This window comes from Carica papaya, chromosome 2 (assembly GCF_054855325.1).
Source record: "Carica papaya isolate Zhongbai chromosome 2, ASM5485532v1, whole genome shotgun sequence".
NCBI classification, from domain to species: domain Eukaryota; kingdom Viridiplantae; phylum Streptophyta; class Magnoliopsida; order Brassicales; family Caricaceae; genus Carica; species Carica papaya.
This window is the reverse complement of record NC_142310.1, coordinates 21106568-21168928: the sequence shown is the minus strand read 5'-3', so window position 1 is coordinate 21168928 and position 62361 is coordinate 21106568. Positions and strand designations below refer to the sequence as shown.

The 62361-nt window shown below is 35.8% G+C and overlaps 1 protein-coding gene across 3 annotated transcripts; it reads left to right on the top strand.

Annotated features, from left to right (window-relative positions):
* Positions 1-11942: 11942 nt before the first annotated feature.
* On the top strand, positions 11943-41236 carry LOC110811411 (myosin). Of its 3 annotated transcripts, XM_088213577.1 has the most exons (17): positions 11945-12440; positions 12742-12917; positions 14755-14830; positions 14972-15013; positions 15134-15196; positions 25904-25953; positions 26061-26088; positions 26281-26355; positions 26478-26588; positions 26672-26732; positions 29715-29831; positions 30730-30851; positions 31033-31102; positions 32012-32053; positions 32271-32311; positions 40667-40793; positions 40934-41236. In XM_088213577.1, exons 1-17 carry the CDS (start codon positions 12072-12074, stop codon positions 41038-41040), a joined length of 1677 nt encoding a protein of 558 aa, XP_088069703.1. In that variant the 5' UTR covers positions 11945-12071; the 3' UTR covers positions 41041-41236. The 3 variants fall into 3 exon arrangements, 2 of the variants coding, with proteins under 2 accessions (XP_088069704.1, XP_088069703.1); XM_088213578.1 differs by lacking the exons at positions 40667-40793; positions 40934-41236 and adding an exon at positions 38281-38532 and having other exon boundaries at positions 11943-12440; XR_015817133.1 differs by lacking the exons at positions 40667-40793; positions 40934-41236 and adding an exon at positions 31741-31777 and having other exon boundaries at positions 11944-12440.
* The last annotated feature ends 21125 nt before the right edge of the window (positions 41237-62361 follow it).

The following is a 62361-nucleotide window of genomic DNA, read 5'->3' as shown; positions in this document are numbered from 1 at the left end:
GAAGAATGAAAAGAATTGTCGGACGAGTGACAGACACGTGAAGGTGTTCTAATTAGTGTATATTTTGTTCATATTTTGGGTTATTGTATCGTTTTGTTAAACTCTATCTTTTAACCTTATGTTCTGTATATATAAATATTGTATATATCACATGAGATGTTAGATTTTGTTTTAAAATTTTGAGTTGTGCATATACATATTTTGTGAGCTCAGTAGATGAGAAGTGATATGAGTATGTTTGCACCTTGTTGTTGGGGTTCGGGGCATTACAAGTGGTATCAGAGTCTATATTTTTAGAATCATCCCTTGTGCATGAGGTTTTAGAGTTAAAACATAATTTTCTATGATTTTCGAGATGTTGAATAGGTACATAAGATTGGAATGTTCTAATTATTTCTCTTATGGATGTAGGGTTGTAAAATGAGACGTGGGCGACCTCCGTTAGGGCAACATTCCAACTATATATCACTACAAGAAAATATTTATCAGTTATGCCACATGGTTGAGGAGCTTGTCAATCAACCTAAAGAAGGTAGAAATGATTTACCTAGTCCTCCCCAAGTACCAGCCCACATGATCCAAAACCACCAGCTATGGGTCCAGGTTACCATAGGAGCTTTATGAGACTTAATCCTCCCACTTTTGCTGGTACAAAGAATTTTATTAAGGTTAAGGGATAGTTGAAGGCAATTGAAAAGACATTCAGAGTTCTAGGTGTAACCAATGAGCAGAAAGTGATTCTTACGATGTATATGCTTGTAGGCAAAGCCGATCATTGGTAGGAGCTCAGACAGATCACTTTACCTACTCCTATCACTTGGGAGCGATTTCTAGAGGCGTTCAATGCCGTGTATTTTCTTATATTTTTTTGACATCAGAAAGAGTTAGAGTTTATGCAGCTAACCTAAGGGAACTTTTTAGTAGTTGAGTATACTCGAGATTTATAGAGTTCACTAGCTTTGCTCTAGCAATTATGACCGATGAAGGGCGAAGGTTAAGAAAGTTTTAGTGGGAACTGTGCCCAAAAATTTAGAATCATCTTGCAGTTTAGAGCTTAATATTTATGCTGAAGTCTTGACAAAAATAGAGATGGTAGAGAGCAGACTTAGGGGTTCATCGTCAGGAGTAGGCAATTCTATACTTTTTGTAGCTCCGAGAAGGCCAACTCTAGTGCATGGTTCATAAGATAAAACACTTAGAATGGCAATAACAACACCTCTTAGACCACCAATAGCACCAAATAGGGCACTAACATTCCCCAGTTGCGGGAAGAATCATGACAACCAACTATGTTATCGTGTCACTTGGTCCTATTTCAAATGTGGTAGCTAATAAGATATGATTCGTAATTACCTACTCATGAAGGAACATACTGGAGCTCCTAAACGAGGAGGAGTGTATACCCTTCCTACATCGGATGTTGAAGTAAATTTGGACGTCGTCCAAGATAATTAAACAAAGAGATTAGTCTTCATGATGTATTGGTAGTTCAAGAATATTCAGATGTATTTCCTTACAAACTTTCAGGACTACCCCCAGTTCATGAGATAGAATTCTCTATTGAATTATAGTTGAGTACTTAGCCCATTTATGTTGCTCTCTATAAATTGGTTATGGCTAAGATGGAAGAGCTAAAGAAATAGTTGAAAGAAGAGAAAAGATTTATCCGCCCTAGTATCTTTACTTGGGTGTTCCTGTAACATTCGCGAAGAAGAAAGATGGAACCAAGTGAGTGTTTAATTATAGAGAACTCAACTGAGTTACCATAAAAAAAATAAATTTCTTTTGCCAAGGATTGTCGATCTTTTTGATCAGTTGCAAGGTGCCCAAATATTTTCTAAGATCGATTTACGATCTGGTTACCATCAAGTAAAAATCAAAGCAAAAGATATTCCAAAGACTATTTTTAAAACCAAGTATGACAATTATGAGTTTCTGATCTTACCTTTTAGGTTGACAAATACTCCAGCAGTATTTTATGGATATGATGAATCGGATATTTGAACCATGTTTAGGTCAGTTTGTATTTGTATTTATTGATGATATATTGATCTATTCGAAGAGCCAAGAAGAACATATAGAACACCTAAGATATGTTCTTAAAGCTCTCAAGAAAGAGATTTTATATGCAAAGCAGAGTAAATGTGCATTCTGGCTCAAACAGATACCTTTTTAGGACATGTGGTCAAAATGGAGTATTCGTGGATCAAGCAACGATTAAACCATTATGAGATTGGAACATCCCATCATTGTGACAAGTGTTTATAAATTTCTAAGTGTAGTTGGGTACTACTGTCGATTTGTGGAGGAATTTTTACACCTCTTACCTAACTCACTAAGAAAGATGTCAAGTTTAAATGGATTGCATACTATGAGAATAATTTTAAAGAACTTAAGAATCAACTTGTGAATGCCCTAATGTTAACTCTCGTAATGGTTCAGGAGGTTATGTAATGTATATTGATGCTTCGAGTTAGGGCCTATGACGTGTCTTAATGCAACATAATAGAGTCATTACTTATGGGTCGAGATAATTGAAGAATCATGAACGAAATTATCCAATTCATAACTTGAAATTAATTGTAATTATATATGCCGTTAAGATCTGGCGTCATTACCTACATGGAGAGACATTTGAGATTTATACTAATAATAAGAGTCTTAAATATCTTTTCATGTAAAGATAACTGAACATGTGCCAGTATAGATGAATGGATCTACTTAAAGACTATGATTGCAGGATATCCTACTATCCAAAAAAAAGAAATGTGGTATTTGATGCATTGAGTCGCAAGATTTCTGGAATGATAGCAAAATTGATGGTTTCTGAATGGAAGCTTTTAGAAACATTACAAAAACTTCAATTAGGTACCCAGAGACAAGGATGCATGTAGCCAACTTGAAAATTGAACCAGTGCTGATTCAGAAAATTTTATATGTTTAGGAAACTGACTCTGCTATAGGGACTTTAAAGAAAGAATCAGAATAAGGTCTAAAACCTAGCTTCAGAGTTCATGATGATGGGTTACTTCAATTTAGGGGAAGACTATGCATTCATAATGACCCAAACCTAAAGAGACTCATTTTAGAAGAGGCACATAGGTCTAGATTTACATTAAATTTAGGAAGCACCAAGATGTACCATAATTTGTGACCTTAATATTGGTGGAATGGAATGAAGAAAGATATTTTTGAGTTTGTCAGCAAATGCCTCACTGGCTAGAGGATCAAGGTTGAGCATCAGAAGCCAAGGGAATTACTTCGACCTTTACCAATTCTAGAGTGAAAATAGGAACATATCACAATAGACTTTTTAATGAGTCTGCCTAGGACCAAGTTGAACTATAATGTTATTTGTGTGATTGTGAACAGATTGACAGACAACTCTTTTTCTACTTATGAAAGCTACAGATCATTTGGACAAGCTTGTCAGGCTATATGTTAAAGATGTGATTAGACTCCATGGTATTCCCATGTTAGTGATTTCATATAAGGATTCTCATTTCCCCTCTAAATTTTAGATGAGTCTTTAGCAAACTCTAGGTACCATATTGTCTTTCAGTACAACATTTTACCCATAGATAGATGGTTCCAAACTTTAAAGGACATACTTGGAGCTTGTGTACTAGAAGTAGGAGGAAATTAGGATGACCACCTGTTGCTGATAGAATTTGCCTATAATATTAGTTATCAAGCCAGTATTGATGTAGCTCTATATGAAGCACTTTATGACAGACGTTGTAGATCATTAGTACGTTGGAAAGAGATTGGGGACAGGAAATTGATTGGATCTGAATTAGTTGAAAATACTACTTCAAAGATTGTCCTAATTAAGAAAAATCTCCAAACAATCCAAAGCAGCTAAACAAAGTGCAGACAACCATATAAAAGGCTTAGAGTTCAAGACAGGTGATCATGTATTTCTAAAAGTGTTGCCAATTAACGGTAATATGAGATTTGGAAATAAAGACAAATTAAATCCTCGTTTCATTAGACTATTCGCTAAAAAGAGTATGGACTACTACTTATAGGCTAGCATTGCTACAAGGATTAGCTAATATCTATGATGTCTTCTATGTGTCAATGCTACATAAATATCACCCTGATCCATCTCATATGCTTCAACATGAAGATATTCATATCGAGAAGGACATGTCCTATGAAGATGTACCAGTGGGCATATTGAATAAACAATAACGAGTGTTAAGGAACACGATGATTCTAATGTTTAAGGTATTCTAACGACATCATTCTCTAGCAGAAGTTACTTGGACAACTGAAGACTCGATGCAAGCTTGACATCCTCACTTTGTTTAAACTTGTAATTAAATTTGGAGTACCAAATTTTTATAAGAAGGAGAGAATTGTAATATCTAGTCCTTAATGTAACTTATATGTAAAATAAATTATAATATGAAGAAACTAAAATCTACACATAAAATTATTTAGATTAGGGGCCTTTTCATAAAATTAAAAGACTTAAATGAAGATGTTTACAAAAAATGGGCCAAAATTGTAATTATTGAGAAATAAAATATGTGGTAGGATTGGACGGTCAAGATCGTACTGTTTGAGGTAGATCCGATGACTCTTGATCGCAGATGATCGAACGGCTCAGATTGGGCAAGATCCAACACCTAGGAAATTAGGTATTTAAGGAAACCCATTTAGGATTTTCCTCAATTTCGAAGAGAAGAATCGAAAAATGAGAGAGAGAGGGAGAGAGGTGAGCGGCAAGCTAGAGAAAGAAAGAGAGAATGAGAGGAAGAGTGCGCCTGGCGAGGAGGAAAGGAGAAGGGAAAGAGGGAGGAAAAGAAAAAAAAAAGGGATCAAGCGGAAGTGAGAGCCAAGTCGAGTGGGATAAGGAAGCAGCGAGAGAGGGAGGCGAGTGAGATAACCAGAAGAAAAAGAAGGAAACATTGTTGAGGTGAAGGCCAAAAAAGAAAAAGAAGGGAGCACTGTGGAAGTCGAAGGCTAGAGGAAGAAGAGAGAAGAGGAATCGCGTACGACCACTACATTAGTGGTTCCCGAAGCCAAATTACACCACGCCGGTGCATGTGAGTTTCTTTTTGTTGTTGGGCGACGGGGACAAATGGTCGACGTTGGGCTGGCTATCCGAGCTCGACCTAAACTGTCTCCCATTCAAAAATCGAGGAGTTTTTCATCGAGTATGGGAACCCAACACTTTTGGGTTTTGAACCGGGGATTATAAGGGAGCAGATTGCTCACACTCGAACAGTGAACTGAGTATCCCCGTTAGGTGTTGCTGGAACCCATGGCTTTGGTCACGTTATTTTTGGGTTTGGCTTTATTTTTAGTTATATTTGAAATTAACTCATTCATTTTGTGTATGGTGAATTTAGGATATTTCAGGAAGATTGGAGGATGGTCTATGCTAAAGAGTTTATAAGTAGTCCTCATTCTAAACATGGATTGAGATTTTTGAAGTCTATGTATGTATATTATTGATTTTATGTGTGTTTAAGTCTAGAACATATGCTTCATTGGTATACTAAGAATAACATAGACCCGAACACTGTCCAAGTAGCGTGAACCTGTATGAAGGTTGCTTGCTTATTTTGTTGTTTTGATAATTGTGAACTTACATGACTGTGATGTGACCTAGCATGAAAAGGACTAAAAGTTTGAGAATTATGATTAAATAAAATAAGACTACCAATTGAAAATAATTACGTTGAGAGAATTGATGAGGAAAATTAGTGAGATAAATGAGATGTTCAATTGAGAAAATAATAAACTAAAACAAACAAGTAAATATCATTTAAGAAATAACTGAATTGATCAAAATAAGAATTAATGAATTAAATAAAAAATGGGAATCGAGAAAAAATAGTGGATATGAGTGAGCGGTGTATGGACTCTAGATACTTACTCGTTTAATATGAATCGAAGAGGGGAGAGTATGTGTTGGTTAAAATTTAGTGAGTATGATGAACTTGCACATGGATAACTTTGCAAAACCTATTCTAGACATGGATAGGTATTTGTGAGCGAGTGGGTTACATAGCAAATGTATTTGTTGTGATCAATGTGAGATTGTGTATGTTTTATCCATGCGATAAAGGGATCTTTTTCGCCTCTCATCGATGACAATATAAACGACATTGCACGAAGAAACTTTAGATTTGACCTTTCAAGTGTATACGTGTCATTCTGAACATAGTTATAAAAGTTTGAGTGTAATTAAGATATCATATTGAAAATGTGTAGTTTCGAATTAGAAACATTTGTGAATAATAAGTGAATTTCGAAATATAAGATTGCAAAGTTAAAATTTGTGAAATATTATAAATAAGTTAGATTTGAAAAATATTACTATTACATCTATTACATATTTGTGTGTATTTACATGATGTCTGATATGGGTTTTGGAATACCGAAAATGCCTACTGAGTTGGTGAAGATCATTAAATTTTTTCCTGATATTTTTCAGAGTAAGAATAACCAGAATAATTGCTGGACAAGTGACAGACACGTGAAGGTGTCATAATCAGTGTATATTTTGTTCATATTTTGGATTATCATATCGTTTGGTTAAATTTTATATTTTGACATCATATTCTGTATATATAAATGTTATATATATATCACATGAGATGTTAGGTTTTATTTTAAACTTTTGAGCTGCGTATATGCATATTTTGTTGGCTCATTAGAGGAGAAGTGATATGAGTATGTCTACGCCTCGATATTGGGGTTCAGGACGTTGCAATAAATATCTCTTGTAGTTAATTACAAAATAGGGAATTGAGCTCCATCAACTTTCATCAACTTAAAATATTTTTAGATTTTTTTACAATACTTTTTTGTTATAAGTAATAATATCATTTTAGTTTTATACTCGCACTTGACGATTTATTTTAACATATTCATCATTTCTTAAAAGATCTAACTCCAACAGACCAACAGAATCAACCATATTGACAAAAGACGCACAATCAACTCTTTTAAAACACAAGCCTGGGATAAGATTTACGACTAAAGTTTGACTTGTACTCATGTATTAAGTCAAAAGTAAATTTAAAAGAACTTTTTAAAAAAATAAAAAGTGTAAATTTAAGATGCCTCATAACCAAAAAACCTAGGATTTAAAGCTATATGTATCTAATTCTACCAAAATCCTCTTCCACTCCCTTAAACACTTTTTTGTTTCTCTTTTTTTAAATCACTCATAAAATAGTAAGAGGAATGAGATTCATGTGTTTCCTCTTATTATTAATGTCTTTCTAGGCCTAGATCTCATCTCTAATCGAGCTAGCTATTGCCCAGCTAATATCCAATGACCCATAAACCATTGTCCATATACGATTAGGAACTAATGATTACGAAATTCATCCTCCCTCATTGCATATCAAATAGTTGTTTATCATCATATTTCACCTTCTCATTCACTTTATCAATAGTCAAGATACATTATTGCTCTACCTCCTATACAAAAAAGTAACTATAGGAGGAACATTCACCTTCTATATTTGTTGAAAGAAAACCTAGGTTCTACACCTTGATTCTTAACTAAATGATTATAGTATGAATTAACTATGAAGAAGCCATTATCCTTTAGTCTCCATAATAGTTGATCATTGTTTACATTTAGAGTGATAATAAAAAGTATATTTAATAAAAACATATATTTACTAAACTCTCAATCATTGAGATTCTTAACGACATTCACAATCCTCTTTCTATTCCTGCCATTATCTCAACCACACTCGTGAACTATGATGTCTTTATATCATGTTATAGCATAAACCTAAGAAAACTAGTCTATGAGTACTCCTCTTCTAAGCGAGGGGTCCTATAAAAAATTAATTTTGTCCCCCTACCTATAGTCCACATAATACGTTTCTGTAATTTATGCTCACCCATGCTAATTTTCCTTCACATTCTCTTCCAGCGCAGTTTCTCCACGACTCTAAAAACCAACCTCCGTCCATCATACCGAACTTTGCCCTAATCATCTCCATCAAAGAGTCTTGTTCTCTTTCATGAATCTCTATAGTCATTTCCCCTCTAAAGCCATATTCATCTCCACAAAAAATTTCAACCCTTAGAAATCATGGAAAATTAATTTTTTGACCTCATCCCGGTTCGATAGATGGTATTTCCTTTTTGTCCCCCAAATCACCTTAAAAAAACCTATACTGAATAAGTTCTTGTTTCTTAGTCACTATTATTAGGATTGTCAAAAGAGAATATAATAAATAGGTAGGTTAGCCAACGTACTTTTAATAAGTATCAATCTCCTCCCTTGATAAAAAGTTTCTCTTTCAACCTGCCAACCTTCTTTCAAAAATCTCCACCACCAGATCTCATAAACTCACATCTTTATAGTCTCTCAAAGGTGATCTCAAATACTAGTTGGTAATTCCAACGTTTTATATCCCAAGACTCTTGCCGACCTAGTATCATCTCTCCCGTCACCCAGACTCATTAATTCAAACTTGGTTAAGTTGATATTAATATCAACATAAAAGTCAACCATTTTAGTATTAGTTCTAAATTGACTATTTAGTTCAGTGTGCAATTTGGTATTTTTCTTCATATTGAAAAACAACTCATGACAGTATTTTGAGTTGATATCTTCGTCATGCTAACAAAATAAACTTGCAATCAAGTGTTTATAAAAGGTTGTCCATGTTCAAACACATTGTAATATTTCAAAAAAAAAAGGTCAATAAAAAATATAAATGCTACATGGGTTTCCAAATATTAATTCACCTTGTAATAAACACAGCCATAAAATCTTCTTCTTGGATTTGTCGAGCTATATAAAGTCCACTTTAATGCTTTTAGCGCATAGTGATAATAGACACTTTGATTACCATAATCAAAATCAATTGTTTGACATGTTATAATATTTGCAAAACATGAGTAACTGGACATTACTGTGTTTTTTTATGACACACAAACAAGTGCTAAAAACTAAGGAAGGGTAAAAAGTAGGTGATAAATTGGACTCATATTAATAAAAATACATAAATTATGAGATAGAGTCTGTTTGAGTTTGTGAGCTTGAATGTTAAGTTGATAAGGAAAAACTATCTAAACAATAGTCTTTACATAAGAGAGAGTAGTCATCTTCCTAAAAGCATCAACAAAGAACATATTTTGGCTAGTGAGATTACAGGTAAAATAGTTAAAAAGAAGAAATATACAATTTAAGTATGTAAATAACAATTCATGAATGATAGACTAACTTAGATTAGTTGATTGGAAAATGACAATGCATGTATGTAATTGACATGCAAGCAAAGCCACACTTAGTAATAATGGATGATCACAAAGCATGGTGATTCGTTAAAACATCCTATTTTTTTTTCTTCAAGTATGGGGGAGGAATAATAAATCTAGTGAGACGTTTTCTTATTAAAGTGCCTTCAACCAAGCAAAAATGCCTATTACAACAAATAATCAAATTTAGAAACCAACTTTCATTTCACAAGTATATTACTCACTTTAAAATATTTATTTCTATATTTTCTTTTTAGTAACCAATCTATTTATATCAATAGATTATATATATATATATATTAATGGATGAGTTCCATGTATTTACATGTGATTAAGATTTAATTGAATTATTGTTTATTTATTTTTGTAAAACAAGAGTGAGAAATATTATTAGACAGATGAAAGAAAATCTTTATCAAGAAAGTATGAGAAACAAGTGACTATGAGACTTAAACTAATAAAAACACATAAATCAAGATATAGAACATGTTTGGCTTATAATCCTAAAATAAATCATTGATGTTAAGTCATTTGAGAACAATTATCTAAATGATAACCTTTGCACTAGAAGGAGTGCTCACTTTTCTAAGAGAATTAGTAAAGACCAGATTTTGGCTAGTGGGATTACGAGTAAGATATAGTAAAAAGAAAAAGAAAATAACAATATATGCGTCAAGCAAAAATTGACAAATGATAAATTAACTTAGATTAGTTGATAAGTAAATAAAAATGTATGCTTGCAATTGACATGCAAAGTCACACTTAGTAACACTGGATGATTTGCAAAGCATGGGCGATTAGTGAGAACATCCCACTCTTCTTTGGGTTTGGGGAAAGAGGAACAAATGTAGTGGGAAGTTTCCTTATTAAAATGTCTTCAAATAAACAATGGTACCTATTACAAAACAAAATAAAATTTAGAAACTAACATTCATTTCAGAAGTATATTACTCTTAACATATCTATTTTTACATTTTCCTTTTAGTAACCAATCTTTAGTAATTTTAGTATTCAGAGTTATTTAAAGTAAATAGTTCTCAAATAGTCCTAGAAACTTCTTTGACTCCTAGCTCCTATTGTCCAATGACTCTCCTTTTTATAAGGTCTTCCACATTTATTGTATTTCTTTTTATCTAAGAAGCTAGAAGCACGATATATATTTCAATCCATAGATTTATATTACCAATATTTCTTAGTAGAAATGCCATTAGAACTATATCAATCACACAAATGTCAAACTATTAAATAACTACATATACAAAAAAGATAACCAAAATTATGTCAAAGACAAAACAAAAATGAAAATAAGGAAAAAAAAACAAAAACCCAACTCAAATGAAATTATCAGAAAATCATAAAATGAAAATACCAAAACCAATAACTCATCGAGAAAACATATTCACAAGCTCATATTTGAATGCTCGTATTAACGTGTTCAAAAGTTTTAAATCGTTCACAATTTAATCAAGGCTTACTTGTGGGTGGGATAAAAACGTAAGATGGAGGATGACTTCAAGATGTTTGTCAAAGAAAGAGTCACTGGAAGGAATACGACGAGGGATAATTAGCCACCATAAAGAAAACACGAATTAGAGAGACCAAGGTAGTTTTAATCACATAGGTGATTTTAGAAATTTTGGGTTGTAAAGTTCTAATTAGTAGCTTGGTTTGATATTTTTACATGGACCAATTTATGTTATAAGGATTGGAAAGATCAAGTCAAATACTAATAATTAGATATGTGACATTTGATATAGATGATGATCCAAATCGAATGTGTCATATATTCGATTTAAACTTATGTAATATCTTTATTAAACGTTAATAATCATGAAATAAAATATAATTTTTTGAAAAATATATGAATCAAAATAATAAAAAAGTAATACACAAATTAATTTAAACATTTTAAAGTACCATAAAAATAAATTAAAATATTTTAAAATAATATAAAGACTAAATTAGTATCTCATATCTTTAAGAATATAATACACTAATTTAGATATTAGTTCAAATTTTTGCTCATTTATGGATTTAATGATTTTTTCAAATATATATTTTTTTTTACTTTTTAAATTTGCAAAAGAAAAGTACGCTTAATAAAAATAATATTTTAAATTAACATTGAAAATTTAAATATTAAATTATACAAAAAGTATAAGGGGCTAAAATTTATGATTAAAATAATAGTTTATCTTTTTCCTATAAAAAAAAAAATCATGAGGTGACAATTTTTAAAAAAGTGATGATTAGACGAAGTATTCCAACTATCACACGGTAATTCTTATGATTTGGAATTGTGATTGAACAAAACGACATGAAATAGAATTCTACTTTAACCTTTCTAAATAATCAAATAAAATTAAGAAAATTAAGAAATAAAAATGTTAAAATATAATTACTCAATAAATAAACCGTTTAAATGTTAAAGTAAATTAATTTATTAAATGAGCATTTAATATTTTCAACCACTAATTGAAACTATCTTTTTAAAGTTTTTTTATATTAATCATTAATCTCATTAAGATCTCGAAAAGGCTCATTAATTACTCGTTAATCTTTGTCTATTTGTATTTCAGTTCTATCAGTTTAATTAATAAACTCTCCAACTAATTAATCAAACATAAACATATTTTCTAATTAGGGATCGGAAATAATTACACGTTTACATAAACAGAAAAATATATCCTACTTAGCTCCAACTTCCACTTATCTCACTCTCTGTTCCACCGAGGATCTAGCTTGTCTTACCCATCACCATTTTCATTCTGATAAACCTATATATACACACCTATGTACATATAAGCTGTACATTATTGATGGATCCGAAGCGTACGGATAGCCCGGTTTATGCCCGAAAATGGACTAGCGAGTCAGGCGGCACCGGGGGAGCTTCTTCGCCAGCAATGTCGCCGGTCCGTCATCACCACGTGCGTTCGGCCTCTGCCTCCGGGATCTCTAGTGTCAAGAGGAACCAGAACTTCGCTGCCAAAGCCGCGGCTCAACGGCTGGCTCAGGTTATGGCTTCACAGACAGCTGACGATGACGACGATGACGACAGCGATGATCCAGGGTTTCGTTACAGTGCTCCTCCTCCCATCGCTCTATCTAGGAACGCTAACAGGCCTAGTAATCGTAGTAGGCCTCCTGATACTACTTCCAGGATCACGAGATCTCCTTCTCCTGCGGTACTTCCCGACTACTACATTTTCTGCACTTCTTATTCTTCTTCTCATTCAGCTTATTTGATACAATTGAGGAGTAGCTTAAGGTTTATTGTCTTTTTTGTGTGAGTTCTTGATTGTCAAATGAGATCGATGTACAAATGTGTGTTGTATACCAGATCTCTAGAGTGTGTTTAGAACTCTGTTTAGCGTCTATTGTTTGAATGAAATTTTGAGCTACTACACAATCGAGTTTTGCTTATTGGTCAATGCTGGATCCCGGTGAATCAAACGCTAACTCGATTTCTTTGATATCTTAAATTAGTTAGCTCGGAATTCTACCGAGGAAATTCCAGCCACTCGCTCGACATCAGCTGGAAGGCCGACAATGTCTGTTCGTTCAGCAACGCCTCCGGTGCCACCACCAACTAAAACAACTATCAGGACCCCAGTTGCTGTGCCATCCATAGAGGCACCTAAAAATTGGCAGAAGGAGAAAAGGCAAGGAAACCCATATATTTGTTTGAATTTAGAAAAGTAGTATACTTATGCAGCTACCTAGAAGTATTGTGGATGATTATATATATATTCTAAATCAAGTGCAAATCTATTGCGTTTGTGCGCATACTTAAATTTGAGATTTGAGAGCCTTTTGAAATCTGTCACTAAGGGGAGCGTTTTAAAATCAAAACACGAAACTCTTTACCTAAATAACTTGTCCTGAATCAGTGAAGTAGAAGTAGAGTTAAAAATGGCTGCTATTTGGTCTATATTGGGCATTACTGATTTTTCTGGGTTTTTTCCAATTTGGGAACATGGAAAATGTTGGTTAAGTTAATGTTTGAAAATGGAAGGTATGTAAGAGCTTGGTTTTGAACTCATCCAATTACTTAGATATATTGAGTCACACTGAAGAGATGCTTTCTGCTCTGGATGCATGTGCTGCTCGGATTTCGCAGGGAAAAATTTAGATGATATTTTTCTCTCTAGTAAGTAATTTTAGATATACCTAAAATATGCATCCAAATAAGTGCATATGTGTAGGAAAACTAATGGCAGAGTCACAAGTATTCTTAAATTTAGAGAAATAGAGGAAATATGGGGAAGAGAATAGAAGAATAGACTTTTGGAGGGAAATAGGGATAAAGGTGAAACTTTATAGGGAGTAAAGAAAAACAAGGTGAAGAATTTTATGTGGACATGAAGAACAAGATAGGCAGAAAAATACTAGACCAAAATGTAAAATACTTCGCTAGAAAATTGTCAGTTCCAATCTTCACATAAGTTGTCGACTAGAAAATATTTATATACTTTCTAACTCTAACTGAAAAAGAAAACAACTAATAGAAAAAAGGAAAACAAATCCAGTTTCTGAAAGTTCTTAACATTAACCGAGCTGACATGTGCCCTGATACCATTTGTAGTGCCTCGAGTCTAAGCACCACAAGTCCACATATCACAACTTTCACCACTCAAATCATTAATTTCCTGATCAAGATCATATATCACAAACACAAATTACAAGCTAAAGGCCATAAATATGCTTTGATACCATTCTAACGTCCCAAAAGCAAACACCAGTAGCTCAACAACTTCTCGGATTCAAACTGTTGAATATAAAAAACTGAGTTTATTATTAGTGTATGACATGAGCCCGGCTATGGAGCTTAACAATTGTATATTTTTCTAATGTGGGATTGAAGTATCATAATTCCTAAGATATTTTGAACATTTTCTCATATCTACTTTACTAAATAACCAAAATCTTATTGACACATCAACCATATAACCTGCCAATAATATAATAAAAAAATTTGTTTAAAAAATTCACTAAGACTTTGAGGACATTATTAAGGACAAAAAAACTTCAGCAATATCTTTTGTTGTGATCATAAGAGACCACAATATTAGATCTATAATTTTTAAAATCTGAAATGGTAATATACTTGATAGAAAACTAGTCAAATATGATGACATTATAACGACTTATATATGATAAAAAAAATCAGTTCAAGAGAAATATAACTTCTTACTGATTTCCTTATTTAAAATATAATAATAACAATAATAATAAAAAAGACTGGTAACGAGAAAACAAAATTCAAAGTTTCCATATTTCCTGTATTGGAAATAAGAAGAATCTCTAAAAAGTATTGTAATCAGTTCCTTCTTTAGGTTAGGTGATTCTTCATCGGTATGTATTTGAAAATTTATTTGCATGTTTACTTGTATGTATGAATGTATGTTATTTGTTTGAATACTGAACATTAGATTGTTTCACCATTTTGGAAGTTTGCATCAATTACTTAGTGCCAAAACTAAATAAGTATTATTACAGATTCTCATCAGATATTGGACATTTCAACTCAAAAGATATTGGAGATCAGCGTGAGGTTTCTGCACTTCGTGATGAAGTATGCAAATTATTTTTGTCAAATTTTTATGCAGTATTATTCGAACAAGCAGTCTCTAATCCAGAGGCACAAGATGGATTTATTCATATGTTCTGCAAATGCTTAAATATCATTGCAAATTGACAACTATTTAACTTGCAGCTTGAGATGCTACAAGAGGAGAATGAGAACCTTCTTGATAAGGTGCATAACTATTCTGCCTCCCACCCTCTGTCTCTTGGCTTTTTGTTTCACCAAAAGACTTCTGTTTATCTGTGTCTTACAGCAATTTGTATTGTAACGATTCCTAAATTTATCGTACAGCTCAGACTTGAGGAAGAGAGATGTAAGGAAGTAGAGGCCAGGGTTAGAGAGCTTGAGAAACAGGTACTTCTTTGCTTCTCTGAATTGTAACACGATGGTTGCATTGTGGTTATCTGCATGGTTCAATTTGCAATACCAACTCTTTATCATACAACCACCACCACAATCCTTAGAAGAAGCATAAAGTAGAAACTTTTTAGGTGCATATTTTAAAATCTCTGGACTACATGTTTGACATTAACAATATCAATATTACTAAATTGTTTCAGATTAGAAGCTTTGTATGTGCTTGTTTCTAAATCTTTGGACTATATATGTTTAACATCAACTTTACCAAGATTGCAAATTGTTCGTCTTCCAACAAATGCACGTCTTGCTATAGGCTCATAACATTAATATATGGTATTTTTATCTCCCAACTCTTGAGCATAGATTGGGATTTGTTGGATGGGTTTATTTTCTGTAACATAACCTTGCATTCCACAGCCTTGAATGAATTGTAAGTAAGAGCTTAAGCAAGCAACTTACTCATCACTTCAAGCCTCTTTAGGCTAACAGGGTTTTCTCTTAATCGATAAACTATATCAGCATTGCTTTATAGCTTCTTTAGCATCCTTGTCTTCTTTTTTTTTTATGCATATTGGATTAACTTTAGGTTTAAATAGATTAACAGTAATAATTCTATTAAACATAAAACTAATAGCATCTATTATTATAGTTTTAGTAACTTTAAGATTTTATTATTATTAGTATTTAGTTTTCTTATTGTTATTAATATTTCTTAATTTACTCTTATTTGGGGAAGGTTACCTAGGAAATATGATAAATGTCTTTCTAAAATCACTTTTGAAATAGACTTTAATTAGTTAATAAAATATTTTTAAGTGTTTCTCAGTTTTCTAGTTGTATGATGTAATCAAGCCTTTTGATGCTTAAAATTTTTTAGATATGATATTTTTAAAATTCTAGGTCTAATGCATACGTTTTTATCCCCAAACTTCTCAATAAGTAAACTAACAATAATTTCAGTAAAGTGGAAGTCAATTACAATTATCGTTTATGAATGAGCTATTAGTCACTATGAGTCTGTTGTATATACTTATAATATAGGCTTATAGGTAGACCTTATTACCCTAATGACTCATTTAATAATCGAACCAAATAGACCCATTTAACTCAATGGTAGAGTAATACCATGGTAAGGCGTAATATGATTTATCCTATATTAGTGGCAGAGCTAAAAGAAAAACCTAAAAACGACATTTCTAAAAAGGCCCACCATGCCGTTAGGCAGCTGCAACAACTCTAACTCAAGTTAATTGAACAATTGCAAGCTAATTCAATAGTCACCATTAGGCAGTGAGTGACGCTGCCCCTATCACCTGCCTCAAAAGACCCTAATTGGCAACAACTCGAAGCCCCCGGTAGAAAATGCACCATTTGTAACCGCAAGTTCTCTCAACTGCTAACTCTCTCGATACCGTCCTCTGTGGCCATCTCAACACTGGTGGTCTGATCTGCAACCACAGTAGCAAATTGACCCTACTTGCGTAAACTCGACTCTGTCTAGTGACTAGAACTTGCCCTGTGGACCCATGCATGCAAGACCCATAAGTGGGCAGTGCAAACTCATTAAGACCCGTAAGTGGGCGGTGCAAACTCATTCTCTTTCTTGACTTTTTAAACTGAGTTGATCAAATCACTTCACCCAGATTGATTATCTCCTTTTAGACTAGTTTGAGGTTACTCAAGAACTTTATCTACCTAAAGAGATTTTTCTAGAAGGTTAATATAAGGAGAAACTTAAGCCAACGATTGGGTCTAGTGATGTTCAACTCAGGATGAATTTGAAGCACTAATTGGTCAATATGTTGATTTCATCCTACCACAAGGATTTCACAAGCCTAGACAATTATATGTTTACATTATGTTTGCTGCTAAAAAGAATGATCTAGCATAGACTTTCTTGAATTTCCTGGGGAATGCTCGAATATCACTGTTTTAAATTACTCACCACTGAAAAAATCATAGAAGAGCTTTCTCCATTTTCAAGAGATCGTTGCAAAATGGTTTGGCATTGGTACTATACATTTTAGGAGTTTATTATTATAGCTTTAGTAACTTTAGGATTTTAATATTAGTAGTATTTAGTTTTTCAATTTGTATTAGTAGTATTATTTCCTAATCCTATTTTTTTTTTTGAGATAAAAGAATATATATTAAGTATACAGCAGGAAGGGGGTGCCACCCATGCACAAAAATATTTATATCTTGACTAAAACATCAATGACCTTCCCAAAATCATCCCGCCCATATAGGTCATGTCCTAATATTAGAGACCCAAAAACATTAATCCATTTATTTCTAATTTTGGTGATATCCCCCCCACACTCATTAAATGTTCTGTTGTTTCTCTCTTTTCATACCATCCAAAAAATAGTTTGAGGAATAAACTTTATATTTTCGACTTTTTACAAATCCCACCTCACACCCAAAGTTCAACCCTAACTGTACCTGCAATCACCTAGTTGATACTCAGTAGACTGTACACCGTAGACCAAATATTATATGATAACTTTTGATTTAAAAGAATTTTGATTGAATGACTTGAAATAGGTGAATATACAAAATTTATAGTAATTTACAATGATCAAGACTGATATCTCTCTATCTACAACTATATAATCTAATTATGAAAAGGTATAAATATACAAGCTGTACAAATCAAATACTTTTTATTTATCACAACATCCCCCCTTAAATTAGTGCTGGTTGATCAAGAAGTATCAATTTGTCAACTAGAAGTTAATGACGTTGTCAAGTAAGTGACTTAGTAAATACATTAGCAATCTACAAAGTTGTGGAAACATGTGGAAGAGAAATATCATGATTAGGAACAATCTCTCGAATGTAATGACAATCCATTTTAATATGTTTAGTACGCTCATGGTAGACTGGATTAGTAGCAATTTGAATAGCACTTGTATTATCTGCATGAAGAGAAGTAGGAGCAGATTGAGGGAATTTGAGCTCAGTCAACAACCCTCTAAGCCAAGTAATCTCAGAGTATGCAACAGACACGACACGACACTTAGATTTGGTAGAAGATTTCGAGATCTGATTTTGTTTCTTACTCTTTCATGATATCAAGAAATCCCCAAGAAACATATACCAATATGTGACAGACCGAGGAGTATTTGGACAAATAGCTCAATTCGCGTCCCTAAAAGCACTAAATTGTATAGAAGATCCAGTAGGAAAGAATAAATCTCGACCTGGAGAACCACGAAAATATTTGATGATGCGATGAACTATAGTTGAGTGAAGATATCGCGGAGAGTGCATAAATTGACTAACTTGTTAGACAAGAAAGGAGATGTCAGGTATAATAATAGTCAAGTAGTTTAAGTTCTCCACTAATTGTTGATACAAAGGTGGATTAGAAAGTAGTTATCTCTCTTCCTTATGGTACTTAACATTCATTTCTAGAGGAGTATCAATTGACGAAGAATCCTGAAGACCAGCCAAAGAAATTAAGTCTTGAGCATATTTATGCTGATATAAGATTATATCGGAAGAGTTAGAGTTAACTTATAACCTTAAGAAATATGTAAGCTGGTCAAAATCCTTCATTTGAAATGAATCGCGAAGATAGTGTTGAAGTTGAGTAATCAATAAAAAATATGTTCCCGTTATAACAATATCATCAACATAGACCAGTAGAATCACAATTCTAATAAAAGTTTTTTGCAAAAATAGAAAGAGTCATATTGACTTTGTACAAACTTAAATTGAAGTAAGGTAGATTGAAACTTCTCAAACCATGCCCGCGAAACTTGTTTTAAATCATACAATGAGCAATTCAACTTACAACTTTAGAAGTAGATGAAGAGAACAAATCGGAAGGAGGTGTCATATAGCTTCTCTTTGAGATCACCATGTAGAAAAACATTTTTTACATTCATTTATTTGAGCGGCCAACACTATGAAGCAACAATAACAAGAATTGTTCGCACGGACTACATTTTAGTCATAGGAGGAGCATATGTCTTCTCATAGTTTACCCCATACTCTCGTTGATTACCAAGGACAACCAATTTAGCCTTATAACGCTCAAGATTTACATCAGAGCAAAGTTTGAGTGAGCAAACCTACTTACATCCAATAGGTTTGATTGTAGGTGGACATGCAATAATGTTCTAAGTACGATTATTCTGAGGAGCCCAAAGTTCCTCTTGTTTTACTTGCTTCGACACTTATGCTTAACAAATTGGATTAAGAAGATGGAACTATAATAGAAGATAAACAACACCAAATAATGTATTATAAGAACTATACCAATTTGGAAGACGGGAGACTCTGATGGGGCATCTCAAGGGTGGTGGTGTAGGATCAGATGGCGGATCTGGATTAGGATGGGGGAGCTACGAAGGACGTCGTTCATACACATATCCAGACTTGAACTGATTAGGAGAAGAAGACAAATCATCAAAACTAAGAAGAATAGCTACATCAGGGAATGACTGATCACGAGTGGGAAAGAAAAATTGATTTTTGAAGAAAATGATATTACGAGAAACATGAAGATTCTTAAAAAATTGATTTATGAAGAAAACGATATTATGAGAATTACGAAACTTCTTAAAAGAAGCATCATAACAAACAAAACCTTTGTGATTTGTACTGTATCCCAGAAATGCACATTTAACAAATTGAGTAGAAAGTTTATGACATTCATGAGAGGACAAGTGACCAAAACAAATACAACGAAATATATATGGATGCCCATAGTGAGGATGCTGTTGATAAAGAAGAAAATAAGGAGACTCAAAGTTTATAGATTGAGAAAGTAGTATATTAATAAGATAAGTTGGTGTAGATAGATAAAGATTCAACCCAAAACTGAGGTAGAACATAAAATTTAAGTAACAATGTGCGAGTAACTTCTAAGAGATGGCGATTCTTTTGCTCATCCACATCATTTTGTTGAGGTGTGTGTGGACAAGAACGTTGTGAGATGATACCTTTTTCATTTAGAAATTCATAAAACACATTAAACATGTATTCTTTACTAGAATCAGATTGATGAATTTTAATGGTAGCAGAACATTGAGTTTCAACAAATGCAACAAAAGTCTTAAAAGTTGTAAGAATCTCATATTTGGAACGAAAAAAATAAATTCAAATAAATTGACTGTGTTCATCAATAAATGTCACAAAATACTTATAATGTGTATAATAAATAGCATGTGTGATTCCCCATACATCACTATGAGTAATTTCAAAACATTTATATACATGACTATCAACAATAAGAAATGTAAGAATTTTACTCTGTCCCAATTTATGAATTGCACAATCAAAAGAAAGACCAAAAAATTGATTTTTACTGCTTAATAGTCCAGAATTCAACAAATAAGACATTACAGTCGAATTGAAGTGTTCTAAACATTTATGTTACACCTCACTATTATTAATGACGGTAGAATAAGGTAAGAAAATATTATTAGGAATGGAAATATGTAGATGAAACAAGCATCCACCTTTAGGCTCCTTCGTGATCACCGTCCCTAATACTTGATCCTGCACACAATAACCATCATGAGAAAAATGTACATCATAGTTATCATCAACTGATTGACCAACTGAAAGAAAATTATCAGAAAGTCTAGGTGATAGATAGACATTGTTAAAAATTAGAGTAATATCACCAACTGTAGTAATGGACAAACTGTTGCCATTTTCAACTTGAAAAAGTTTTGAACCATGATACGGGCGAACATTTTTCAACAAATTAGCTAAACCAGTCATGTGATTTGATGCAACATAATCAACAAGCCAAGTTTTAGATAAAGAATTACCATTACTTTGAATTCTCGGGGTTGATAAGCCTAAAACTATCACTTGTTACACCATTTCATGAGTAAAAACAACATTTTGATTGATTGCATTGATGTAGTCGAGGGCCTGGACTAAGTTTGATAATTGGAAGAGCTGCCAAGCCTGAAAAGCTGTGCTCTGACGATTTTCAGGGTGAATTGAACATTCTTTGATAATATGCCATTGCTTTCTGCAATTACTGCAAAATTTCCTAGTACAGTCTGCAACAATATGCCCATAATTCTTGTAACTAAAACATTGAACCGTACTCATATCTCTTCCCTTACCTTTTCCCTGAGCTGATAATGTTGTGTGTTTTGACCATCTTTCTTGTTCAAGAGTGGTTTGTATAAGAAGACATTGTTTTTCATGAATTAATTAACTGAAACACACATCCAAGGAGGGAGGAGGATGGTCATTCATTAGATTAGAATGAACATTTTCAAAATTTGATTATAGCTTCATTAAAAATGATCACGGTTACTAATCTCATGAACAAGTAAAACATAAGGAAGAGAATCTTTAGACACATATGCACAAACTATACCAAAAAATTCTGTCCATAAATTTTGAAAACCAAAAAAATATTTTTAAATAGACTCCCTTGGTTATAATTTGCAATATCACACTTCAATTGAAATCTCCTGGTTGAATTTATTTGATTGTACAACTTTTTCAAATACTTCCACATTGTCTGTGCAATTTTATAGGGATGTAAATTAAGAATTAATTGAGGTTCACATGACCCAATAATCCAAGACATCACCCTGACATTCTTGTTCTTCCATTGCTTCAATTCAGTAGCATCTGTCGGTGTTGGATCAGTACCATCAAGGTGTGCTCATAATTCTTTTCCAATAACATATAATTGAAATTGAAATGTTAAATAATTTTTTTCTATTACTTTAACACAAAATTCAAATTTATCACTAAACATTTCCACCATATAAAATAATTCAAAATTAACTCAAATATAGAGAGATAAGCAGCCCAATATAGCTGAAAGATTACCAAAATACATGAGCTTCCTCTCCACCGAAAATTGATTTGCAACCTCAACCAAAAAAAGTAAAAATTTGCTTTGTTGTTGATGAAAAATCACACAGATGAAGATTAGCAATCTGCGGTAGTCTAAAACGCCAATAACACCAAGAATAATAAAAAAAATCATTAAACTCTATGACCAGGGCTCTAATACCATGATAATGAATTTTGATTGAATGACTTGATGTCTTTTTGCCTTTCTTTCATTGAAGAAATAGATGAATGTACAAAAGTTAAAAGACTAATTTACAGTAATTTACAATGATTAATGCTATTATCTCTCTAGCTACAACTATATAATTTAATTATGCAAAGATATAAAATATACAGGCTGTACAAATTAAATGTTTTTTTATCTATGGCAACATCATATACCACGGGGTATCAAATGAGGATATGATTACAAGATTCAGCTGCTTTCATACACATGTAGCAACCATTAACCATGATTTTGCCTATTCTCATCAACTTGTCAATGGTAAAAATACATACCCCGCTTAATTCTCGGTGTTGCCTTCACTTTCCATATTTGTTGAGACAGAAACTGGCCCTATCCCTGACTCTTTTGAGCAGGTGAGTGTAGAAAGAATTGACGGTGAACATCTCGTCCTTTTTCGGTTTCCATGCCACCTTATCCTTATATCTTCACTTAGCTGAACAGTAGACATCAGCAGGAGTAATGCCTCAAATTCTTCAATCTCCTAATCATTAAGATTTCTAAACAAATTCAAGTTCTACATGCTGTTAGTGTCCTCCCCTCTGATCACCTCCTCCACCATATTCTTCCTTTGGGCAATAGCATATATTTTTGGGAAGTGATTCCTAAGACTACCCCTCCCAGTCCACTTGTCGTCCCAAAAGCAGATGTTATTGCCCCACCGAAGCTTCCATTGGAGACATTCCAAGAACTGATGTCCCTCCGATCCAATCTTCCTCCATAAATCCATCCCATGAGGCCTCACCACCTCTCTAATAGACCCTCTCCCTACCTCTGCAACCCATCGAGCCTCAATCACCGGCTCCATATCCTCCTCTCCTCCATAAGATACCTCTATAACCACTTTCCATGCAAGGCCCTGTTCATGTCAACAAACAATCTAAGTCTTAGGCTCCCCCTTCTCCAAAGACTACTTCAGTTCATCCTACTTCATCAAATGATATTTTCTGCTCGTCTCATCATCCCTCCATAAGAAGAGTCATTGAATGTTTTCCAACTTTTTATCAATCTTTTTCGGAAATTATTGCCTATTCCTATTAGTAACTATTTCTTAGCTTAGTCTTATTTGGTAAAGGTTATCTAGGAAATATTATAAATATTTCTGAAATTTTACTTTGGAAACAAACTTAGTTATTTAATAAAATACTTTGAGAATTTTGAATTCTTTGGTTGTATGATGTCACCAAACCTTTGAATGTGTTATGTAGACCTATTACACGTGATATCTAAGAAGTACTAGGTGTGATGCCTATATTTTTATTCCAAAACTTTTAAGTACGCAAATTGACCCTAAGTTGTCCTACATTCCTGTAATTTTTCTTTTTGTTTACAGATATGACTTTCTGTTTACAGGTAAAAAGAAAACAGGTTCCCTGATGTAGGAATTAGGGGTCAACCCTAACTATCCATGGCGGAAGTCCAGTTGCATGAATTCTCTAAGAAGATCTGGTTCTATTACCGTACATGTAGTCTCTGATTCTTGCACCTCCATACTGTATGCAGACCATAAATTAAGTCGATTGCAATTGCACCTTTCTGAAAAGGATTGGATGAAGCCTTTAAGAGTTAGTTTCAGATGGCTTGATACCCTTGGGAGGCTGCTAAGTTGCATCCAAGATTAGAGAGAAGTTCAGGTTTTGGGATTATCAACAATTACAGGCTGTTGGGTTTGGCTTTGATACAATGTTGTAAAAGTCAACAGAACCAGAGAGTATTTTCTGTGTATTTAAGTTCATCATATACAACATACACACACAAGGCTTCTATACGTATAGATGGCTACAAAATAACAGATTAAACAATCAAGGGATTTACACTAGACTAAAAAGATATTTATAGAACTAAAAAGCAAAGCAGATCCTGTGGAGAGAATTATGGCAATCAATATTTGTGAATAAAAAAAAGAGAGCAGTTGTCATGGACAGTTCCTGATTGAGGGAAGAAGAATTAAAAACCAGTAATTGAATCTCTTTGATGTTATGAGTTTTGAAATTGCAAGTGAGTTTGGGTCTCTTTGGGGTCAATGATTGAAGGATTGAAAGTTGAGTGGCTTAAATAAGAGAAATTTAGAGGAGAAAGGAATGGAGTGGGAAATAAGGGAGGCTAGGAAGAAGGATAAGTAGGATTGAGGCCTTAATGTCGAGCTTGTGGTTTTCAAGATTAGAAATGGGCAGACTGTATGCTTTTGGGAAGGTAGGTGGCGTGATGGAAGCCCATTGAGAGTCCTATTCCCAAACATCTTCTCTTGGCCACAGTTAAGGAAGCCATAGTTAGTGATGTTGCAGACACTGATTTGAATGGCAGTACTGTTTGCATCATCACTCTCTCTAGGAACCTCAATGATTTATTGGTGCTCTAGTACCTGAATTTGATGGCCCTTTTATCTAATTGCTGTTGGATTATTCCAAGGAAGGTTGTCCCGTCTAGTCCCTTGCCCAAGATAGGAAGTTCTCAGTAAACTCACTATTGCAATCAAAACACTACAACCTTTGATTTCCATGAAAGCAAATTTGGAAGAGCAGAGCTTCTCCCCTCACAACTCTTTTTGGTTTAGGAAGCTAGATGGGGAAGAATCCTTACTGTAAACATCAAAAGGAAAAGAGAAATATCATTGCCAACAGCTATCCTTTGTGTCTCAATGAGTATTAATCCTCAAACCAAACAGCCATCAAAGTACGAGTATAATATCACTAGCAAAATATGAACTTGACTCTAAGCATAATTGATAGCTCAGTAAACATCCTATTTAGTTTTCTAAAACCTAAATATCTTAAATTACTGGATTCAGCAAATTAACTGCATTTTAAATTTCCTAGACTTTAATATTCTAAATAATCAATTTATCTAAGAATAAACAAAATATTAACGTTACATGGCAAGCCACTTCTGATGGTGTACAACTTTTTTGCAGCATAGCGTTGCAAATCTGTTCCCATTTAGAAATACTGCCAAAAATAAGTCAAATCTACATTATTACTTTACGATATAAGTCTGATGACTTCCTTTCAAAATTACTTGTAGTTAGGGAAAGTTATGCGATACAAGTGAAATAAATGTGCTAATATCTTTGTGGATATAGTAATCATATATACTAGGGCTCATATGTTTTGATATATTTTATGTTTTTCTTTAATATTTGGCTTATTGATTAAATATTAACAGCTCTAGAATTTAAAGACTATTTATGAAATTCATTAGTTTCTATTACAGTTTAATTTTCTGTTGTGATGTTAGGTATTTTTTCTCTTCAATGTACAAGTGGTGCCAACACACAGAGCACCTGCAGAATGCACTTCTAGACCGTTCGATGATTGTTTGAATAGTCCAAAAATTTCATAGTTAATTTTCAAGATATGAGATATGTGCTTCGGTTTTTCCCTTTTTTTTCTTTTTCCTACATTGGTTTTCTTCTTTTTTTTTTTTTAGCTGAAAGGACCCACTTTCGTCTTTTTTGCACTGCAGAAAAATAGTGGTATTCATAGTTCTACTTAACATGGGAGTATATTGAGTTTGTTGCATAAAATGTCCGCATGAAAAGCTCTGAAACATTGTTAACTTACATTAATTTTTCGTTTTATTTCTCTTTCTTTTGCATATTAAATTTTCTCTTCGTCTTCCTGAACTTTTAGGTGGCTGCTCTTGGAGAAGGTGTATCCTTGGAAGCTAAACTATTGAGCAGGTAAGTTTTTATTCTAGACGCTGTAGTTTCTCCTTGCCTTCACTCCACTTCTTTTGCTGCTTGTGTCTTGATTTTTCATTATAATTTTATTGTCTTAACATTTGCAGAAAAGAAGCTGCATTGCGACAAAGAGAGGTACTTTGGGAATGTGATTTGTGCTTCCTGTGGATGTTTAATAAAACCTGTGAACAAATTAAAGTTTGCCTTTTTTTTGTTGCTATTATCCACTGTTTGGATAAAAAGGATGTTACTTTTTTCTAATATGGTGGAGTAGTCCACTTTTTTCATTGTAAGGCTAAAATGAAGTGGTAATTGCCATTTTGACAGGCTGCCCTTAAGAATGTTAAACAAAACAAGGATGTTGTGGATAAGGAAACTGCATCTCTCCGGTCTGAAGTCGAGGTGAGTCTGTACTGTGTAGTCCTCATAGTTACTTTTGTCCTTCCTAATTTATTTATAGTTTTTGCAACAGTCTTTTCCTGCTGGAAAGCATTTTAACCTATCTAATTGCTTGCATGACTAAGAATGCGAAAGATAAGTCTGCGGCTATCATACAGAAGCTTCATGGAGCTGAATCTGAAGTCAAAGCCCTTCGTACAATGACACAGAGAATGATATTGACACAAAAGGAGATGGTTTGTGATTGCTCTTACATTGTTGTAGATGTATATTTAGCAGCCATTAGCACTTTAGTTATTTAAATTTATCTGCTTTTTAGGAAGAAGTTGTTCTCAAGAGGTGTTGGCTTGCTCGCTACTGGGGACTAGCTACCAAATATGGTAACCGTTGGCTTATATAAGCTTTTATTTGTTGTAGAATCTTCTATTGTTTTGTTTTAAATTTGACTCATTATTGTTAATAAAACACCTTCCTATGTTTATAGTTAAGCTATGTAACACCTGAGCTTGGAAATTAGGATCGGGATAATCAAAATTATATTAAAAAATATATATTTATTCCAAATTGTTAATAACGGCTCAAAATTTAATTGAATGGTAATATTGAATTAATAAAGTATTAACAGAAGTAATTAAGAATTTAGAATTTATATTTATTGTATAGTTTAATCAGAATACTTAATAGGGTTACGAGAATATCCCTTGAAAGAAATTAAAATAACAGAAAGAAAAATGCAACTAAAAACCTATAGGATCGACCTCCGCAGTACAATTGGTGGAAAACGGGAGACAACCTTTAATCGCTAACTTTTTTACTGTTCAGGATCCAAATTTTGGTCGTTCTAATATAAAATTATTAAATAAGGGGAATAAGTTACATTAACTCAGTAAGAATATCAATACTTTACAACTGATATGGAAAATCAAAAGTTGGTAAAAATCGCAAAACAACCAATTGAGTTATTTTCTTTTTAGGTAAATTTATTTAATTTTTTTTAAAAAATATTAGTTTATACTCACCTTTTAGGTTCTCAAATACGACTTGTGGAGGGAAGAATCACAATAGTAATCCATTAGGTATTCTAAGAAATAATAATAATTAAATTTTACCTTTTTACTCACTTAACAGTGTCTCTGGGGTCCATAGGGGTTCCCACTACACGTGGATCTAATATCCAATCTCTTAATTAACTAACCGCCCTTATACTCTGTCTGGTAATGGGCACCAAACGTATTATTGCCTTAATACCCCATTCGGTAATGAAGGTGAACAAGTGCTTCTCAACCCTTTCCGGTATGTGACTTCTCAGCTCTGTTCGACTGAAGTAATGTTTATGGTAGAGTTTGTCTTATGTATCGGGTCCGTACATCCTCTTCCATGACACTAGCTAAGCTTTCCACGTACATATTCTCATAATCAATCAGCCATCAAGTACATACAAAAATCTTATTTCATAATTACAAGACAATAGAACGACAATTAAACAGACAATATAATGTGATACTTTAATAATTAAGGAAAGCGTAGTCAGGACATTTGTTTCAAACTAATCAACAAATAGAGATAAAACGGTTAAGTAAACTAATAAACGAGAAGACAATTAAGATTCATAAATTAAAGCATACGATGTAACAGTAAACAATTGAGGCAATATGGAAATAAATAGACAGTACAGATAAACTATATACTAACTAGTTACCGGTTCCATCATTGATCTGTACTTAATTAATAAAAGGTTGCCAATATTTACAAATTTCACCGTTTATCATTATTTAAACTTAATTAATAAAAGGATGAGGGATTCTTACTCCGGGTCGGTCGGTGTTTGAAACACTGCCTTTTTCACTACACTTCCCGGTGATTTCCTGATTGTTGAATTTTTTTTACGAAAATTGAAAACACGCGTCACATATCCCGAAATACCTAAAAAGGCCAAAAATAAGGGTTTTAAAATTTTTCGGATTGGTTTAGGGTTCCGGCATGGGGGCGCCGGCTCTGCCGCCTACTGCGGTGCTTCCTCTCGGTTAGGCCGGTTTCGGCCGGTCTTGTGCGAAAATCTGTAAAACTCGAGGTTAGTTAGTCTCTGTTGGCCGAAAAAGGAAAAAACCGAAGCATTACCGGCGGGGTGGTTTTTCGGTACAATTGCTCTGTCGTTCCTCTCTCGCGGCTGGAGGTTCTCTTTGGTCGTCCCGTACTAGAAAAGAGTCAGGAATCCAATGGTTGGAAAATGGAAGGAAACGGGAAGGGGATTCGGGCTCACCGGAGGGGTTTGGGGTCGCGGGTGCGGCGGCTCGGCCAAGCTCCGCCCTCGATTTCCGGCTTCTCTTTTGGTTTTTCGGCATTGATATGGGTTTGGAGAGGTTTAGAATTGAATTGCCAATCGAAAGGGGAGAGAAAAATCACATTCTAGCGTTGGCAAGGGTTCCGATGCGGCGTTGACGGTGGCCGGCTTTTCTTCCGGCCACCCTTCTTCTTCTTCTCCGACAGGGTGGTTGTTGCTAGGGTTAGAATTTTCTGTAGAAAAAGAGTTTAAATATTCATTTTCATTCAATCCGAGCCGTCTATTCGAGGAGACATGGCCTATTACCAATCGTTGGATCAACCCTATTTGAGGAGTGAATCTGAGCTGCACGATCAAATGTAATCAGGACCGTTCGATCGCGTCTGAATGGGAAACGAATCTAAACCATTCATGCACGCGGGAGTGAACCTAAGTCGTCGGATTGGTTAGTACACAGATTGCTTGCGTGGCTTCTCGCGTGGATGCGTATCCGTGTGTCTGCCACGCGGCGCATGGTGATTGATCGCACTGCTAATGTAGCGGTCCTATATGGCCTGTTTTCCGTTAGTTGTACTTTTGGCCAAATTTTTTAATTTTTCTTTTCAAATAAGTCTTTTACTATTTTTATTTTGACCATGATTTTTGAAAATTATTTTCAATTTGTCCAAAATATATATTTATTCTAAATTGTTAATAAAAATAAAAATTTAAAATATCTAAATTTATTTTTAATATAATTTTGATTATCCCAAGCCTAATTTCCGGCTCGAGTGCTATAAGCTAACCCATGCATCACCATTTTTCTCAATTTACTCAATCTTTTACCGGCTTTGACACTAATAATGTCTGCCAAACCTATGAAAATATGGTTTCTTTACAGATACAGGTTCTGCATTGTGTTGGCATCAGAATTTTATTTATCATCTTATTCTGAGTTGTTTGAAAAAAAAATTAATTTTTGCGCTAAGTTAAAAATGATACATCCTCCAATAAATTTTATAAAATTTATAGACTAGGATGTACTTTGATTCAACTATCACGGTTACTCACTATCTTTCCCTGTTTCTGCTTTCTATTACAGATATCTGTGCAGATATTGCCCTGTCAAAGCATGAATATTGGTCGTCCTTGGCACCTCTTCCTTTTGAGGTTGTCATATCAGCTGGGCAAAAGGCAAAGGAGGAAAGTTGGGAAATAGGCAAGTAAATTAAGTAGAGACTATTACTTCAAAAAACAAATTAATTAGAGACTAGTTGGTCTTTCTGCTTTATAGCAAACCACCTTTTGCAAGGAAACATGCTGCTTTACTTGAATTTTCATGGTTGTATCTCTGCCTGGATGTGTCAATGAGCCATGCTGCTTGCATCACACAAGATGGTTGTGCTGTGGCACAAGTTGGGTGAAAGGTAGTGTGTTTTTAACTTCACCCAGTACCTATTTTTAAATAGAAGAAAAAATCTTTTCTATTTATAATTGCAATTTTTTTTAGAAAACTCTCAATAAAGCTCCTATCCTTTTCCACCTAATATGCAATCCCCATTTCATTTTTTTTCACAATTTTGAACTCTCTCAAATTGTCTCAGCATTTTCTCCAATTTCTTGAACTATCTTGTTTGATGCTTTAAATGTTATTTGTAATTTGTTAAATTCTCGAACATTCAAGTAATCAACAACTTTGAGTGCTTGGAACTTTCAAGCATCAAACTCAAGTTTATATATATTAAATAAAAAAATTGTTATAATTTTACTGAAATTGTTTTATGAATAAACATTTTATAACACTCTTTTTTATGTAAGTTGGAAAAAGAAAAACTTATGTTTATCTGCACTGGATCATATGTATGGCATGACTCAGCACCTGTGACGGCATGACCATGTAAGAACCTGTTAGTCAAACTGCCATCGAAAATCCCTTTTAGTTTTCAGAATGATGGGTAAAAATTGGTAAAGATTTGAAAAAGCATTTAAAAAGACTCTAGGCATGATTTAACATACAATACGAGCATGCATTTTTGACACCTCTAACTTTATCATTCTCATTATCCTATGATTTTTGTCTATCACTTTTCTAGCTTTGATATTTAAAAATTGAGCAGGTGATGATGACAATGAGAAAAGGAGCAAACTTATCCAGGATCTGAATGATATAAATGGAGATGGAAATATTGAAAGTATGCTTTCAGTTGAAATGGGTTTGAAGGAGCTTGCTTCCTTGAAGGTTCATTCGTCTGTTGCATTATTCATTTAATGATAACCTTTTTATCCTTTAAGGGCTCTTTCTCTCTTTATTGGTTATATTCAAGCTCTCACGCATGTGGACATACGCACATATGCATACACACATGTTTTAGCGCTTTGAAAGAATTAATATTTAATGTCTTATAGTTGCTTCTTTTAAGGTTGAGGATGCTATTGTGCTTGCATTGGCCCAACAGCGGCGGGCTAATTCTGCTCGAATATCCATCTCAGGTGTGCCTTTATCAGCAAGTGACATCCTGGGTTATTAGATGTCTGTCTCATTTGGTAGATTAGTTTAGTTATATTAGTTTTATATCACTTCCCCTCCCTGGAAGTCACGACTGATTGTCTTGTTTGAGATTAGATAGGATGACAGTCAATTGATGTCTGATATGTTCCTTAGCTTGATCTGGTACAGGACTTCAAATAGAAAAGTCAGAGAAAAGAAACACGGATCCTAAGATATTCTCTGCATGGAAACCTTTGGACTCATTAAGGAAAAATAAACATCTCATTTAACTAACAAAAGTATTTAAAACTTTATAGAAAAATTTGCCTACTTTTTTATTCTTTTAGAGCTGATTATGAATATACACATTTTAGGACACATAAAATGGTTCTTAGGAGTAGGTGACTTCCCGTAATAGAAGTAACCAGCATTTATATATAAGGAAAAGAATCAACTGCAGAAGATAAAGATAAAGGAACAAATTATAAACTTTTACACAATAAGCTATCAAGTCACTACCATGTGAAAGTCATAACTAAAATACTCTTGACTAAATATTGTCTTCAAGCTCTCTAATATCGTGTTCAAACCTTCTTTGTCCTACATCAATTTATCTTGAGTTTAGTCATTTCTGCTACAGGTGCACCTCCACTGCAATAGATGCATGCCCATGACTGGTAGGTGCAGGTCCATCACAAATGTGTATGCCTGTTGCACACAGCATGTTGCTTTTCCTTCTGATTTCACTTGTTACATCGTTTCTCTCACTTGTTTCATTTCCTTGGACTGTCTCCTCTATCAAGATGTGACACATTGTTGTCCTTCACTTCCTTGGACTGCCTCCATATCTGTGCCTCATGTTTTGTTGTATGGTGAATACTCACTGTTTATTGGTTCTACTGCTTTTCCAGATCTCAAATCACCTACTGATCCCAAGTTTATGGAGGCATTTGGTAAGTCATCAAAATTTGAATGAACGAATATGAATGTTGAAGAAATATGAGAAGCATGGCTCTTATTATTTTCCACTGCCAGTTTTCTTTGAAATTTCAATTCTGTCCGCATTACTAACTTCAAAGTCATACTATTCTCCAATTATCATGCTCTTTGCAATTGAATTGTTTATTATGAAGATCATAAGGGTAATATCTACTGCTATGTTCTTTGCAGAATTGAGTCTTGAGGAGTCTGAAGATGTTCTTTTCAAGGAGGTTGGAATTGCTTCCTTTTTTGCTATTTTTTTTTTATTTTGTTTACAAACCTCCCTTGTTTAAGGAGGTCTGATTTTTGAGTGAAGTTTGTCGTGGATGTTTAATAATTTTTATCACCGGGGTGCTATTTTGTTGCCTCTCTCAGGAACACTCTGAGATGCCATGTTTGGTTTTCTTGATTGCTTTTAGATCATCTTTCTGAATTGTTGCATATTGAAGCTAAGGCTTTTGATATAGCCTTGGAGGAAGGAAGAAGCTCATATTGTTTGAGCATTGTAGAGAATGGTAGAGGCTCGGTGCAGAGAATTTTTGAGCAGTCTGAGAGAGACAGTTTGGCTGATTTCCATTTCAATGGAATGTCTGTGAGATAGAAAGTAAAGTAGGACTTTTTAAAGTAGACTAAAGAAGCTTACAGTAAGGGATAGCATCAATACTTACTGGAGAGTTAATTATAAAGTGAAGTTTTTAACGTTATCTTTGGTAGAGTAAGACAGGCACTCATTAAATAGACAAAAACATCCTCATATATTAAGAAGATACATTGCTAGTGTTTTGAGAGAGGGTGGTGCAAAATCCAAAGATCCTGAAGTTTGCATATTTCAATAATAAGTGATATGATGCAGAATCAATAAAGGAAAATTTAATTTCCTACAAAGTAATGGTACAAAGTAAAGGTATAACCAGAACTATTTTACGAAGTAGAGAAATAGATAAAAATATGAGGAAGAGAATAGACGACTAGATAGATAGAGGGAAACGGGGGATAAGGTGAAGATTTTAGGGAGAATAGAAGAGCAAGAGAGAAAGAGGGGGATCTCGAATATCAAGGATCAAATTAGTAATTTAATATTTGAATGATAATCATGAATAACTTAATAACTAAGATAAGGTACCTCATTATAAAATAACAAAAATAGACACTAAAATAATAATTATATTCGAGTGCCTATTTTTGTTATATTTTGGTGCCTATTTTTGTTGTTTTACAATAAGATATCCTTATTTAATCATTAATTAGACTGTTTATGATTATTATTCAAATATTTGAGTCATTGATTTGATAATTGAGATTTGGGATCTCTCTCTTTCTCTCATGTTGTCTATTCTCCTTGAAGCCTTCACGTTTTTCTCTTTTTCCTGTATCTATCTAGTCTTCTATTCCCTCTTCCCATATTTTCCTCTATTTCTCTACTTTGTAAGACTATTCTGGTTCTACCATTAATTGTCCTATGTTAAAAGGAGGTGTAAATTGATCATCTTTCTGAAAGGTCCGGAAAGAATTGGATGAGATCGAATTGCTACTACTCTACAAGTGCTATTGACGCTCCAAAGAACAATGTCGAACTTCATCATCCAAATCGTTTTGATAAAAAAAGCAGCATTGACAGCCTTCTAAGGGAAAGCAGTTATGTGAAGGAGGAAAAATTTTGAAAGTGAGAGGACATGAATAAAGAATTTATTGACAATCAAGAGATTGAAATCTCCAGGGCGGAAATAAGAATAGAAGAAGATTGCCAATTAATATTAACACTTGTGACATTGGTTGGCTCCAGTAGGATGAGGAAAAACTAATCGGCAGCTAAAATTTTGGAAGAGGCCAAGAAGTAAATTGGTTTCTGTGTTTTGTTACCTAAGCCCAAGACTTGCTAGCATCCCAGTAAGTAACATTTTCATTCCATTGGAACCATCTGAACAAAAATCAATAAAATCCCAGCTGGCCAAAGGATGATTAAATCCTAGTGTTTTTTCCAGAGCCGAGAAGGAACTAAAAGTTAGATATATGGAGGGGTCTAGAAACAAAAAAAGCAAAACTTATCCCTGGAGAGAAGAAAGGGCATCTGGCTACATTAACGCGATCCGCATGGATGGATGTGCATTCATGGAAAACAAGGAGGTTCCACCGATTACTTTCAATACAGACCAATATTGGAAGAAGAAGAAGCTAATGCTGCGTAAGGTTGAATTATGGCATTCATCAAGGCCTAAAATGTTGAGGGTACTTTCGTCAAGCCAAAGATTGTTGCTAAAAATTCATAATGAGTATGGAAGGCCGTCTTGGCAGTAACTAAAGTTTACATCCTTTTTTTGGTGACTGCCTGAATGGAAACCCAAATTTGTAAAAATATGGGCACCATATATGGTTGAGAACAAGAAGATATAAAAGAGGAAGCTTTTATTAAGGAAGAGATGAAGAAAATGAAGTTACAAAATGGAGAATAAGATCCTCCTCGAAATGTAAACGAAAGAAAGGTAAAATGAAATTGCACAAGAGAACTCTCCCCCATTCCCTATGTATCATAGCTTCCCAATTACGATGAAGCTCTAAGAGACTTATGTTCGGGAAATGTCCTTGTGCTTTTGCCCAAAGCAATGCCATAAAAGTGAGCCTCTCGCTTAGCTTATATAACAATGTTGATCGATCATGGAGAATTTAATGATTCCTTGCCAGCCAAATGCACAAAAGACATGCAACAATAGCACCTTACTATAGTGCCTTAACCTCTTTTTTCAACCCAATCCCTTGGATACATGAATTCATAAAGCTTTCAACTGTAGGAGGCACCATAGCTACTTATTTATCCAATCTATTGTTATGAATGCAAATATAGAATATGCAAAAATAATGGGAAATTGACGTTTAATAAAATATGAAATTCTGATTAATATTAGATTTTTAAATAGTTAGAATCCTAATTAGTATTAGATTCGTAAATAATATATATTTTGCATTAGTATTTGATTTCTAAACAGTGTAGGATTTTTAATATTTTAGTAAAGTATTCGTAATTATATTTAGATTCTAAATTAGATTAACATTTAAAAAAGAATTGTAATATCTATATAAAGGCGTATGTTTGATATTAATAAAAATAAATTAGAATATTATTTTAAACTATAAGATTGAAACTCTCTTTAATGAAATTTAAGATAGCAGCTCATTTTGATGAGTTGTAATTTATTTTCATAAAATAGGTCGCTCTCACAATAAGAATAAGGGTGGTAGTCCTTTACTAGAAGATGATTTTGTTGTTAACCGCTTGGTTACTTGATCCTTAATAAGGGAATATAACAATTTGGTATCAGAGTAAGGCACCATGGGTGACTAAAGTTTACGAGAAGAGTTGCAGAATCTAGAATCTCAGATGACGGCTTCTGAAGTTGCAGCAAAAGAGAGTTTGTGCTAAATTCCACACCAATTAGAACTTTTTCTCAGCCGTACTGCCCAAGTTTAAGAAGAAGAGGAAATTGATAGCATGAAAATTGACAACGGTGGTTCAAATCAGAATCATGGAGGGGAAAGGTGACACACTAAAGCAGCGCGCGAAGTATCCAACATTAGTTCCCATAGCAACAGATGAATTTTTCGTTATAAAAAACTTGATTTTCCCCCCCACAATGGATCGGACAATCTGTTGGCTTGACTCCATCGTTGCGATCAATTTTTTATTAATAAAAGAACGACTAACAATGATAAGGTTGGATTGACAACCTTCCACTTGTTAGGCGATGCTCAATTTTGGTACTACAAACTGTAACAGAAGGAGAGAGGGATGTCATAGGCCTAGTTTGTTGAACTCTGCACATTGCGGTTTGGTCCACCCCTACAAAACAATTCATTAGGAGAGTTAATCAACCTAAAATAAATAGTCACAGTGGAGGACTATATACGACAATTTCAGAGACTCTTGGCTCGTGCTTATAAAGTACGGTAACATGTTTACCACACAGGTTTAGTAGATTCAATCAGGTTGGAACTCAAGATACAATCACCCACCACTCTTATGCCCGCAATGAGCATGATCAGAGTTTTTAAAAGGAAACAATAGTTGTGGGATATGACCGAACGCAATTATAATGATCATTTTCAGTTTGTTACCAAGCCTAACAATTCAGTTTAGAAAACACCACACAACGACAACTTTACGATATAATCTGGTAACACTTTCTTTCCATTTATAAAGAAGATAGAGATGATAGAAAAGAGACTGAAGGAGTTGTGTTATGACTGTGATGAGCTGTTTGTTCCGGATCACCAATGTAAACAATTGTTTTGGTTCGAGATTGAACACGACACTGATCCTGAGCAACAAGAAAAGACTAACAAGGCAACCATATCTACAATTTAAGCTTGAGGACAAGCTTGAAAACTAGGGGAGAGTAATGTTATGGATGTAAATATAAAAGGTGCAGAAAGAATAGGAAATTGACGTTCACTTAAATATGACATTCTAATTAGTATTAGATTTCTAAATAATATATATTTTCCATTAGTACTTGATTCTTAAATAGTGTAGGATTTCTAATATTTTAGTAGAGTATTCGTAATTATATTTAGATTTCAAATTACATTAATATTGCTAGATAAGAATTGTGACCTCTATGTGAAAGGGTATGTTTGATATTAATAAACAGACGTCAGAATATTATTTTAAACTATAAGATTAAAGCTATTTTTAACGAGATCCAACGTTACAGATTCCTTTGATGAGCTGTTATTTATTTTGAATACTGTAGGAATCAGAATTTTTAAAATTTTCTTTTTAGAATTTTCTTTATTAGTTGTAACTAATGGCTATATAAATACTAATAGTCATCAACAAAAAAGGGTACACAATTATGAATTAAGAATTTTGTTATGAGTGTTTTATTCTTTGTTATCTTTCTTTTTGTTCCTTCTTCTGATTATTATTCTATCTAAGCTATCTCGTTCAATCCACTTCTTATATTTTTTCACTTTAATGTCTAATTTCCTCTGGCCTATTTTCATTTTTCTGTTTGTCACCTGAACTTTCTCTATTTCTAACAATCCATAGGACAAGGTAGTTTAACCTCTATTTGTCCTGCTTTAATGTAACTCCAGCAACTCATTAAACACTAGAATTAAAAAATTACCTTTGCTAATTTTTGGGTTCAAGATTTATAATCTACATACAACCTTTATGTATCATTGTCTTTCTTCACCAAAGCATTGGTCAGGAGAAAGAAGATTGACTCGGTTGGGATAAAAGATAAGGGCACATTATAACTGGCTGTCTAGAAAAAAAAAAAAGTGATGCAGTGATCGACTGAATGCAAATGAGGCATGCTTTTAGGGTCTTTCAAAAAAGAGAGAATTTTGATAGTAGCTGTTGAAGTTCTATTTCACAATTTGAGTCCACAAGTTCTGTTAACAAAATTATTTGAGATATATGGCAGACATGCGAGTCCTGTATCCATTTCAGAATTATTGTTTCCCCATTTTTTCATAAACTGCATAACCATGAGACTAAATCTCATGTAATGACCCTAATGCCCTCAACTAGTTAACCTCATGCACTATGCCAAACCCAGTTAACGAAATTAGTAATAAATCAGCGGAAAGGACAGAATTACCCAAGTCATGAGCTTTGCAACAAATTCTATCCCTGGATTTATTTGCCATTTGCCACCATAACATTGTGCTCTCTCTTTGATGATCAGATCTGTCTCTCGTGCCAAATTTGAGTTCAAAAAATTGTGGGTTCTACCAAAATCGACAAACACCAGCTCTAGAAATGTGTCTAAAAATCCACTTGCATTCTTTGAGACTATCGAACACTTATGATTGCATGGATTGAAATCTCAAGTTCAAATAAATTTGGTAAATCATCTTCCATTGAATCTGTCGGTTCTGGTTCTTTTAAGACCTCTGACCAAAACAATCGCTTCCAGTGATGCTGTAACAAGCTTCTCATCACAGTTAAAAAGATAGGCCTCTGCTTATCAATGTCTATTTGGGATAGCCACTTAACAAAAGGATAGCTAAATTGCCATCCATTTGCCTGACAGGAGGCAATATGGCTGGTGAGGACTGGTAATTGTGCTGCCTTCATGCAGACACTTATGATTCATAACAGTTGCCAAATCTGGTGGATTTTGCAACTTTATCTCCACTGTGATATGATCCTAAAAACTGCTTAAAAAATTTTGATTTTCTTCTCCTGATTTAGGGTTCTGGCACGGGCCAAAAGGTGCTCAAGGTCACGCTGTTACTGGTACAGAACCCACTTGGTACGGTTAATCAGTTTTGCCAGTTTGTTATCCTGGAATGAGGAGCCAAATCTTAAGTGGCAGTGTTTCTTGAATTGGTCCTAAGGGAGGCAAGGACGATTCCTCTCCAACTTTAAAACCACAATTGTGCTTCTCTTTCCAAATGAAAAAGAGGCCAAGCTAATCTCCTTACTTCTGACGTTTGAAGAAAATGCTCACAGCAACTAAGCTATTCCTTCAGATCCATGGACCCCTTGTAGCATGGAAATTGAGTTTAGAATATTTGGAGAAAAAGAAACTTGCATGATTTGCACAAAGCCTTGTCCTCTGCATTATTCTCCATTCTTGCAATTGACATTGTCTTCTTCAACCTCACAATCTTCAAGTCTAGCAGGAGATAAATGCTTTTGATGAATTGTCAGGAAGGCAGGTAAAAGGTCATTTTTTTTTCCTATTCTGTTCATGATCTTCAATATAGATTATGTTGAAAAATTGAAACAAGGATCCTAAGTCGCCCATAATGTTTATCTCTGATGCCAAATTAGTATTTCCCTACCCCAGGATCTTGTTGTGGGTCTCTTTAAACTTTATGTAAGTCAGATATAGTTGTTTCTTAAATATCTTATCTTTTCCTATTATCACATTGACACAATATTACCCACATAAGTGCTCACACAAATAGTTCTCTGCATCTCATTCCAATAGTATTTCTCTGGCAATTGGGGCAGTAACTGTTTCCTTTAAGACCAGGAACTGTCAATCTGTTACCAATTTACAAAATTCAAGTGCACAACTACCAACCATAGGTGACATTACACCTATACATAGGTTCTACATATGCCAACACAGCAAGACAACCTAATAAATGAACTACACGTGACCACAATCAGATAAGATACAGTAGATTGAAAAAGAGCAGTAAGCTAAAATTTTGAAGTTAGTTCTTCTTCCTCTTATATATTTTATTAAATGGCGCAAGACAGTGACACACAATAGAAAAGTAGGTGTGGATGTACCACTTGCTTCTTTTTCCGTACCTCCACAGATGGTCTACTATACATGATTCTTCCTTTGAATTCTTCTTGTTGCATAATGATCATATTTCTTGTAGTATCTACCTTTTTAGAAATCTGGATGACAGAAAACTATTGATGAACGATCCAATAACCTTTTGGACCTCAGCCACTAAATTTTAAAAATTCAAGCTCAAGTTAGTCAAGAATTTTAAAGGTTACAAATTTCCTACGACAATCTACATTAGCATTATGGCTGGACAACCAATCCATGCCAAGAAAGACATCATAATCTCCAATGTTCAGATCTACTAGATTTCACATAATTCCTTCCCTCTATATCCACTATACATGGTTTTTGAACACGATTAGCAACCACTAAACTCCAATTGGGTGTCCAGACACAATTCAAATTCTATAGGTTCAGACATCATGTTATTCGTCCTAGCACCGGGTACAAAAGAATGAATAGCAACAGGTCAAACTTCTTTCTCTTGTGTATGGAATACTTGTCTCCACTATTTTCAATCTTGAAAATTAATGTTGGATTACATAAAATAATTCTCCCATAAACAGTATCAGAATCTAGTCTCCAAATAGCATCTTCAGAGTTCGTAAGTCGTAAAAGCATGTAATCTTATAGAGTTTGATTTTATTTTTCTTCACATGTTGGTAGTTATCAAAATTTTTTATAGAAGTCATCTTGTGCATCATTAATTTGTAGCTAAATCATATCCCATATAGAATGTGACTGAAAACACAATTAAATCCACTCATCTTTTATTCTGCATCACTTTTTCCAATCTTCTACCCTAATATATTTCTTTTTCTACGTAAAATATAACCTTATTGATCTTTGAACTTGCTTTTAGCATGCCAACTGGCACAGGTTATACTCGCAATCTAATGCTTGCTTTACTTCCAAAAAACAAAACTTCATTGATCTATGAAGATAACACCACCCACCCCTCCCCACATCGCCACGTCCAAAGAGACAGCTGCCTGAAATGTAGCTTGTAGGTATAAGACCATCTCATCTTTTCTTAGTCTATTATCCACTTCCATGGCCATTATTGTTCCAAAATATAAGGCCAGTCCATTGATTACTGTGCCAGTTCCGTAAAATAATCTGATTATCCTATTTCAGTTAACTCTGATGGATTTGGTAAACGAGATCAATAATTTCTTCATCACTTTTTTATGATTTTGAAACCGTTTTGTCGATTTTGTGCGACCTTACTCTCTTTCTGGAGGTTGTGTTTTATAAGCTTACAGGTGACAATATATAGACAAGATATCATAATCATATGTTTGGCACATTTGAATAAAACAGGCATGGCTTACGTATTTCTGGAGAAGAGCTGAAGGCCATGGTTTGGAGGTGGACATTGCGAAAGAAAGAGTCCAGTTTTGGATTGGCCGAAGCGCTCACTCGCCAAGTTCACACGATGCTGTTGATGGTAACTTCTAATTTTATGAACTGAATGGTTAATGACAAGTAATCCTGTTTCCCCAACAATGACCTTTGTTTGGCCCTCTACTTTAATCATGTTTTCTTTTTGAGTCACTCTTGATGGTCCAATTTGGTTATTTCTTTCAGTTGAGCAAGGGTTAATGGAGCTTAGAAAGTTGGGCATTGAACGTTGCTTGTGGGAGGCATCCAGGAAGGAAGTCGACCCAGACTCTTCCATTTCTACAGTCAAATGACCAAAGTTGAGCTTATAACTAAACTCTGGGATATCATTTTACTTTTATTTATTTATTTATTTTTATGCATTTGTAATATTTCCTTTTGTTTCTTCACTCACTTGAAAGCAATAGTTTGTTTCTGCACGAGTTTGTAATAGCAGATTACAGAATGCAGGCTTGCTCTTCGTTTTAATTTTTAGTACTACTTGGGATAGCTGAAACGAGTCCAGAAGACAACTTTTGAATGATAAACACTGTTGTGAGAAAATAAACTTATCATCTTAAACATCTTCGAAATCTTAAATCTAAGATTTAATTCATGAAAAATAAGAAACCTCTACCTTTTGGTTCAAAACGGTTTATAATTTTGTAACCCTCAAAAGTATAAACCATTTAAAAACAAATGCGTTATATGGTCTTGGAATGGACAGAAGTGATATGTCAATAATCAAATTGCCATCCAGCTAAATTTGAAGGTTTTCTAGCCCATAGGCACAGTCAATCATCTTAAGCATGCGAGCCTCCAAGATCTTTCCCACATCTTAGCAGAGCAGAATTCATTAGTGAAGTTGTATTGAAGGACAAGGGATTTTTCTCCAGGACTCCCTCTTAAATTCTGTAAAATATTCCCACAAGGAGGCATATTCTCATGCTGTCTTTCCAAATCATTTGACATAGAAGCCAGTAATTTACACTTGGCTTGAGTGTTATAATCTGGATACTATTCCCAAGTTGCTTGTTCCTCTACTAAGACATCCTTAGGTAGCTTTTTAGGAAAATATTTCTCAAACACATGGTAAAGTTTACTCTGTACCATACGTTGAACTTTAACATATTTATATGTGAGTTTATTGTGCATAAATGACTATCAATTTAATTAAGTCCGATTTAAAAGTGATACGTTAAAGTTAAACGAATATTGAATTTTAATGCACTAAATAAAGTATAAGCTTTTATATGTAGAAACAAAAAAAGTTATTTCTAATTTTATGATGGGTCAAATTAAAATAATAAAAACTTAAAAATATAAATAGGTAGTTATGCTCCCCAAATCATACGTATGATTTTTTCTATTTTGTTATCCCGTTAGCAGAAATAGAGTGTGTGAGAACTCGAAAGGATTACATATTGATTTAGAAGATCTACCGTAGAACATGCAGATTTTTTCTGTTATGGATTTAGGTACGCTTCTGTTTATGTCTAATCTTAATGATTCAATATGAATATGTTGTAGATATAGATTTAGTTTAATTTAAAATCCCTACACTTTTAGGTTCTTCAGCTAATCTAAGTAGTTAGGACCTTGTAATTAATTAATATCAATTGTACCTCTCAATATATTAAGATGTATTTCTAGAAATATAAAACATATATCAATAACATAAATACTCTTCATGTAATGTATAAAACAATATGGTCTTTCATTAACATGTTCTCCCACTAATTTATATGAAATCTCTAAAACCCTCAATATGTGAAAAAGTGATATAGTCAAAATTCCATTGCTTATAAATCATGACTTTAGGGCGACATGAAACATCATAACTTATTACATAAGTAAGTCATCTTGATCATATCCAACAGGACTCATGACATTTTTTTTCTTTTTTTATTTTTATGTAGAAAGTATTTTGATCTTGATGTAGCAATTGTAACGGCCCCGGAATTTTAAAATAAAATATGTGAATTAAAAAGGTCAAATGCGGAAGCGTAATAAAAATTTTGATTAACATCCCTTACACCAAAACAAAAAACGTGCTCAAAGTATAAAAGAACAAACTAACTAAAAGAGAAACTCGAAAATAAAAGCTATAAATATAACTACGGAGTCTTCAGGCGTCCCCTTCGTTGTCTTCCTACGGAACGGGCTCGTGAACAATGTCTTCCTGATCTGAAATGATTAAATAAGAAATGAGCTACACCAGCCCAGTAAAGACATCACACTATCTCACCGTCACGGAGGTAAAGGTGGGTAGAAAACACAAAAAGACCAATGGAGCATAATTTACAACAAATTCTTTTATCAATAATAAAATCCTTTACTATCCACTTACCTCGGTGAAGTTCATAAAATAACATATGAAAGTAATAACATTATCATCATCATGAAATCATATGAACTGTATAACATAATACTTATCACGCCTTTTGCATTTCAATCATTACACAACATATTTTTCCTCATTTACCAGTCTACTAGTATCCATGGGGATCTATAGGGGTCCCGCTACCCGTGAACCCTTAACACTTGTAATCAAATTCCAGGGCCGTCCCCATACCCCGTCCAGTATGGGCACCAAAACTATAAACTTCAATACCTCGTCCGGTATGAGGGTGAAACGGGCTGTCCCCACACCCCGTCCGGTATGGGCGCCAAAACACATAAGGTCTCCATACCCCGTCCGGTATGAGAGACCACAATCCCGGTAGGGTTCCCTATGGACCCGGTCCATCCACCATCTCCCAGGATATCTAGTCAGGCTGACCACATTATACAATTATCAATTTACTTAACCTTTCATTCCCCTTTTTCCTCAGTCAGCATCATCAAATCACACACAAACAAGCAAACCAGTAATTTATGCCAAACAAGACAACAACATCGGGTTCTCAGTCATTCAACCCATAATCAATAAAACAGTGATATATGCACACGAAACTATGAAATGAAAACATCAGACCTCATACTGCATTTAAAAACTGTAAAATAGGCCAAACAACAGCTGACCGACAAATACACCAGACTCGGACTCCATTAGCAACCTTAAACAATTTCACACATCTATTGATTCATGAAATACCGTTTTATCATTTATTGAACTTTAATACCGTGATAGAAAATAGGGTGAGGGGTCCTTACCTGTTTCGGGGTCTGAATACGGCTCTACAGTGCGCCTACAGGCTGTCCCTAATTTTCCCTGAATTTTTCTCAGGAAACTGAAACGCACTATTGGTACCTGCACGTGTCCCAAAAAATCTTAAATTAGACCCAGGGCCCCTTTCGGCCAATATCGCGATTCTGGCACTGTGGCTCCGCCGTGCTCCGGCGACGGCGCCACCGCGCTCCGGCGACGGTGATTCGCCTCGGGTTGGCCGTTTTCGGCGGTTTCCGGCCGAATTCGGCCACACTTGCATCGGTCCCTGCGATAAAACAACCCTAGGGCCCTCGGGGGGCCAAAAAATTACGAAAAACCGAAGCTTACCGACGGCGGTGCTCTCGGGTGCGGCGGCTCTCCGGCATGGTTCGTGTTTTGGTGATTTGGCTCCGATCAATCTGTAGAGAAAAGAATGTGATCACGGTGATATAAAAATTGTATCAAACGGAGACCGGGAAGGGCCTCATCAGAGGCAAAAATCGAGGAGGGACGCGGCGCTGCCGCTGGGTTTCGGCCGTATTTTTTGGCCGTTTGGCCGGGAGTTTGGCTCCGATTTGGCCACCGGGGAACTCAGCATTGAAAAACAAGCCGGAGGTATGGAATTTACCTCGATTGGCGATCGAAAAACTCCCCGGTGCGGCGGCGGGTGGCGGCGGCCGGCTCCTCCGGCGTCTGGTTCGTCTTCTCCGGCGAGGGCTGGCGGCTAGAGTTTTTGTGGTCAGGTGTGGGGGTTTTATTTATACCCTTTGCCTTTTAATCACAGCCGTCCATCTTGATTTAATCTGGGCCGTCCATCGCGATTAAATCTGGACCGTCCGTCCTTGATTGAATCTGGACCGTCAGTGCGCGTGCATTTGGGCCATCCGTGCGCACGTTTGATCTGGGCCATCCGTGCGCACGGGGACGCATCTGGACCGTCCGATCACGTGCACACGGATTGCCCACGTGGCCCGTTCCCGGGTCGACGTGGCCTTGCCACACGGCAGGTCCTGGTTGGCCAGGGCTGCTGACTGGGCCGCTGACGTGGCGCTGACGGGGCACAATTTTTTTAAATTGCGTTTTGACCCCCGGTTTCTGATTTTCTTTTCAAAAATACCCCCAGAATCTAAATTTTTACCCCTTTTTCCCAAAATCAATTTCAATTAAATCCAAATAATATTTTTACCCAATTTTATCATTATTATTATTTTTATTTTTATTTTTATTAAATTAAATAAATCAATTAAAATTCAAAAATTATAAAATAAACTAAATAAAATAAATTAAAAATTAAAAATAATAATAATAAAAATTATAAGATTAGTGGGTGTTACAACTCTCCCCCCCTTAAAGAAATTTGGTCCCCCAAATTTGCCTCTTACTCTTGGTCGAACAAATGGGGATACTGGGCTTTAAATTCTGATTCCAGTTCCCAAGTAGCCTCCCTGGGTGTGCGGAGTATTCTGCTCTCTCGGTCCGTGATACCGACCGGTACTTCTTCATAAGACAAGTCCTCTTGGAGTGGAAGCGGTTCATGAGCCAAGACATGAGAAGGGTCCGGGTTGTACTTAAGTAGCATAGATACGTGGAACACGTTGTGAACTCGGGAGAGCTCGGGAGGCAGTGCTAGTCTGTAGGCAGCGGTACCAATCTTGTCTAAGATTTCAAAGGGTCCAATATATCAGGGGTTTAATTTTCCCCTCCTGCCGAACCTACTAATTCCCTTGAAAGGAGTGACCTTAAGAAACACACGGTCGCTTTTCTCAAACGCTAGGTCTCTCCTCTGGATATCTGCATAACTCTTCTGCCTACTCTGAGTTGTCTGAATGTTCTTCTTGATTTTAACTATCTTGGACGTGGTCTCCTCTACCAACTCCAGGCCGAACAATCTTCTATCGCCCACTTCCTCCCAACAAATCGGTGACCTGCACGGGCGCCCATATAGTGCCTCATATGGAGCCATGCCGATACTTGCTTGGTAGCTGTTGTTGTAGGTAAACTCTATCAGGGGTAGATGGTCGTCCCAATGGCCCCCGGAGTCAAGGACACAAGCTCGGAGCATATCCTCAAGCGTACGAATTGTCCTCTCGATTGTCCATCAGTCTGGGGGTGGAAGACAGTACTAAAAGACAGCTTTGTTCCCACAGCTTGCTGGAAGCTACTCCAAAACCGAGAGGTGAACCTGGGATCCCTGTCGGACACTACTGTTACTGGAACCCCATGCAATCTGACTATCTCCCAGATATACATCCTTGCCAACTTATCCAATGAATCGGTCATTCTGATGGCTAGGAAGTGGGAAGACTTGGTAAGTCGGTCAACGATTACCCATATGGCATCGTGTCCTGAACGCGCCTTGGGTACGATACGTAGTCCATGGTGATATGTTCCCACTTCCATTCCGGGATCGGTAAAGGCTGAAGTAACCCACCTAGGCGCTGATGCTCTGCCTTGACCTGCTGACATACCAAACATTTAGATACAAAGTCGGCTATGTCTTTCTTCATCCCATGTCACCAAAACCGGGGTCGCATGCTTTGGTACATTTTGGTGCTTCCTAGATGCATGGCAAACTTCGAGCCATGGGACTCTGTCATGATGTCCCTTTTTAACTCACTGTCATCTGGGACACACACCCTGTCTTGGAAATGAAGTAGTCCATTGGCAGATATTCAGAATTCTGAGCTCCCTCCCTGTTCTGCATCCTTCTTGCAGGCTACCAAGGCAGGGTCAACTGTTTGAGCTTCCCTTATCCTCTGAATTAACTCGGGCTGGACTGTCAGGCGGCCCAAACATGTGACTCTCTTCAGATCATGAAGTCGAACCTGTTGTGTGGCCCCAATTGGTCTGCATTCTGAAACCATCAAATGGGCTAAGATATCTACACTTTTCCTGCTGAGGGCATCTGCTACCACGTTACCCTTACCCGGATGGTATAAGATGTCACAATCATAGTCCTTAAGGAGTTCCATCCACCTTCTCTGACGTATGTTGAGATCCTTCTGAGTGAATATGTGTTTCAAACTCTTGTGATCGGTATAGATCTGAAAGGTCTCTTCGTACAAATAATGGCCCTAGGTTTTCAAGGCATGAATGATTGCGGCAAGTTCCAAGTCATGGGTGAGATAGTTCTTCTCATGATTCTTTAACTGTCTGGACCCGTATGCTATAACCTTTCCATGCTGCATCAGGACACAACCCAGGCCCAGATAGGAGGCATCACTATAAACTGTATATCCTCCCGATCCACTCGGTAAGGCTAGCACGGGTGCAGTGGTCAGCCGCTTCTTTAATTCTGAAAAACTTCTTTCACAGTCTTCATTCCATTCGAACTTGGCATTCTTCTTTGTGAGTCGGGTTAGAGGAGCTGCTATACTGGAGAATCCTTCAACGAACCTGCGGTAATAACCTGCCATTCCCAGGAAGTTACGAATTTCCTTAACTGATGTTAGTTTCTCCCAACCAAGTACCGCTTCAACCTTTTCAGAATTCACTGATACCCCTTCCTTCGATATGATGTGTCCTAGGAAGGCAGTCTGCTCAAGCCAGAATCCACACTTACTCAGCTTCGCATATAGCCTCTTGTTTCTAAGGACCTGCAAAACTTGGGCCAGATGGTGAGCATGCTCTTCTCTGCTTTTTGAGTAGACTAAGATATCATCGATGAACACGATGACAAACTGATCCAAGAATTCTCTGAAAACTCTGTTCATCAGATCCATAAAGATTGTCGGGGCATTAGTTAGCCCGAATGACATGACCAGGAACTCATAGTGTCCGTACCTGGTTCGGAAGGCCGTCTTGGGGATGTCTTCTGTTCTTATCTTTACCTGATGGTAACCTGATCATAGATCTATTTTAAAAAAGACCTGTGCACCCTGCAACTGATCGAAAAGGTCATCAATCCAGGGAAGATGATATTTGTTCTTAATTGTTACCTTGTTTATCCCTCTGTAATCAATGCACAGTCTCAATGTTCCACCTCCCTTCCTTGCAAAAGTAACTCCGGCACCCCAAGGGGAAACGCTGTGTCTAATGAAACCACTGTCTTGTAACTCAGTGATCTGTTTCCTTAGTTCTTCCATCTCAATGCAGCTCATTCGATAAGGAGCAACCGAGATGGGCTGGGTACCTGGCTGTAAGTCTATGATGAACTCGACCTCTCTGTCCACTGGTAGACCGGGCAGTTCATCCGGAAATACATCTGAAAAGTCTCGGACTACTGGAATCTCTTGGATACAAACTTCCTTCTTGGGATTAGCTAGTTAGAGAAAATACAAGATTAAGGCACTGGGAATTAAGAAAACTTGCCATAAGGGAAAATCAGTACTGAATGATTTTATTAACTTGTAAATGGCTCCTCGTTGGGAGGATTAAATATAACTTTTTTATTAAAGCAGTCTATGGTGGCGTGATACGCCGCTAGCCAATCCATTCCTAGGATTACATCAAAATCCTCCGTGTCTAACCCTATCAGGTCTACCCTCAGTTTCCTATCTGCTATCTCCACGGCACATGCCCTGTAGATAACCTCTCCTAACAATGTCTCCCCCCCCCCAGCGGTAGATACAAGCAACAATGAATCAAGTCTATCAGGTGATACACAAATTTTGGAAGCAAGAACATGTGAAATAAAAGAATGTGATGCACCAGTGTCAAACAAAACATGAGCAATGTGGCCAGATATAGTATACATACCATGTACCACGTCCGGGTCTGCGTTGGCATCCTTCTGGGTAAGGTTGTAAACTCTGCCCTGGATTGGAGGCCTTCTTTGATTCTGGTTCCTCGGGCATTCCCTTGCATAGTGCTGGGCACTGCCGCATATGCAACAGGTGTTACTGAGGTGGTAGCAGGGCCGGTCCTCGTGATCCCTGCCGCAGTGCTGGCAGATCTTCCCACGTGCTGCCCCCGTAGCCTGAGGAGGGGCCTGGATGGCGGGTATGGGCCTCTTACTGGGTTGGACAAGCGCAGTAGGTGCTGGCCTGCGGAGCGGGGCTGAGGGTCGGGAACTCCCCGCTAGCTGAGGGTGGGTGTCGAAGCTCCTTTCTATGATCTGCGCCTTTGCTAGGACTACTGAATATGTCTCGAGCTCCATTACCAGTAAGTGCTGTCTGATCTCCGGGCGGAGACCCCACTGAAATTTTCTGGCCTTTCGGCCCTCATCCATCAATGTCTCCGGGGCATATCGGCCCAGCTCTAGGAACTTACGGGCATACTCCGACACTGTCATGTTTCTCTGGACCAATTGAGCAAACTCCATTTCTTTTAGGTGTCGGATGTGTTTAGGGAGATACTCCGCGTGGAAGGCTGCTAAGAACTGCTCCCAAGTAGCTGGTGTAGGCAGGGTGGTCTGCTTGAGCTCCCACCAGCATACTGCTTCCCCTACCAGCATGTAGGAGGCAATGGCAGCCCTCTGTTCAGGAACTACTCCCAAGGTCTCGAAAGCTCTCTCAGTCTCTGCCAGCTAGTATTGGGCCTCTTCAAAAGAGGATCCCCCTGCAAAAGTAGAAGGGTTCAATCTTCTGTACCTCTCTATGAAGCCGAGGTCGATCAATGAAGGAGCGGGGTCACGGGGTAGAGGGACTGGGGCCGGCTGAGGGTGAACTGGGGGGCCCTATGGTGGCACCTGCTGATGTGGTGGGGGTACTGGAATGTGCTGTGGCGGTGCCTGGTGGTACCGTGGCTGTGGTACCGGGTCGTACCGCGGCTGTGGTGCCGGGTGGTACTGTGGAGGAGCAGGCTCCTGCTGGGGTGGCTCGGGATCAGCCTGTTGTAGCGGGGGCTCAACCTGCGATGCGGTAACTCCCTTCTCTCCTCTCGCCTTTGCTGGGAAGCTACGAGAGCTTCCACCATCTCAAATAGTCTGTCTAAATCCTCCCGAAGCGAATTATCTTGGGCCGCTCGGTTTAGTGGGGGCCTTCCTCTCCTCATTTTCGTGTACCTGCATTCACAAGGAATGGTTGAGTAACGATCTATCGGTGAGTATTTCTCTAAGGCACTATTGTGTAAGGGATGGGTCCGAGGAAACCTGGCTCTGATACCAACTGTAACGGCCCCGGAATTTTAAAATGAAATAGGTGTATTAAAAATGTCAAATGCGGAAGCGTAATAAAAACTTTGATTAACATCTCTTACACCAAAATCAAAAACGTGCTCAAAGTATAAAAGAACAAACTAACTAAAAGAGAAACTCGAAAATAAAAGCTATAAATATAACTACGGAGTCTTCAGGCGTCCCCTTCGTCGTCTTCCTACGGAATGGGCTCGGGAACAATGTCTTTCTGATCTGAAATGATTAAATAAGGAATGAGCTATACCAGCCCAGTAAAGACATCACACTATCTCACCGTCACGGAGGTAAAGGTGGGTAGAAAACACAAAAAGACCAATGAAGCATAATTTACAACAAATTCTTTTATCAATAATAAAATCCTTTACTATCCACTTACCTCGGTGAAGTTCATAAAATAACATACGAAAGCAATAACATTATCATCATCATGAAATCATATGAACTGTATAACATAATACTTATCACGCCTTTTGCATTTCAATCGTTACACAACATATTTTTCCTCATTTACTAGCCTACTAGTATCCATGGGGATCTATAGGGGTCCCGCTACCCGTGAACCCTTAACACTTGTAATCAGATTCCAGGGCCGTCCCCATACCCCGTCCGGTATGGGTGCCAAAACTATAAACCTCAACACCCCGTCCGGTATGGGCGCCAAAACACATAAGGTCTCCATACCCCGTCCGGTATGAGAGACCACAATCCCGGTAGGGTTCCCTACGGACCCGGTCCATCCACCATCTCCCAAGATATCTAGTCAGGCTGACCACATTATACAATTATCAATTTACTTAACCTTTCATTCCCTTTTTTCCTCAGTCAGCATCATCAAATCACACACAAACAAGCAAACCAGTAATTTATGCCAAACAAGACAACATACAACATCGGGTTCTCAGTCATTCAACCCATAATCAATAAAACAGTGATATATGCACACGAAACTATGAAATGAAAATATCAGACCTCATACTGCATTTAAAAACTGTAAAATAGGCCAAACAACAGCTGACCGACAAATACACCAGACTCGGACTCCATTAGCGACCTTAAACAATTTCACACATCTATTGATTCATGAAATACCGTTTTATCATTTATTGAACTTTAATACCGTGATAGGAAATAGGGTGAAGGGTCCTTACCTGTTTCGGGGTCTGAATACGGCTCTAGAGTGCGCCTACAGGCTGTCCCTAATTTTTCCTGAATTTTTCCCGGGAAACTGAAACGCACTACTGATACCTGCACGTGTCCCAAAAAATTCCAAATTAGACCCAAGGCGCCTTTCGGCCAATATCGCAATTCCGGCATGGCGGCTTCGCCGTGCTCCGGCGACGGCGATTCACCTCGGGTTGGCAGTTTTCGGCCGTTTCCGGCCGATTTCGGCCACACTTGCATCGGTCCCTGCGATAAAACAACCATAGGGCCCTCGAGGGCCCAAAAAATTACGAAAAACTGAAGCTTACCGGCGGCGGTGCTCTCGGGTGCGGTGGCTCTCCAGCGTGGTTCGTGTTTTGGTGATTTGGCTCCGATCAACCTGTAAAGAAAAAGAATGGTGATCACGGTGATATAAAAATTGTATCAAATGGAGGCCAGGAAGGACCTCATCGGAGGCAAAAATCGAGGAGGGACACGGCGCCGCCGTTGGGTTTCGGCCGTTTGGCCGGGAGTTTGGCTCCGATTTGGCCATCGGGGAACTCAGCATTGAAAAACGAGCTGGGGGTATGAAATTTACCTCGATCGGCGGTCGAAAAATTCTCCGGTGCGGCGGGGGGTGGCGACGGCCAGCTCCTCCGGCGTCTGATTTGTCTTCTCCGGCGAGGGCTGGCGGCTAGGGTTTTTGTGGTCAGGTGTGGGGGTTTTATTTATACCCTTTGCCTTTTAATCACAGCCGTCCATCTTGATTTAATCTGGGCCGTCCATCGCGATTAAATCTGGACCGTCCGTACTTGATTGATCTGGGCCATCCGTGCGCGCGGGGACGCATCTGGGCCGTCCGATCGCGCGCACGCGGATCGCCCACGTGGTCCGTTCCCGGGTTGACGTGGCCTTGCCACGCGGCAGGTCCTGGTTGGCCAGGGCTGCTGACTGGGCCGCTGACGTGGCGCTGACGGGACACAATTTTTCTAAATTACGTTTTGACCATCGGTTTCCGATTTTCTTTTCAAAAATACCCCCAGAATCCAAATTTTCACCACTTTTTTCCAAAATCAATTTTAATTAAATCTAAATAATATTTTTACCCAATTTTATCATTATTATTATTATTATTTTTATTAAATTAAATTAAATTAAATTAAATAAATCATTTAAAATTCAAAAATTATAAAATAAACTAAATAAAATAAATTAAAAATTAAAAATAATAATAAAAAAAATTATAAGATTAGTGGGTGTTAAAGCAATAAAGTATCATAGTTTCTTAATCATGTCATTCTATTACTAAGTGCAAGTAAAGTATGAAATGCCCTTAACATGATATTAACAAATATCTCTACTTCTTTTACTTAAAACTTGATGTATAAATGATGAGAATTAAATATTTTAATATGATAGAAGGTTATGGTTAAATGTCTCTACATTTGTCACGAGATTTGATATGTAAATTATGAGATTTTTTTTTAAATTAAGGTCTATTTTTTGTTATCCTAATTGCACTATTAATTTCGAGCATAACTTTTAAAAAATACACAAGATAAATTAAGAAAATTTCATAATCTAGCTTACCTATCTTGATCAACCTCGATTTTTCCATAGCAATATAACTATAATCGGTTCTTCCTTTTATATTGTTTTAACCCCTTTCTTTTAGATAAGCTAAGTTTTACATTTTTAGGTATTTTAAACATCTGACTCAAACTAAAAAGTTAGTGAATAAAACAATATTTATAATTAAAATCTTAAAATTTAATTCTTAAACCTCTATGCTTCCTATTTTTTCCCAAAACATGCTCAAACCTTTCAAAGTTACTTAGTTAAATGAAGTCGACAATTTTGATAACTATGCCATATTTGAGTTAATTCATCAAATTTTTCTTTGAAAAATCACAAAAAACTAGCTAATGTTTTTGAATCCATGAATAATTGACATAATAAAATTAACCATTATATATATGGCTAAACTTAGAGCTTTGACATCATTATAAGAAATGCCTCATTCATGTTTAGCAGAAAAAATTAAATGATATAATAATGTTTCATTTGAGGATCGTACTAGGTGATGTATATAATTATAGGAAGTAATGTATTTTAGGAAGTAGTGGATTATTAGGAAAGATATATATTGATTGTGATCTTAGGGTCCCAAATTAAGGAGATTTATTGTGATCTTAATTTGTTGCAATTTTAAGGGCTAAAATTAATGAAATTTGATTGTAATAAGTTTATTGTGGTCTTGTGACTCTTACATATATATACACACACACACACACACATATATGAATTCATTTGGATAAGAAAGACACGTTATTTTTTTTCTCATAATTGACATGATACCACAGTTAGGTTCGACTTATTGAATAAAAAAAGACACATAGAAACAACCATGGTTGATGAAAGCAAAGGGTTTCTAGAGCTGAGTGGAGATCAATGGGTGAAGTTACTTGATATATTGAATGTAAGTAAAGCAGGCAGAGTTGAAAGACTTTCTAGTAAGACAACTTCAAATGAATGGATTGTTGACCTAAGAGATGCGAACTTGTTTCCTGATGTCTGGGAACTCACACCATGCTTAGTGGGACTTCCCAATGGAAAGAAAAAAGTAGCTTTAAAGGAAGAAAAATTGTGCTAAAAAATGATATATATATATATAAATCATATTCTGTTTGTTCTAAATATGAAGTTTACACTTCAGTATCTGTTGTAAAATTATTGCAATAATTAAAGTTCATTATCATCTTTGTTGATAAATTATGTGTGATACAGATCGAACTTTGAGGACTCTGATTAGAGCAATTGGGTTTAGCATTTCAAATCAATAGCACCAGTGTAGGCAAATAAAGTTAGTTGGAATAAATGAGAAAGAACTGCGGCATCACAGATTAGGACATCCTTATAAGTAGATATTGTCTTTTGTTCCTAAAGTTGGAAGTAGAATTAATAATAGTGGAAGTGAACATGAATTTGGTGATATTTGTTATTGGGTTACACAAACTCGAGTGATTTTTCCTTGAAGTGATAATAAAGCTAATGATTGTTTTTCTCTGATTTATTGTGATTTATAGGGTCCGGTCCTTACAAAGAACCTGCATCATTAGTGCAATTATTTTTATGGCAAGTATGGATGACTTCTCATTTGTTATTTGGATTTATATGTTACTTGAAAAGAAACATATAGAATAAATAGTGAAATTTTTTTGGATTATGATTGACTGAAAATTTAAAAAAAAATTAGAGTTATATGCAGTGATAATAGAACTGAATTTACATGCTTGAGATCCTTAAAGACACAAGGGATTTTGCATCAAATTTCTTATGTTAGAAAGCCTAAACAGAATGGATGAAAAAAGAGAAAGCATAAACATATACTAAATGTAGCGAGGGCATTAAGGTTTTAGGCTCAATTAGCCATTTAGTTTTGGGGTGAGTGTATGCTACTGTAGGTTTTCTGATAAATAGTGAGAAAACTCCATATGGGATATTATTTAGAAAGGTGCCCCCGTATGAGTAGCTAAAAGCTTTTGGGTGTCTTTATTATGCACTCTGAGTAACGCATGATAAAGATAAATTTGGTGAAAGAAGTAGAAAATGTATTTTTGTGAGATATCCATATGTGAAGAAGGGATAATGACTATATGATCTTAAAAGTGGGGAATACTTTATTTGACGTTATGTAATCTTTCATGAAAACGTGTTTCCATATGCTGAGGATAAAGAACATGCTTTAGAGAATATTTCTAAACTAGCAATGGATGTGGTGATTGATGATGAGCTTGATATATTGGAGAATACATTATATTGCCATAACCTAGACTTGAAACAGAAGATTGACATTGAAGAAGTAAGGGGGACTGAGGGACGTAAGGAGGCAGTGGAGAAGATAAACCATAGTGCAAGTAGTGTTGATGAGAGTGTGGACGAAATAAGGAGTGATGAAAAAGAAAACTTAGAAAGGGGACATAGTCAGCACAAACCATCCATTTTATTGAAGGACTTTGTAGCCTATGGTATTTAATACTTGAAAGACCCTACTTATGTCGTGAGCCCAACTCCAAGCAAAGGCCCTCAGGTATGGTTCCTTATCCCATATCAAATTATGTGACATGTACTAATTTTTCTATTCCACATTGATGTTTATTAGCTGCACTCAACACTAGCATTGAGCCTAAGTGATTTTTAGAGGTAATGAAAGATAAGAAATGACAGGAGCCCATGAGGAAAGAAATTTAGGCATTAAAGACAATGGAACATGGACTTTAAAAACTTTGCCTATAGGGAAGAAGACAATTGGATTTAAATGGGTATATAAGATAAAATAAAAGTCAAATGGGATGACTGAAAGATACAATACATGATTGGTAATATTAGGCAATAATCAAGTCGAAGGGATCAACTATAACAAAAATTTTGCTCCAATGGTGAAAATAGTGACAACAGGAACAGTGTTGGCTGTAGCCATAGTGAAAAATTGGGATCTCTATTAGATGGACATGGATAATTCATTCCTACATAGTGATTTGAATGAGGATGTCTACATGAAACTGCCTCCAGGATTTTCATCAACAAATCAAACAAAGTTTACAAACTAAAAAAATCTTTATATGGATTGAGAGAGACTCCATGGTGCTGGTTCTCTAACATGGTGGCAACATTAAAAAGTATGGTTTTCTTCAATCATATTCTGACTATTCTTTGTTCACTAATTGTAAGAATTCAATTCCACTAAATGTGTCAATCACTATTAATTATTTAATTATTGGTGAGAATGACTTTGTTGCTATAGAAAAACTTAAAGAATAACTTAGTCTATGTTTTCATATGAAGGATCTTGAGATGCTTAAGGATTTTCTTGGTATTGAAGTGGCTCATGGACCTGAATGAATTTTTTATATCAACGGAAGTATGCATTTGATATTGTTACAGAAATGGGGTTATTGGGAGCCAAACTAGTGTTAGTCCCGATTGAACATAATCATCAGTTGGCTCTAACAGACATATCACTCATGGACGATCCAGAACAGTATCGATGTTGTTGAAAAAGTTAATATATTTAACTATTACTAGACATAAACTCTACCACTACGTTAATGTCTTAATTCAGTTTATACAGAGTCCATAGTGAGACCATTAGGAAGTAGCATTACATTGTGGTACGATACTTAAATAAAATACAAGATAAGACAATTTTCTACGATATGATAGTTATTTGTGATTATTTGCTTATTATGATTCGAATTAGGCAAGATACCCCTTGACCGAATGTTTATTGACGGGTTATGTGATATTATTAGGTCAGTCACCTATCTCGAAGGAGACCAAGAAGCAACATATAGTGTCTCGTTCATCTGCATAAGCTGAATATTGTTCCATGCCTACTAAAAGTTATGAATTGAAGTGGTTGAAACGACTTATACTATCCTTGGGAGTGATAAATGAAAGTCCGACATATTTAAACTGTGATAGCCAAACGACATTGCATATTGCTGCGAATCCAATTTACTATAAGAGAATAAAACATATTGAGATCAATTGTCGTTTTATTCAAGATGAGATACAACAAAGGAATATTGCTATATCTAATGTGCGTACATATGAGCAGTTGGCAAACTTGTTGGCCAGGGGACTTAGTATACACTAGTTTGAACATTTTTGCACAAATTGGGCATTGTAATCTTTATACACCAACTTGAGGGCGTGTATTAGGTGATGTGTATAATTATAAGAAGTAATTTATTTTAGGAAGTAGTGTATTATTAGGAAATATATGTGTTGGTTGCAATCTTAAGAGCCAAAAGTAAGGAAATTTGTTGTGATCTTAGGGGATAAAATTAAGGAGATTTGATTGTAATAGGTTTTTTGTGGCTCTGTAACTCTTATATATATACATATGAATTTATCTGCATAAGAAAGACAAGCAATTTTCTTCCCAAATTGACAAATCATGATTCAAGAATAACAAATAACCATGTGGTCGAGAAAAAACCTTCTTCTACTATAAAGTATAAAGTATCTTTACAAGAGAGACTCATTTGATGTGAGTTCATGATTAACTATACTTTTAATGCTACTTGATGTAAGCGAGATAATGAAGTTGATTGATTAATTAATCTAAGAAATAATATAAATATATATAAGTTGTATTGTCTTAAAAAGTACTTATTCAAGACTTAAAGACATTAAGGAATTTATTTCATCAATACCCTCTATTAAAATTACTCATAATTTAGTTTAGTTGTTATTAAGATGTGATAAATGAAATGAGAACAATCCTTGTGGCAAGTGGAAGACCCACATAGGGGAATATTTTCTTAATCTAAGTATTCGCGGATGTGGCGACAAGAGGTCGTAAACGATCATATAATAGCTTTCCTCAAGAGCGTGCTAAGAAGTGCCCTTGAATGGAGGCAAAATCATCCCAAACAACAAAGTAAAGACAACCCTATATATTTTCCTAAACGAGATTATCCATGAAGAAAGCCCAAGACAAATCAAGGATGCAGGCTAAAAGCCCAAGAAGAAAACCGTGGGCTTGAAGATGCATATAAAAGGAAGTAGACCAAGCCTTGGTTCAAACTAAGGCCACAAAAAATTCTCATGGTCAAAGAGAGGCTTGGCCCAAGGAGAGCACTAAAAAAAAGAAGTATGAGCCAAAACATGGACTTGGAGGCCCATTGAGCGTGTACATAAAGGCATACATGTGCGAGGTGAATGGCCCTCATTCAAGCCGAACCCGCATGTATGGAAGTATGTTGAGTACGCGAGAAAGACCATATAGCACGTGGGGGACGTGAGTTTGTGCAGGAGAGGGGAGTCACACATACGAAAAATTACACATATGAGGAACTGCACATGTGCAGGTTGCGCATATAGAGAAAGCTTGCCTGCTCGGGATGAGTCGTGTGGGCAAGGGGAATTAGTTTCTGAAAAGGAATCCTTTTTCTTTTCTTTTTCACCATGTATGCTGAAAATCAAGAGGAATTCTACTTAAATTTGGAATCCAAAAGAGGATAAAGGTACATGGAATTCAGCCACGAGAGGGAGAGTCCTTTTAAAGTACTTATTTTATTTAGTTTAGATTAGGATTAGAATATTTTAATGTTTTAATTTAAGTTTCCTAGTATAATTATTTTAGGTATTCAAGTAGGAATATATAATTCTACTTTAATCGTATTAGAAAATTGAAGTCTATTAAAAGGTTTAACCATTAGGTTTGTGAACACAATTCTCAAAATCAATAAAATTTTAAGTGTTTGCTTCTTAATTAGCTTTGCTAATTTGAGTTAGTGTTCTTCAAGTGTCTTTAAGTTTAGGAGCGTTATATCACTTTGTTGAGCTATGGAGTCATAATTGACTTACTAGGTAAGCCATAGCATCCTTTCTATTCCTTATTCCTAGTTACCTTGGTTTGCAATCAATTTTGTTGATTGTGGTTCAAGTAGGGAGGGTTAATTAAATGGTTAAGTTTTCTGATTATAATGTTGTGTGAGATTCCAAGAGTCAAAACGATCATTCCCTATCCCTCCCACATCATTTGGTATAAGAGTTTAGGCTCTTAGTAAACCTACTATCATAAATTGCGTTAACATCCTGTGATTGCATAATTAGTAATTATACTTTTTATTAATTCATTTCTGTTGCATCTAACACATCATAATGCAATCCAACATTCTATTTAGCATTAAATCAAAACAAAAGAAGATTAACCACCTACTAGTGTGACAGAAACCTTTGATTTTTAAAAGACGACTACCTCACCTACTAGGTGTGTGCGAAAACTTTTATTTTATTCTGTTGCATCAAACAAAGGAAGACTACCTCACCACAGTGAGTGAAAACTATTTGCTTTATTTTTAATTTCCAATATTGCATCTTTATTGTTTTAGCATCATAATTCTTCAACCATGTGCTTAAATTTTGAGTTTTAGAGTCCACAATCTTTTAAGAATCTTTACTAGTGTCTTTGAGACTAACGTGTGGGTCCTGATTAAAGAGATTTGATTTTAAAAGCTCAATTTATCAAAGGAAGTTGAGTGTGAAAGATTGTGAAGGTACTTCATTTTATCACATTGAAACAAGAATAGTAGATCCGTCACCATGGAAGAGAGAATATTGGACATATTTACGCAACTAAGTGTCCAGATGAGAAACATGACTTCTCGAATAGATCAACTAGAGCGGGGAAGAAACTGCAATAAGTCTTGACACCAATTAGTGCAGGAAGAAACAAGGTCTTGTGGTAATGATGTAGGTTATAAAAGGGAGGATCGAAGGGAAAAAGTGGATGGAGATCTTAGTGCCTTTAAAATGCAGATACCACTTTTCAAAGGGAAGAATGATGATGAGGCCAACTGTGAATGGGAGAGAAAGGTCGATCGTATCTTTGATTGTCATAACTACAGTGAAGATAAGAAAATTAAATTGGCAACCCTTGAATTTACTGATTATACATCAGTCTGGTGGGACCAACTAATTACTCTCAGGATTCAAGATGGAGATCCGTTTATTTCAACATAGAGAGAGTTAAGATCCATCATGAGCAAGAGGTTTGTGTCATCCAACTTTGATAGAGACATGAATTAGAAACTTTAGTGCCTTACTCAAGGATCTAAGTCAGTCGAGGAGTATCATAAGGAGATAGAGATAACTATAATTTGAGCTAGAGTTGAAGATAGGCCCAAGGCTATTATGGTTTGATTCCAAAATGGCTTAAATAAGGAAATTGCCAATGTTCTCAAATTGCAGCACTATATCGACTTGAAATAAATGGTATATATAGCCACCAAAATTAAAAGGCAGTTGAAGGGTAGAGGAACTTATTGGAGAGTTCCCAATTCTACCCCAATTCTATTCTAGATGTCCTAGGAGGGATGAAAGCAAGAAGGTTGAGGAAAAAAAAAGACAAGCAACCTTCCACGAATCCACTAGATTATCCTAAGACACTTGCTGCAAGAAAAAGTACTATGAAGTGTTTCAGGTGTTTTGGGATTGAGCATATAGCATCCTAGTGCCCCATTCAATAGAAAATGATCATAACGGGGAGATGAAGATGTAGTTAGTGATCATGATAGTGATAATAAGTAAAAAGATTTGCCATCATTTGGAGCTAATGAGGAGAGTACAGCACAACCAGTATAGAAAGATGTGTTTGTAATTCGACAAGCTCTAAACATGTAGGACAAGTTAAAGGATAATGATTAGAGGGAAACTATCTTCACTCTAGATGCTTCATTAATGGAAAGGTCTATAATGTGATAATTGATGGGAGAAACTACACTAGCTCCAAATGATGGCAGGAAAGTCTGATTCGCACAAAGTACCCTAATCCCTATAAATTATGTTGGGTATATGACAATAAAGAGGTCAAGGTCACCAAGCAAGTTCGAGTTTTATTTTTTTGGTAAATATAAAGATGAGGTGTTCTGTGATGTTGTTCCTATGCAAGTAGGACACCTATTGCTAAGAGAACCTTGGCCGTATGATAAAGAGGGTAATCATAATGGTGGGAAGAATTACTACTCCTGCATTTGAGAAGTCTCACCTATATTATGACACCACTATCAAGAAAAGAAATGTAAAAAGACTGGCTTAAGATTAAGAAGTTATATGATGAGTTTGCTGGCAAAGAAGAAATGAAGATAATTCTTAAGCAGAAATAAAGAATTGTTTCCTTGTGTAGGAGCACTCAGCTACGCCAAGGTACTCATTAGATTACTTAATCAATTCTCTATCTATTTTGTCCTTGCATGAAGTCATTGTAAAAGTTGCATATTCGATGATGAATTCTTCTAAAGAAGGGAAAAATGATATGATCAAAAATGAGAACAATCCCTAGGACAAGTGGGAGACCCACATAGGGGGGATATTTTTGTAATCTGAGTATTCACGGATATGTGGCAATAAGAGGTCGTAAGCGATCGCATAATAGCATATATCAATAGTGTGTTAGGAAGTGCCCCCGAATGGATATTACCTACCCAACTAAAAAGATGAGAAATTATGGGCATGTTTCATTTCCTAAACGGAATCATCCCAAACAGAAAAGTAAAGACACCCCTAGATACTTTCTTAAATGAGATTATCCACAAAGAAAGCCTAAGACAAATCAAAGAGGCAGGCTAAAAGCTTAAGAAGAAACCCATGGGCTTAAAGATGTATATAAAAGGAAGTGGACCAAGTCTTGGTCTAAACTAAGGCCACAATAAAGCCTTACGTTCAAGGAGAGGCTCAACCTAAGGAGATTGCGCCAAAGAGAAGAAGCTCAAACAAACACATGGACTTGGAGGCCCATTGGGCGCGCACATGAAGGCACACATGTGCGAGGTGAATAGCCTACATCCAAGCCGAATCTCCACGCATGAGAGTATGCTAAGTGCGTGGGAAAAATCATATAACACGTAGAGGATGTGAGTTTGTGCAGGAGAAGGGAGTCATACATGCGGGTAGTGACGCGTATGAGTACCCACACAAGCACAGGTTGCACGCATATGGGAAAGCTTCCCTGCGCGGGTGAGGCATATAGGCAAGGAGAGTTGGTTTCTGAAAAAGAATTATTTTCCTTTTATTTTTCCCCATGTGATTGCTATACTGAAAATCAAGAAAATTCTATTCAAATTTGGAATCCAAAAGAGGATAAAGGTATATGGAATTAGTCTAAGAGAATGAGAGTCCTTTTCAAGTGCTTATTTTATTTATTTTGATTATTTTATTAAGTTTGTATTAGGATTAGAATATTTTAATGTTTAAGTGTACAAGTATGTAATACAACTTTTAGTCGTATTAAAAAATTGAAGTCTATAAAAAGATTTCACCATTAAGCTTATGAACACAATTCTCAAGCTCAATAAAATTTCAAGCTTTTGATTCTTAATTAGCTTTGCTAATTTGAGTGAGTGTTCTTCAAATGTCTTCAAATTAGGGACCTTTAAGCGCTTTATTGAGCCAATGAGTCATAAAAATACTTATCGAGTAAGTTGTGGTATCTTTTCCCAGTTACCTTGGTTTGCAATCAATTTTGTTGGTTGTGGTTCAGGTAGGGAGGATTAATTAGGTGGTTAAAGTTTCTTATTTTAACATTGTGTGTAGTTCCGAGAATCAAAACAATCATTTCCCGTCTCTCCCCCATCATATTATGTATGTGGTTATAGACTCCCTATAGTTTAAGAATATTTCTTATGTTATGCTAACGACCTTATAAAGCAAGTCAATCTTAAAATGTCATTTTCAAGTTGGCTCTTTAATCGAGGTTCC

Excerpts from the sequence above, each read along its gene's own strand:
- LOC110811411 (XM_088213577.1), top strand. The coding sequence starts at position 12,072 with ATGGATCCGAAGCGTACGGATAGCCCGGTTTATGCCCGAAAATGGACT. Across the intron at positions 15,014-15,133 it reads ATGAGAACCTTCTTGATAAG|CTCAGACTTGAGGAAGAGAG; the intron begins GTGCATAACTAT and ends TTTATCGTACAG. Across the intron at positions 26,733-29,714 it reads GGGACTAGCTACCAAATATG|ATATCTGTGCAGATATTGCC; the intron begins GTAACCGTTGGC and ends TTTCTATTACAG.